Raw genomic sequence first — 72,089 nt, forward strand, 5'->3', positions numbered from 1 at the left:
TCATAAGCATTAGACTTTACTCGCAAATATATATATATATATATATATATATATATATATATATATATATATTATAGATATATATATATATATATATAATATATATATATATAGATATATATATATATATACTATATATATATATAGTGAACCTCTCTTACTTGAGAGGCGATGGGACTGTCGAATAAGAGGGGTTTTCAAATTACAGAGTTTAAAGTGAATGAAAGGTCCATACAAACAAGAAAGAGACAGAACATTTAGTATGCAGCCTTAACTGTTGCTATAGGAAACTGCGAACAGAATCGCTAATTTGAGCATACATCTTTCAATAACCATGGCAACACCATACTCAAATAAGAGGGACACAGATTTCAGAGGTTTTCCAAATTAGAGGAACAACAAAATGTACTGGAAATCAAGGGACTGTGCAAAAGTTCAAATAAGAGAGGTTTTTCAAATGGAGAGGTGTCAAATAAGAGGGGTCACTGTATATATATATATATATATATATATATTATATATATATATATATATATATATAATAATAATAATATATATATATATATATATTATATATATATATATATATATATATCACATATCGATCATAGGCGGACTTCAACCCCCTGTAGAGCAGTTAATGATGCAAGCGAAAACTTTGATACCGTTCATTCGTTTCCAACGGAAAAAACGACTTTATTTTAGGCTTCGCGAGCTCAACCCACCACTGCATCCACGAGCCGTAATTTCTACGCTGTCTGGTCCAATAGTTCCACTTGCATCCGAACTCCCCCAGGTTTGCGTCAGTTAATACATGTGGTCTCAGTTGCCAATAGCCATTGCTGTGCGAACGGCTTGGGGGGATTGGAAGGCAAACACGAACGGTAAGCGCCTTGTGATCGGAAAAGGACAAGACATGCATGCTGGTCGCTCTTAACTGTGTTTTAAGTGAAGAGGAGACATAACAACGATCGATACGTGAACCCGAACCACTTGTGACAAAAGAAAACTCCACTGAGTTACCTCTGAGAAGCTCCCAGCTGTCACACATGCCCATGTTGCTTACAGCGTTTTGCAAAGAAAGGCTAAAATTTTTCGCGCCCGTCACATCTTTCGGCTGCAACACGCAGTTAAAGTCACCCGCGAGAATAACATGGTTACTTGCATTCCGCAAATAGAAAGGTAACGTTCGCCCGAAAAAATCCTCCCTCTCCGCTCTCCGCTGACTGCCCGAAGGAGCGTAAACATTGCACAGGGTGGCATTGTTCTCGAGTCGAACGCAAATCAGACGAGAATCTAAGCTGCGCTCGACATGGGAAAATTTTAAATGTTGACGTAAAGCGATCGTCGTACCCCTCTCCGTCACATCAACATTGCAAATTACGTTATACCCAGGAAGCGATAGATCTGAAATACATACTTCTTGCAGAAATATGATGTCCAGGTCCATCGTCCTAATAAATGTTTTGAGGGCTTCCAGCTTTGTCGCGTTAGAAATCGCATTATATTAATAGTAGCTAAATTATAGCTACTACCAAGATTACTACTTACCGGGTTAGGATCCATCGCAACAAAACTTAATTAATCTGTGATGAAGTTGTGTGTTTTTTTGGCGGTCGACCAGGCTTACGCTTGGACGCGCTCATAACACTAAATGTTGACGAACATGAGGCGTCACTCTCATTATCCGTTTCCGCAAGCGGTTCGTCGTGGGAAGGGATGGAAAAGGATGTGGAAGGGATTGCGAGCGGCTCTTTGAACATTAAGGCACCTGAAAGCGCCCGGCATTCCACACTCATGGGCTCAGATGCAGCCGCATAGTTAGCATCAGTGGCAGCATCCGTAGCAGCAGCATCGGCAACAGCAGCGGTAACAGCGGCATCGATAGTAGCGGCAGTGGCAGCATCATTGGCAGCAGGAGCAGTAAAAGTAGGAGCATCGTCAGCACCAGTGACAACTACTGCAGAAGCAGCAGCGGCAATGTAATCTTCTACATGCTTTGCGACGGCACCAACGGCAGCACGCATCTTCTCCTCGGGTTGCTCACCACTGGCTTTCACGCTCCGCTTCGGACCCGAAGGCAGAGCGAGAGTTAACGGCTCGATCGGGATCACAAGCCGATTAGCCACTTTCGATGCAGTGCTCGCTGGTGGCTTAGTAGTGGTTGTAAGGGAAGTGATTTTGGCCTTCCCTTTGCGCCGTCCCGTGGTGTTAGTACCTGCGGTACTAGTTGATGCTGTGTTCGCATCAGATGTTTGTGCTGGTGCTTGCTTAACGGTACTTGCGTACGATTTTGCCGCACCGCTGTTGAGGAGCTAACGCACACGGTTTTGGATGCAGCTAATACCGTGATGCAAAGCTTCATTGCAGTGACGGTAAGTTTGCTGCTGTCCGCGATACAACACACCGGTCATCTCACCACACACAGTAATGAAGGAAGGGATGGGTTTCGCCAGCTTCATGCGCACTATGCGCACACCCGACGGAATCCCGGCAAGCCGCGTTTCGGCACCCCAAACACCGGGCACAATAGTGAGCACTTCACCGAAGCGGTTCAGCTCAGCGGAAACGTTTTCGTCGGGGATTCCTGGCGGAAGATCACGAATTTTCACCTCCGTCGCACCATCCACCATCTCGATCGAAATCGGATACTGCTTCCCCTCGTGCGTGATGCAGTGCTTCCCCGAATGCTCCTTCACTATGCTTTCCGCACGTTCAAGCGTTGGCATAGTGACGTAGACGGCACTTTGCGCAGTGTTGCGTTGCACCATCTTCACATCCACACCCGTTTCTAGCACTTCAAAAAGGAAGTTCACGGTTTCTTCTACGGTGGGTCGCTTAGGAGCCTCCGAATAGTCGATACGGAAGGTGTTCCTTCCATATCTTTCGGTAGTACACATTATGGCTTGCAAATCAAAACAACAACACGTCCTCTCTCGTTGACGTTTGCAAGCGAACTTTTTTACTAAATTTTATTTAAAAAATATATCGAAAAATCGATTTTATTTGGACCAAAAACCACAAAATTCGACTTACGCGGATATTCGAGTTACGCAGATTCCTTGGGAACGCATAAACCGCGTAACTCTGGAACAGACTGTACCCTCATCAATGAAGTGAAGAAAGTGGTATTCGAATACATGATTTCCGAACTGTCCAGAAAGCCTCAAAGTCGGAAAATGGGTTAAAATGGTTGGTAGTCCGACTTTAGAGTGCTCTCAGGAAACTACCACTAAAACACTTGCTACATGCCATCTTCGCGGATACCTTCTCAAACAAGAAACTATGGGTAGCTTACCTCACTCTTCGATAATTGAATTATTAAAACCTTGAATGTTAAAACCTTCTTCCTCAGTGGATAAACATCAATGTACCCGATTTTCTTATCTTGTAATTTACAATCTATTTCTGCTTCATTCAAATAACTGCCAAAATTCTTCGCAGACCGGATTGAGAACCTTCGCGGGCCATATGTTTGACATGTCTGTCTTAATCAACTAATCATCCTCGAATTATTTATTTATTGTTTATGGTTCAGTAGGGACGGATCGGCCGTATTGCTTCATCCTCCAATTATAATCGTCAAGGAATTGGTCAGACCCATGGTACAGTACAGTCAACTCACACGATTTAACAACATGCCCGTCATGGGTTCAAGCTCCGAATGTACTGTGCCCCCATTGCGACTGAATATCCTGCTAGGAATAAACAATAGGTCCCTGAGCGGCAAACCCACCAGTGGAACAGGCAGGCCTTGACCGACAACGGTTGTTGTGCCAAAGCAGAAGAAGAATCATCATGCGAGACTACGTATGTTAAGAAGGAGCTTCGCTAACCATGTGTACGTCTAAAAAAAATAAAATAAAGAATTTTGAACAGGAAGTCAAGATTAACACAGCTCCGTCAACAGTACGGTAAGAGTATTCTGATGAAGAATATTGACTTCCAATCATTCTATTTTTGTCACGTACGAAAATAAGACGGTTAGGATTTTAGCTCCAGCAACCGACCTAACAAGATGCCCTTCATGGTTTCAAGTCCCGTGTGGACCGAACCCCTATAAGCGGGACATACTATCCTGCTATGAGTACACCAACAGTCATCAAGAAGTCACAGAAAGCTAATCGCATTAGTTGCCTAGGCTGCCCGACTACATCGATAGCGATTGTTGCGCCAAATCAAGCAAACAAAAATTCAATGGTACGTAAGACCCAACAAATGCATTATTTTCCGACCGTTTTCGGAATAGAGAATACGGATTGGCAGGCAACGATGAACGATGAACCGTCTCAGGCCAATAATAATAAGACCATACCGTGAATAAATTGTGGTGGAAGCACATCGGGGGAGCTCCTACATGGTTGAATAAGGTTTATCCTGTAGTTTTCTGGAATCATGCATGAAATATTTGTTTCAATCTATTCTACGTTCAAAATACTTAACATCTAAATGCTTGGAACACATCTTTAATAGCGATAATTAACCTTCATTTCTATAACCACCTACCCGGGTATGTTTTGCTTATTCTTTTTATTATAACTTTTTACTGGATTATCGAATCGATCCAAAAAAATAGAATGCCTAGAGAAACATGTTTTAAAAAAGTGGTAAAAAATTCAGAATTTTTCAAGTTTTTTAAATGTGCTTTAAAAAATAAAATCAACTTTTACCCCTTACTTCTATAACCACCTACCCGGGTAGGTAATACATACAATAAAGGATTTTGGTTTGAATTAGTCGCTAATTTTGTAATGATATGTATAGCAATGCATGTAGTTATGTTTATAGAATCTATTCCAAAAGTTTTCTAGCTCTTAACATTCTTCTAAAGTCACATAGAATAAATGATTGCCCCGACAGTCGGGAAGACATCGCGGTGTATTAGTGTCAGTTGAACTAATTGCTTTGCATTCAATTTATGTAACTGAAAGCCATACTTCATAAATTATAACATGAAAACAAGTATTGTTATTATAGCTGCATAGAATAAGTTAAACAAGAAATGTTTTGACCAATAAAATTACAAATTCCCTTATAAAATGTATTACCTACCCGGGTAGGTGGTCATAAAGATGAGGGTGTATTTTTGGTCTTAGAAACGAAGGTTAAATGGTTGCGTTCTCAACAGTGCTCCTGCCGAAATCTGCCAATATAATCTGGCCACACTGGCCCGCAGGGCAAAAGCTCACTCGAAAGGTCAATAACCGTCGCAAAACGTCAAAAACGACCGTCGCCAGCGCCTCGAAATCGTTGCGAGTTTTGCTCGCTGGCGACGTCGGTTTTGACGTTTTGCGATGGTTTTGCGACGGTGGCCGCTAAAAAGCTCGCCTGACCTGCGGACCAGTGTGGCCAGATTATATTGGCAGATTTCGGCAGGAGCACTGTTGAGAACGCAACCATTTAATTTAATCAATTATTTTAACGATCCATTTCTTTTTACCCTACTAGCATAGAGAATGAAAAAGTGTGCGTCTTTTATAAATAATGTGTAAGGTTTGAAGTAAGATTGTGTGAAGCTATGAATTGAAATGTGCGTTTAATTTGCAATAAAAGTGATAAAATATTTATAAACCAAGTTTGATGTTTTAAAGTTTTTCTTTTGATTCGGGTGCACCAAGTCCGTGTAAAGGGAAGCGCACAGCGCGCTAAGAAAGAAACGAGCGAGAGGGGGTTTCAGTCCAGCGCAGCGCAACTCTCTGGAATCAAATGGGGTACCAATTCAGCACAGCGCAAGCCGAAAGAAACGGAAAGGAATGGGTATAAGGAAAATACAATGAAACAGCGCGAGCGAGCGTTCTTTTCAGTGTGAGCGCCTCGTGCATTTTAAAGGCATGCAATAGAGCGCATTCTTTCCGTGGTAGCGCTCCATCCGCCATTTTTAATTTTTAGCCCAAAACAACGGACTTCGGATCCGATCTTGGGCCGGACCCCCACCGTGTGTTTCTACTTACCCCTCGCTTGAAAATTTCATTCTCTTTGTCTGTCGGGTAAGCTTTAACCGCCGACAGCGAGATTCAAATTCAAATTTAAATGATTTTCTTTGACGAGCAATTCTCGGAATCCACGCAACTGACATTTTCTACTTATTATGAACATTACATTTTAACGGATAAAAATAAAAAGTGCCAGGCAAACAAACGTGCATCAGCGCGATAAGTAACAAATGAGCAATCCTTCAAACAGCATCCCAAGCGTCACAGATTAAGCTTAAACGACTGAAAAATTAAATATCTGTGATTTTCGGTAGGATAAATGGAAAATCGGTAGTTTTAACAGGCTTATCTGTGAATCGCTAGGCATATGAAAAATCGGTAGCAATACACATAAATCCGTATTTCTGGTCACTCTGAAAACGAAAACGAAAAAAAACAACACAACTGTCATAACATTCGACTGCTGCGAGATTGCTGCTGGTTGAATTCCAAATTTTCCATTCGTCCTCCGGATTTCTGCCAACCACCCGAGCATGGCTAGCCGCGAAGCCGTACGCCGGACGGTACAGTCCGTGCGGCCGATCCTGTCCGTCGACCGTGAGGAGGCCCGCAAGCGCGTCCTCAACCTCTACAAGGCCTGGTATCGCCAGATTCCATACATCGGTAAGAGCAGCACTGTGGCTTTGCTTGTTATGTCATAGCGATGCCCTGAAGCGGCGGCCTCAGCCGTATCGATCCCGTCCCGTCGGCGGGCGTTTGATTTGGTTTGGTTTTTGGTGGCACCAAATCCACTAATCCATCTGCGATTGTTCCGTTCGTTTCAGTGATGGACTATGACATCCCGAAGTCGGTGGAGCAGTGCCGGGACAAGCTGCGCGAAGAGTTCCTGAAGCACAAGAACGTCACCGACATTCGCGTGATCGATATGCTCGTCATCAAGGGCCAGATGGAGCTGAAGGAATCGGTCGAGATCTGGAAGCAGAAGGCACACATCATGCGCTACTGGAAGGAGAGCCAGGAACCGAAACCAACGGACTTCCTGTCGAAATTCTTGTCCGGCCAGAACTGAACCAGTCCTCCAGGCCTGACCCGTTGTGGAATATAGTGTAGGAAGCGCAGCCGTGCGATACTGAACTGGGTGTAAATAAAGGACAAGAGGAAAACGAACACCCCCTGTTTTTCGACACCCTTCTCGTCGTAGTGCAATTGTTGTGACGCTCTTGCTTAGGTGGACAATGCATAATTAAACAAACGTTTTCTATTGGTTGTTCCTTGGTGCAAAGCATAAGCGTGGGGTATGAGAAATTTTACGAGGTATAATCCAGCGAAAGGGTGAAACAGTTGCAGCCATTGGATCTTCTTTGCAAAAATGCAACAGTATTAGGCTCTATAAAAATCGCCTACGAAGTGAAAATAGTCAACAATGTCCTGTATTTCAGTCATCATAGAGACAGCCAGACTTGAATACTCGTAAAAAATAGGCTTTAAAATTACGTTCGAAATATGTTATTATACACTGGCACAAATTATACATTTCAAACAGCTAAGGAACTTCAACAAGGTGTTGAGCGAGTATGAACTTCATAATTAATCTGGCACCAATTTCATGCGGGAAGTTTTAGAGGCTTTCACTAGATTTTTTATCTTCATATGCAATGCGCATTGTTGAAGCAGATAGAAACGTATTTTAGAAAATGTAACGAAAATACTTGCTCTGTCTTACACTATCGTTTGAAGCGAATTATTATTAAATGGAACCATGAAAATCATAACGTTTCTGTAATATTTGGGATGTTCTGCACAAAATTAATGTTAAAAGATTCAAGCTCGTTCTGCAGCATTACCCTAGCCGCAAAATCCCAGTTTCGTCGCGATTTCCGACCAAGCGAAAATACCCTAGCCGCAAAATCCCAGTTTCGTCGCGATTTCCGACCAAGCGAAATTATTTTTTTTTTACGATTTGTATGGGGCGAACACACATACACACACAAATTATGGTGGCTGATTATGAATGGGAAGATTATGGTTCTGTATTTTGTTTCACTCTCGCTCACAGACCATGATGCCCTGTCACATTCTCGCAATCCCATCGGCCCTACTGTTTGGTTGTTGCTACTCTTTGTCGCACGTGAGGGAGTTTTCTTTCTCCTTGTTTTTTCCCGTGTATGGCATTGGCTGCGAACGATCATCTTCCTCACGATCTTTTAGTTAGTTAAAGGGAAATTGTTAGAAGCAATGTCTCTGGCACACCAAATGATATACAAATTCGTGCACGTTGATGTGCCACACTGTACGGAAAGAGTTTTGTGACTAACGCAACCACAAACACAGTATTATGATATGTGTATATTTGGGACACATTTTGGTAAACTTTTTCTGCAGAATGCATTTTAATCATAATTCTGCTGCTCTCTTCGACATGCGCCCCGACTCAATGAACGCATGCTGTGATGAGACCGGTTCCTACGAGGCCAGACGAGTTCGATTCTCATCCGGACCATTCTCCAGGTATCAAGAGCCGACTATCCGATAACGTGGTTTTAGTAAGGTAAAGAAGCCGTTACAGCCCGTGCCACAGTATTACTCGTTACGTCAAAGAAGAAGAAAATGTGTACGGGAGGCTATGAGCTTGCAATGCCGCACGCGGCCTCGGCACGTGGGGGATGGCGAAATCACCTGTACAACAAAGAGAACAGGGAGATGGCAGGGAGCTGTGGGGTCTTATCGGCCACGGGCTGCAATCGACCAAGTGGTTCCATGAAGCGCTAGTATGTGGTCAGCGAGTGTGCTAGATAGTTCGGCAGGCGCCAATCCGACCCGTGGGTGCAACGAGTTCGAGCCGACACAAATGAACTGGATCGTTTACGGATGGTTCCGACAGAGAAGGATTACGCTGGATCCTTTCCTCGGGGCCCCACGCGGGCGCTTAGTTTGGTTTGGTCTCTGGTTAATCCGCCTCTGCCCGCTCCTCACTATTGTTTGCCTTAAGGCTTACGGCAAATACAGTTTACATTTGTTATTCTAAACTATGTTAGCATTATTGAACAGCAATACGAAAGAAAAGGAATGGGAAGAAAAGAAGGAGAAAGGGAGTAAATAAATGGGAAACTAACCAGAGCGGAAGGGAGCGGAGGAGCAGGAAGGGTGATAGTCCAAGAGGTGAGATGAGAAGATGAAAGCGGCGATTGCGTGTAGTAGCGTACACTGTTCCGAAGCGACGATGGGCTCTAAACAATGGGGGACGAGAGCGAAGCAAGCTGGAGAGAGCATATAGGAACGGGAAAGACATACAGGAAGGGAGTCGTCACTTACGCATGCTACGTCAATGACGAGTGCAGCGACGGGCTAGAACACAACGTTCTATGCCATCCTCCAGGCAGCGACATGGCCGCGCAGCACCATCCGCAACGATGATGCGTCTCCAAAAAAGGCGAGAGAAGGAGCAAGCCAGGCAAAGCGAGGGATGCATGCGCCTGCCAAGCTGGGGCGAGTCGCTCCTCGCTTACAGCATCGAGCGAGAGGCGGGGGAGACGTTCCTTTTTTCTCTTCCGAACAGTAGACCCCGGTAACTAGGATTAAAAGGGTACACCATCGTGGGTAAATCCTAACCTTCAATCCGGTGAGAGGGAGAGAGGAAGGCAGGGAGGGGTGGGAGAAGATTGGAGGGTTTTTACATTATTAAAGAAGACAATGGAAAGACAATATGTGTTCAATGATATCCCTCATTTTAATATTTGACCTTCTGTTGACTTTAAATAAGGAATGGTTGGCTTAACATGAGCGAACTAGTGCATTGAATGATCTTTTGTTTGAATTGTTTTTTTTTTGCACAAGCGCAACTAACTGCACTATGAAATTTTTTTTTTTTTAGCAAACCATAAAATTTATTTCTTGTGGCTGCTATTCTATACAACAACCCTGGGAAATCCGCCACAATTTTTGCCATAAAACCCGTCTAAAAAAGATCGCTTGGTCGAGTAACCTCCTAAACCGGACGTCGTGTGGACGTCGGGTGGACGTCCACACGACGCCCACACGACGTCCGAAATCTTCAATTTTGCGGCTAGGGTAGGGACAAAAGCTTTCCTAAGCTCTTTAAAACTCCGCCAGATGGCGTTCAATATACGCCAGCGTTCGCTAGTGGTCGGAATTGCAACTAAAATCATCCATTCAAAAATCAAATTTAGTACGTTGGCGTCCAAGTTTTCTAATGTTTGAAAATGGAATTAAAAAATATTCAAATATGAATAAAATTACTGCTGAATTAATTTTCCAATCATTGGTCGTACTCTTTGAACCAAAATCAGAGCTTCGAATCATTACTATAGCACCAAACACGTTTCCATTGGACTGTGAGTGCCCTGACGATGGCGATGGCATGGTAAGCACCAAAGCTTACCATTTATTTCTACAGTTTTCGGATCTCTTATCGTACTATAATCATTAAAAAAAATAAACAAAACACAAGGTGAATTAAATATTTGCAGTATTTTTTCTTCATTTATTACTTTCGCCAACTTACTCTCTCCCTCTTCGTTTTTTTTTTAATTTTCTTTTTGTAAGTTTTGTTCTTTCTTTTTTTGCTAAAGAGTTTGCGGCGTTTTTTGTTTAGATCACGCCCCGAACACGCATCGTGGGAACCGTGAAACGAAAGACTGCCGCCATCGGCACGCTTGAAGCAGTGGGGCTCTCTTTCGCAATTGTTTGTTGCGCTGCTAGTAATGTTTGCTAGCCATTTTCGCTACACTTCTACACTATCTCCACACTATCCCTCTTCTTATATTTACAGCTTAACTGTTTAAGATTTTGTATATATATACCGGTCTGTGTATGTGTGTGATTTTGTATATATATATAGGTATAATTATAGATCAATAAATTACTCTTTTTTGTTCTGTCGCCTCTTACTCGAACTTGAACGCTATCAACTATATCTCAAGACTGTACACACTAAGAGCTGCTGCATTAAAATGCCTTCCCGCGTGTGTCCAGTGCGACCTCAACACGTGGAACGCTAAAAACGCACACTCATACACACACGTACACATATAGCTTTCCCTACGGGGTTTGTTACATGCTTTTTTGTTTAAACTTTCACTCTACCAACATCAAATCGTTTACATCAAATCGTTCTCGGCCCGCCCCACGACGGCGTTGTTCTTTTTTCACTCTAGTAATTGTTGCTTGCTTGGTATTATGCCGGGTTGCGGTATGCGCTAAACCTCCTTACCACCAAATACATATAATCTCGCTCTTTGTCGCTTGGCTTCACTTTCCCGCCACAGAATCGTCTGCTCTTATAATACATCACCTTCTCCGATTGTTTTCGATTTGAATTAGTACTTGCAAACGCTAGCTGCTGCCGCTGCCGGCACGACGAACACGTTTTAGTTAATGCTTTTAGATCGTTTCATCTTCAGTTCTGACTTAATAAAACCCAAATTGCTTTCCGTAGTAGTGGTAGTAGTAGTTGTAAGGGTAGTAGTAGTAGTAGTAGTATTATTGCAGTAAAACTTTAAATAATACAAAAACAAATAAGCCAACAGCTACAACATCCAACCGGGGATGGGAATTGTCTAACACGCTTCTTCTGCTTCTCCATCCATCAAAGCCATCATCCAGCCATCGCGAATTGCTACACACACACGCACACTGTTAAGCGTTTTGTTGTTTTGTCTTGGCCACAATACCAGAGCACTGATCCAAGCCCCATTTCCAGCCAACGAGTTAAAACAAAGCAGTGTAAACGATTCATATCACTGTGGACTAGAAATACAAAACCTTACCGAGCTGTGTGTGAGTGTGTGTGTGTGTGTGTGTTAGAGAGTGATCCTAGCGAGGCTGTCTGGCAATGGAGACAGGATTGATTCGCAACGACACAGCACAAACAAAAAAGTGTAGAGGAACCAGTGAATTGATTAGGGATTGGGGCGCGCGTCGTGTTCTCGTGCGCTCTCGACTACTACTCGCTGACTGGCTATATGGCACAATCATCATTCAACACCGAGGAAATACTGTTTTTTTTGGTTCTTGGCTTTTTTTTAACCGACCTGTGATTGGTGGAGCCGAAAGGTGAAACAAAGCACGGGATAGTCGTGGCTGTTTGTTGGTGGTAGTGAATTAGTAGCTAGTAGTTAAGTAGTGTAATACCAGTAATAGCAGAAACGGTTTTTTAACCCTTCCCTAGCTGCACCGTGGCGTCCCTGTTGTGGCGAGGCCATCTTTCCCCCCTCCCCTCCCCTCGTTATGTCTACCCTAACTCCACTAACTCTTATAAGGAACCATTACGCCCCGAAAATGCCGTCTCCCGCGTCATTTGCACAGCCATCAGTCACGGAATTACAGACACCCACCCACCCCAACAGTCAGCGGGATCCGGCGGCCCGCCGCTGCACCGCTGCACCCGTTCAATACTAACTGCCGACCATGATGTGCGTCGTGAACGAGTCCATCTCGTTGTCGCCGCACACGACCTTGCTCGGGCCCTCGAGCATCGGGCCCTTCAGCCCGAGCACGTCCACGTGGTCGCCCGTGTTGAACGACGCGATCTTGTAGCAGCTCGGGAACATGTCGTACAGCTCGTGCGTGGTGCCGAGATCCATGTCCAGGTACGCGAACTCCCAGCAGCTCGAGCCACCGAGCGTGCTGGCCGGTACGCCGCCGTGCTGGTGGTGAAAGTGGTGCTGCTGCTGGTGCTGCTGGTGCTGATGATGCTGCAAGCTGCTGTAATGTTGCAGGGCGGAGGCACAGGACGAGAGGAGCGGCGAGGTCGAGGCCGCACTGCTCAGTGTGGTCAGATGGCTGGCGTCCCCGCGCGCACTGCTGTTGCTGCTGGTAAGCGTCGTCAGCGAGGTGAGCGTTGTGGTCGAGCTGGGCGAGATGGACCGCTCGTGGCTAGCGTCCGCGACCGTTGCCGAGGGTGCGGCCGGTACGGAGGGGTCTTCCACACCATCGGCACCGGGTCCGGACGCTCCACTCTCCATGTCGACGTCCGCATCAACGTCACACGGTCCCGGTGAGGTGCTGCCGGGCGCCGGTCCATTTGTACTACTGCCACTGGGCGTGCTGGTGCTGCTGCTGGTACCGTTTGTGGTGGTCGTGTCGGGTCCGACACCTACACCGGAGCCTGCCAGCTCCGACACACCGTCGGACGTGTCGCTTCCCGCACTAGCACAGCCGCCATTCGGTCCAGATCCATTAGAATTACTCCCCCCGACGGTGCCATCACTCCCGGCCGGGTCCGTCCCGCTCGCTGCAGCCGCTCCGGTCACACCTTCGTCGGCCGCGTTTGCACCCTGCGGTGGGTGGATCACACTGGCGGAGGTCGACGCTTCATCGACGACACTCGGCGTCGGGGCGCTCGTATCATCGTCCACCACTACCGGCACGGCACCGGTCGGGGACGTTACGAACAGATCGCTCCCGTTGAGCGGATCGAGCGCCGACTGGGAGGACAGACTCAGCACCGAGCCCCAGTTGATGGGGCGCGTACAATCGTCATCCGCAAACCCGTTCGCATCCGCGTCGAGATGATGGTGCAGATGGCTGTGATGCAGGACGCTCATCTGCTGCTGCTCCTGCTGCTGCTGCTGCTGTTGATGATGGTGCTGATGGTGCTGATGAACTAGCTGCTCGTACGTGCTGGAAGTGCTGCTGTTTGTACCGCTGTTGCTACTGCTAAGATTACTACTGGCACTACTACTGCTGCTGCTGCTACTGCTGCTGCCGCTAACGCTGTTTGTGGTGCAAGAGGTAACGCCACTATCACTGCTGCTGGTGCTGCTGCTGGTACTGCTGCCTGCATTGCTGCTGCTGATGCTGCTGCCATTATTGCTACTGATGGGGGAGAGCTCGACGGCGACCGCACTGTTGGCGCTGGTCGCCGGGAACGGTGTCGCCCGTCCCGATTGAGGATCCTTCAGCGGGTGTGGATGGCCATTGTTGCCCAGATGCGGGGACATCTGAGGATGAAGCTGATGTTGTAGCTGCAGATGGTGATGCTGCTGGTGAAGCTGCTGTTGCTGCTGCTGCTGCTGCTGCTGCTGCATCTGTTGTTGATGTTGCTGGGACTGCGGATGAGGATGGTGATGATGGTGCTGCAGGTGGTGATGGTGGTGCAGGGGGTGCAGCTGCATATGCTGCTGTGAGTGTTGCTGCTGCTGCTGCTGCTGATCGTACGGCGACAGTTGCATCGTGATCGTGGAAGGATCACCGTACCCGTTTGCCGCCGTTTGCCGACCGCCACGTGGCCCGAAGTAATCCGGACCAGGCGCACCGGCCGATGGCGTTGATGGTGGTGGAGGGGGCGGAGGTTGCAGCGGTGAAAGTTGATGATGCATGCCTGCATGCTGCTGCTGCTGCTGTTGCTGCTGTTGCTGTTGCTGCTGTTGTAAGTGGTAATGATGTTGCTGCTGCTGCTGGAAGTGTTGCTGCTGCTGCTGCTGATGGTGCTGGTTGAACTCTTTGTTCTCGTTGTCGATTTCGCGCTCGATCGACTTGAGCGTGTTGCAGATCAGCACGGACCGGTAGAGCGACTGGTCCGAGGCCTGCCGGAACCGGGCCAGCTTGAACATGGACAGGTTCATCATCTTTAGGCGCCGCTCCTTGTAGCACTGCTTGTTGCTGCAGGACATGTTGCGCCCGTCGCAGCACCGCTTCAGATGCATCGGTCGCCCACCGGCCATCACGCCCGGCGCACCGAACGGTCCTTGCTGTTGCTGCTGCTGCTGCTGTTGCTGCTGCTGCTGCTGCTGCTGCTGCTGGGCAGCTCCGCCCATCGGTATGGCAGCGGCGCCCACCATCGGACCGGGTGAACCGCCCGCCCCGGCCGCCGCATTGCTGTAGTTGGCCGACCCGAGCTCGAAGTAGCTCTTGCCGTTCTCCGCACACCGGATCGTCTGCTGGGCGGTGGGCGCCTCGTACGGCGGCGAGTAGTAGCCGTGCTGGGCCCAACCGTACCCGCGGTTCGCGTACTGCTGGGCACCGTTGTTGGCGGCCCCCGTACGCGCACAGTTCTGGTACGGCTCGGGGAAGTAGCCCGGCTTCGGGTAGGCCGGGCTGGCGTACCCAGCGCCCGCCATCGACGCGACCGTCGTGCCACGGTTCGGCGAGCACGGGTAGCGCATCGCCGAGTAGCCGGGCAGGATCGTTTCGTCGTCGTCGAACTCGTCCTCGAAGTCGTCCTCGTCGTCGTCGAGATCGTCCGCCACCAGCAGGGTGGTCGCGAGCGTCGACCGGGTACTGTCGGCCGCACTGCCCCACGCCTCGCCCGGCACTGCCACCGCCTGCAGCTTGCTGATGCTGTCCACGATCGGCTCGCAGTTCCAGGCCGTCTCGCCCGGCACGGCGACCGCTTCCAGCTTGGCGATTGCGTTCTCCTCCGGCTCGGCCGGCCCCGCTGCCGGCAGCAGAATCGGCGCCGTCGGGCTGAGGATCGTTGGCGAGGCGGTGATGAAGGGACTGGTGACCGCGAGGGTGCTGCTGCTTACACTACTTATGCTACTGCGCTCCGTCGCACTGGGCGCGCTTGTTGTACTAATGCTTTCGTCGTCCTTCGAGAACTGCTCTGCGGTGTGTGCGTCTTGCTCCTGTTGCTGCTGCTGCATCTCGTCATCGTAGCGAGGGCTTTTGCAGGCTTTAATACCATCGTTTGCTTCTTCTTCTTCTTCTTCTTGCCGCTCTTCTCGTGCGTCTTGGGACGCTGCTTCCGGTGCTTCGTGCTGCACCACCACATCGACGATCATGTCACCGTCGGTCGGGGCGGGGCTGGTGCAGATTTCCTCATACCTGCGCTTGCTCCCGGCACACAGTGTCGCACTGGTGGGGCTGCTGTTGGCGCTATTGGTCGTGGTGGTGATGGTGGTGGTGATGCTGCTGCTGCTGATGGCCGTGCTGCTGCCGTCGATGATACTGTTGCTGATGGCCGGAGCCGTTGTTGCTTCCGTGTCTTGTCCCATTTTTAGTGTCGAATGCTGCAGAAACATAATTAAATGGGAGAAAAAAAGGGAAGCAAAATTAGTATAATGCAGTGCGTCATATACGAAAACAAGTATAATTAAACGATGGGTGCTTCCAACTCCGCTTGGATGTACACACGCGGTCAGGTGTCAATCAGACGTTAAGAGGCAATAAACCCATCCTTCCTCAAAAAAAACCACAACAGGATGGGAGGAACCGATGAATGGGAGTGAAAACGAGCGAAACCAAAATTATGAATGAATGCCGACCAAATTCGCCTCCACACGCGCCCGTGTGTGTGTGTGTGTGTGTGAGTGCATGCCCATAATCACATAAATTAACCAAAACGATAAACGATCATAAAAATCGTACGGCTGTTCGACGTGTTTACAACCGATTCGAGGGGGGTGGTCCATCACATCACCCCCACCACCAGGGTGGTTTTCCGGGGTTGCCAATTTGGCTTTCTTTGAGAACTTCTTCCTATAGCCCTTACCACCCCGTTTCGCCACCGTGAAGTGAATTGATGGACGAACGGGGCGGAATGGTGCAATAAACCCAGAGTACGCTTCGCAAGGCTACCTATTTTTTTTTTGTTTTGGTCTTTGCCCCCCTCTCTCTCTCTCTCTCTGCACGACCAGACAAGGGTCATAATTCGCTAACTGAACCGATTGGCAATTCACATTTATTTGGCTTATCGTCTTCTCAACAGGTAGCCGCCTGCACTTGGCGCGTTTGCGATGTGTTCGTTTGTTGATGGGAGTTTTTTGTTTTGTTTTGTTGTTTAGGGGTTATTATTCCAATATGAAACAGTGTGTTAATTGACATCGAAAAAAAACAGACTTGTTGAGTACCTCGGTGCTCAAAACAGCATCGGAAGAGGCTGAAAATTGTGGAAATTACTTTTCCAACAGCTCTAGAAGAGAGAACGATTTGCATAACGAATGTACCTAAGTGTGCTTCCATTGCCAGTTTAATCAATCAAGAGACCACCGTGTTACACCATCTAAATAACGGTTGGAACCTCACTAAAGCTAAGAAGTGCTTTTTGGCACAACTAGTTCATAAACCTTCCCCAAAACTCTTCCCTAAGCAAAGTGACGAAAAGACGTCAGAAGCCGCAGTTTGAAGCAGTTCGAACCAGCAGGAAAAGTGGCCAAAATTATACGAAAAGCGTTGTTCGTTCGCCCAGTGGAAAGGATCTATAGGGCCCATCGTCGGATAGGCACACCTCGAACGAGTCACGCGATCTTACGCACGCCACACATATATCGGCCAAGAACCAGCGCACCAATCCTTCTGCCGTGGAAATGACTAAGAAGCTCAACACAAAAATAGGAAATAGAAATAGAAACACGAAGGTAGAAGAAAAGCAGATGAAAAGTTTTTTTGTTTGGTAAAAATAGAAAACAAAATAACCAAACATGTTCCACATGTTCCCTCGTCGTGGATGGTATTTTCCCGCAAACTTTCAAGCACATTTACAGCACCAAAAGGTACATCCACGTGTCCTTGCAAGGATCTCTCGCATGATGTTGAGACCTCCTTACCCGCAGCCAGAGCACAAACTGTTACAACGCCCTACATAACAGACCTCTCTCCCTTTGCCGAACGAAAGAAAAACCCCTCCAACCCCCTTATTCGGGGTCGGGTGGCGCACGGCAGGTTCGACAAAAACGGTTTCCTCCACCAATCGGGCGCGCGGATGGTTTTCCATCGGAACGGGCGCGTTGTCGGGGTTTGCCGTTGCGTGACCTGTTTAGGTGTTTTTGCTGCTAGCTCATTTTTTTTCTCTTCTTTTGTTTTCCTAGCTCCACGATTGCGTGTTGCTCATGCCGCGAGCCGGACAAAAGAAGCGTGTACCGACGACGACGACGACGACGACGGCCACGAGGTCATCAGCCCAGTGCTTCTTTTCCCCCATGGGCGCGCGGACGGACGAATGGCGTCGCCAAAATTCTGTTCCACAATCTTACACCCTCCCACACACCCCCACCAAAGGGGGAGTTTTCATCAGGTCGGGTGGTGTGGGGGAGGTCTGTCGTCATCAGTCGGTACGTGTGTGAGTGTATAAAAAAACTCCCTCTATACTAGGCAAACGGTCAGCTACAACGGTCGCGACAGCCTTGCCACTTCGGTTACTCGTGTCTTTCGTGGGGCCAAACGAAGGAAATGGTCGAAAAGAGTAGAGCTCTAGTACTGTTAGAGGGGTTGCGTTCAAACAATTACTGATTTGTATTAACAACTGTTCACAAATCATTCGTTTATTTGGTTATAAAAATTGAAGAAAGTTTATTAAAAATTCAGCGCTTTTTTGGTTTGCTTTAAATTTTTGCTTTTATCACAAATAAAAGGTCGTTTCCAAAGTTTGTAATCTATTTCCACCGCTCTGCTCATCTTAACCGAACGACCCTTGGGAAATCGGCCAGAATTAGACCAAAAATCTGACCCAACGTCACCAGCGATCCCTTCCACTTCCCTTGTGGCGTGTTATTCCACAAACATTTTCCACCCACGTCATCCCCATCCTCCCCTGCGACTAGTGATCGTCTTTTTGGCACATCCAAGGAAACATTCTCAATAGAGAGGGAGAGATAGAAGGAGAGGCACATTTTGGGACCCGTCACTGTTGTTTACCTAGCGATCGCGCGTGCGCATTCGTGCCGCACGAAAACGGAACACAAAAACCTCGTGGTGATCCTCCTCGGGCGGGATAATTTTATCTTTTATGCCTCCCAAACTGCCTCCCTAGCGGACGGGGTGTGAGTCCGCACGCCTTCGGAAGATGTTTGTGCTTGTGTACAGCTACGGGGGAGCGTCTTGCGCAGTCGCGCAAAATCTTGCAGACGGGCAACGTCTTGGGCGAGCGCGGGATTCAATTTTTAGGGAAAATAAAGAGCATAACGTCTGCATGTGTGCTGGAGGAGAAAGAAGAGCGGCACAGCGACGGTTGATGACGAAAATGTGGCCACCCTTCACCACAACAGGTCGTTCGCCGAGCGCGGCGCGGAGTTGCCAAGCGGTACCGAACGAATTCCAGCCTCCATCCCCACACGTCCCCTTCCCCGGGAGTTTTGCTCCCAAAGTCTCGCGCGCGCTCTCTCTCTCTCTCTATTTGAATTATTTTTTCTCATAATCTCACTGCTGCTTTCTCCGTAGCGTTTTTTTTTTTGTTGCCTCTTCTCTAGCCGCACAATGGGTGAAAGATCTTCATCGATCGGGAGAGATCGCGATCGAGCGCACGGAAATAAAGCGACCGCGCGAGCGACCCCTCCCTTCTTCGTGTGCTTCCTCACCCGCCCCAACCCTTGGCCACCCTGCGGTGAAGGTGCATCCACAACACGTTGCTATAGCAACCTGACAGGCAAAGCATGCAAGCAAGGCAAGGGAGAGCAAAGAAGGAAAAGATTATTAAACCCAAGGCGGAGGAAAAATAGTTAACGGGTTTTGCTTCACTCGAGAAGCTTTATTTTCTCATACACCCTCCGTCCACCCGACCACCACCACCCGACCACTTCACCCCGCCAACCCTTTTGCCGTCCGTTTTTATCGTCGTACGATTTTTCTTCCCTCTTTCTCTCTGCTCTCGTTGCCCTTTTTTGCTTGTTTCCTTCACGATCGTTTCCTTCCCCGGGTTTGTATGAGGGGGAGCTTTTATTTCTCATTTCTTTATGTGCCGCTTTTCGCCCCCACCTCCCCCCACCCTCTTTGGAGAGAAGGGTGGACCAGCAAAAGGGTTGGAAGGATGGCAAAAGGGATACGCACACACACACCATACGATCGCCGCTTTCTTCATGGCAACACAGTTCATCCACATCACTGCCGCCGCCGCCACTACCACCACTACCTCCTCATGTGTGTGTGCGTGTATGGCTGTGTCCACGATGGAACGTGGAATTGAAGCAAAAGCGCAAAAAGCAACACCCGTGAAAAGGTACGAACGGTGCGGCAAAAGGCAAGGGCGGATAAACTTGGGACGAAACACAGACACAGCAAAAGACACGCAGAAGGAGAGAATGAGAGGGGACCAACAAAAGAAAAGCCCAACGAATTTATGTAAGAGGGAGAGCGGCGGGGAGAGCTAGATACGGCGCACATACAACGGCGAGGCCTCTGGGTGCGTTTCTTTGGCCTGGGCCGGGGTCTGGGAGATCTCGCTTGAAATTAACTTTTGATGAAGGTTTGTGCCTGTTTTTTTTCTTTCTCTCTCTCTTTCTCTGTCTGCTTCTTCGTTACCCCTTTTCCAGCTTTTCTGTATGCCTCCCCCAATGGGCACAGTGTGCACGGAAGGGTGGAAACGAGCGCTGGCAAAAAGCAAGAAATGCCGCCGACTTGCACGAAGACCATTGAATGGAGAAGCATAAAAAGCTTCATCAAGCCACTTGGCCAAACGTGCCAAAGGGGAGAGGTGGGATACGCGGTGTACGCGGTTTATGGTGTGGACGTTGCATGGTGGTGTGTGCACAGCTCTGTTTGTGCGTTTGTATGCGTGTTGTTGTCGTTGTTGTTGTTGGCATACGTCACGCGTCTTCACTGCTTGGCTGGTGTTTGATAACAGTGGATCAAACTTGCGAACTGCAAAAACAAAACATGCATCAGCTCGGCGCAGATGCATCGCCAAATTGTTTAAAAACGTTCACCCTAAAATTCCTCCCTTTACCATAAGTTTTCATCAATAGTCAGAGCGGAAACTTGTACCACAGTTAATGCACGGCTTGTTCGTTTACGGGCCACTGTTTCAGCATACCACATACTTCATACAAAGAGCCACAAAAAGACTTCAGAATATAACTTCTTTGGACTTTAAGAAATTGTATACATTCTTTGGAACAAATAAGGCACTTTGAGAAACTTTGTCGAACCACGCAAATCATTTTGAACGCAACATAAACCCCAGAACGAATTATAAGTGGAAGCATTTTGGTGCCTTTTTGCATCTTTCGCGCCACATAAGACACACACAAACACACCAACTCCAGAACTAAGGTACAACGAAACTGCATTTTTCCTGCATTTCTTCTGTTCAAGTCGGTGGCACAATGGTTAACTTAAGCTTTTTGTTTTAAAGATTTTGTTTCACCCAACCGAAAAGACACTTACAGCAAAACCGCCGCCAAGAGGATGTTCTATGATACACATTGAGCCGGAGGACAGTTTGCGCCAGTGGGCTGGCCGTTGCAGGAAGGCAGTATTGCACTCGTGGTCGCACGGAACGATGACAGTTGTACGGCGATGCAGCAATGCACCGGCAATCGTATCACACTGAAATTGCACATTCAGAAGTTTCGTACACGCATATCGACCGCGTAAAGGTGATGATGATGGATTTGGTAATTTTTGTAGCACAACACCTTTTTGCAACACCGCTCACAATAATCACTGCCCACAACCAAGTAGTAACCGAAGCAACGAAACCCAAAACTCGTAAACGTTAACTTATAAGCGATGAGCACTACTCTTATCACCACCAACAGTTACAGTGTGTATTGGACGCTTTATTGCTGGTTTTCTCCATTTCAGGAAGAACTTTTCTTTTCGTTGCTTTTTGCACTGTTGCACACTTTTCCGACACAGAAAACGTTGCACTTTGCACTACAACAACACGGCAAAGATCGCAAAACTATCACCCATCGGAAAGCGCGCGCTTGGTGTACGCAAATCGAGCGCTCGAATGTGAGAAACGTACGCAACCCGTGGTTTCGCGTTTACAGCGCGCGTACAGTACGTGCGTATCGTTGGAACGCCGGCGAGGTAAAACTTGCCGTAGCGCGTTCAAAACTTCCAGGAAGCGCTGCCACAGCGAGGCGTACACGAAGAGCGTACGGACAGCGAGAGAGCGAACGAAAATGGCGCTCTCGCCACTGCTCTCGTGCGTTCGCTATGCTAAAGCGCGCGCGCGAGAAAGAGATGGAGCACAAGCGAACGAACGAACGAACGAACGAACCAACGGGCGCTGCTCGAATAACACAAAAGGAAACGTTGCGCACCGTTCGCAGTTACTGAGTAGAACAGTGGGAGCGAGAGCGAGCGAGAGCAGCACACACACAAAAAAATACAAGCGATGGCGGGTGAGGCTTCCCGCACACACAGTGCTGCAGCACGCTGTCAGGAGCTAGAGGAAAGAACACATCTACAGCAAGGATACTGATAAAAGATGGTACACACACGGTACACAAGCCGAAGCGGGCGAACACGCACGCACATTCCGGACGGGATCGGGACCCAAAGCCACACGGCGCACCGGACAGAGCCAAACAGGGGAGGCAAATCGGACACCGCATGGATAGCGACCTTTTCCAGGGTCTGCTGCTGCTAATCCCTCCGCTCTCTTGGGACGGAAAACGGTACCGGCGATCGGAAGGATCGCAAGGATCGACACCCCAAAGGGCGAAGGAAGCGAAGGCAACAAACCAAACATACACTTTCCCGAAGGACCGTCGAGATCCCATGTGCATGAGCATTCCGGTCGATCATCATCGGTCTGTACGCACCCACACGTATATATCCTCTCTGCCATAGCGCGTCCTTGTTACGGGCTCAGGTAGACGGCCGGGAAAACTGAAAACCCAATCTCGATCCTGTCTGTTGCTGCCCGTAACGAGTCCTTCACCATTACGACACACCGGCCAGGTAAACAGACCGTGTGGGTGTTCGAAGCGTTGGTTGGTTGGGAGTCTGTGTGGGACTTTTGAGCGATGGTAAATTGTGGCGAACAATTTTTGTTTATATTCCTGCTTGCCAGCCGTCAAAACTGATGCAAACTCCCGCCAATAATTGGCACCGTTGCTGAGTTGCCAACTCGAGCATGCAAGTGGCAAAATTGCGCAAATATAAAATTCGGTTTGTTTTGTGGCTCGATTCCTTTCGTTGCGATCCTTTCGCTCTCACGATGATCCTCTTGTCAATTTGATCTTTATGAGAGCGAGACATAAACAGGTAACTGGAGCGTTGCTGCTTATTGCTCTAATTGGTTTATTGGTTTACTGTAGTCAGGCTGAACATTTTTGTTTACAAAAATGTAAAACTATAAACTTGTTACCTCAGTCCCAGGTGATCACCTACAGACAAAAAAGTACTAGTTTCAATATCAAAACAACTCCACTTGCTTCTTCTTACCTCAACATGGGACACAATTGAGATCAAAATAAGTCAACCACTACCAATTCAACCCTCACTTCCTGTGTCTCCCAAACCAAAAAACAGCCGTCCCCAGTGAGGCGGTGCACCATCCATGGTTGCTGCATGCGTTTGCCCGCCAAAATGCTTTTGCACCAAGTGCAACCCTACTTAGGGACGGAGGATTACTACAAACACAGCCACCTCAAGAAGAGAACTGTACGTAGGTGAAATTACGATATTTGCACCACCCAACAACCACCCACCGCATCAACCCGACAAGGAAAGGATTGCTTTTTTTTGTGTCCCTTCTGCATGCCACCCTAGAAAAAAGGAAAACCATCGGAGTAATTCGCATCGGAGGAAAGTCTCTCATTGCGTTTTGTCTCTGAACCGTGCAATGGAGGGGGCACACACGTACGCACGCCATCAAGCAACCCCTTGCCACCCCAACCCTTAAAAGGACAACAAAACAACAACAACAACAAAATCGTGCACCCAAACCCCCGCCCGAAAAAGGTTGCGTATTTTTCGGGTTTGTCGGGGTGTGTTTTTATTTTTTTTATTTTTGGGTCGTTTTAGTTGCCTCCGCGAATCTTGCTGCTGCACAATGTACTAGATAGGGGGAGGTGCGGAGGAGGACACACGCCACCCCAGATTGCGTGTGTGTGTGTGTGTGTGTTGCGAAGAGAGAATCGCAAGGGTGGCGGTGCTTGTCAAGAAGCGAGAATTTATAAAGCGAGAAGAGAGAAGGAAGAAGAGACAACAAAAAATTGCATGAAACGGATAAACAACAAACCATGGACAGAAAATATGAGACAGAAGCCTGGAGGATCGAAAGAATCGCGGCCCATGAAGGCCGCCCTGGCCAGTACAAGGAGGGACTGAGAGTGAGTGAGAGAGAGAGAGTGCGAGAGAGCTTTGGCTCGGGGTGGAAAAGGGTGGAGAAGCCGAAGAGTTTGTGTGGATGTTTTATATTCCGGTTTGGTGCCTTCGAACGCTTCGTTTCGGCCCACCAGCACACCCCGGCCGCCGCTTGACAGGTTGACTGCCGCCTCACTGCCGCCTGCCCACGGTGAGCCCCTCCCGCTCAAGCGGGCGCCCAATTCTGCGCCCAAATCATATCGCGTATGTGTGTGCACGCTTTCGACAACACTTTTGGACTATTTTCCACCCCAATCCCACACAACACACACACGCATCCCGTGGGGCTTTTGGTGAGTTTTTCACCCGTCGTCCAGAAGCGCGATTCGAAAGGCATCCCCATGTGAGCATGTGTGCGGCTGTGGTGTGTATGTGTTCGAGGTGGCTCTGCTACGTGTGGGTAGGCAAAACGGCGTCTGCATTGTTGATACTACCCACTGCTGGTTCGATGCGCGGGGAGAGCGGGTGGACTCGAACTCGACACCGAGAGCAAAACATTCCAATCCTCCCAGCAAAGGAAGGACACGCACAGTTTACGACCATGCAAGAGTGCGAAAGAGAAAGAGAGAAAGAGAGAGAGCGCGAGAGACCGAGAGGACAGAGCGTGTCATTTCGTACCATTTCGAAGCGAGGGTGTAGCAAAAATGTCTCACATAAGGGTCAGGAGGGAGCGGCGAATGCAGGATGCGGGATAATATGAAGCTACACAGAAACCCACATCACACACAGAGCCTGGGACGACGCGCGAGGACGAGAAAGAGAACGGTTCGAGCACACACACACACACATACGCACACATCAAGCGTGAGCCGCAGAAGGAGCAGGAACGTACGACTTAACCTTCTCCCCGTGTGTGCTTCTTTTCGTGCTGTAACGTGTCGCTTACTCGACTAGAAAACAACCCCAAAAATAATGCGAATCACAAACACACACACACACAGACAACGCATCGTTGAACAAAAACTTTGGTCGCTGCCATCTCCTTCCCCCACACGCGCTGTGTACGCAGCACCATCGTTTCCCTATCCCTTTCTGTTCTTGTATACGAAAAACCTTCCACAGCGGAAAGAGAAGCATGGCGTAACGCAACGATAAGGGTCGAACAGGGAAAAGAGATTTGACAGCAGCACGCAAGCGATTGCCATTGCCGAGTAGGCATCTGTCAAAAAGACTACGAAACAAAAAAACCAACATTCCACCCTTGTCAGAGCGCTAGAGCAGGATGCGCGCTGCTCCGTGTGCGAGCGAGATACGTTGGCAACAACAAACGGCTGGCGAACGGAGGAAAAAAAAACCCTACAACTTTTTTTTTGGTTTGTTTCGCTCTCTCGCTCGCTCGCACGTACGCATCGCATTTGCTGGTGGTGCTGGTTCACCTATCTCGATACAGAGAGGGCCGCGCAACTGCAGCGCTTTCGAACGCCTGAAACGCTCGCACGGTCGTCGACTACCCTTCGCTTCGACTCCCATCCGTCCGGATCTCGGGGGTCTTCTGTACGAAGGCGCACACACAACGGCAGCAAAAGCAGCAACAACAACAGCAACAACAAAAAAAGCGGCACACAGCAACCCCAGCAAACGAACGGAGGGAGAGAAGAACGAACGATGAGAGAGTGGCAGCGGCGGCGGCGGCGGCAGCAGCAGCAGCAGCAGCAGGGTGTGTGCTCCGGTGTGGCACGGCAAAATGAAGGGAAAACGCGAGTGTCAGCTGTGTGTGGATGGGTTCGAAGCGGTAGGTAGGTAGGTAGGTAGGTAGGTAGGACAAGGGGTAGCCGCACGCGGAATGAAGCAACGACGACACGATTCGACCAAGCAGCGGCAGCAGCAGCAGCAGCAGCAGCAGAGAGTGAGCGGCTGCGGAATCGAAGTTCCACGGAACGGAACACAGAGCGTTGTGCTGTGTTGCGTATGTCAAGGGGGCTTGCGAAGCAACGTGCGGGGCAAGAGCACAATCGCACCGGAGCCGAACCGGAGTGTGTGCTGCTGCTGGTGTGTTCGCCTTTGGTATGCGGCACACTCGGCTGCGATGCGTGCCGGTCAAAATGAAGCGGATATTTGGCGCAGTTGGGATGAATGGTCTACCGCTTGATTGTATTAGGAAAACATTTTAACAAACATTTTATATCCTCTATCAGCGACGGCCTCTATAATGCGCTATTTTACGAGTTTAAATATTCCATAAAATCAATATTCGATAAAATCAATCTATTTATTTGAGTAATATTTTATTACAAAATCTCAAACTAAATTCTTTGCTATAAACGCGCGGAAATGGTTTTATGAAAAACTGGACTTTCATATGATAGTCCTTTAGCAAATTTCCTTTAAAACAGTTCTATTTCCTGCTAAATAACGCTAAATAAGACACTTTTCTGGTATTGTCCATCACTTGTAATCATACTTGTATTCAAATGACCCGCCATCATACAAACCGCGCTGGTCGGCCATATTTAAAGGCACCGGTTAGTACACGATTCGAGTAGGCGTGACCAGATACGACCATTGAAAACTAAAAAAATGGAAGCAATTGAACGGCTCATTGCAATATTTGTGGAATATTCAACTTTTTGCTATCATGTGATGCTTATATTAAAGATTTTTGTTTACAATTGTTTCAAAATGAACTTAAAAATGATATATTAGATTTTTCAAAGCTGTGCAATATAGATAGACAAAGAAATTTTAATTTAGTTCCTTTAGCTTAGCTAGTGTTCCAGTCCAAACCATATTTAAAATTAAAAAAATCATGAAAAAATATTTCACAAAACCATAACGAATAAAAAATAAATAGCGCATCTATTAAGGGTCTGTGATCCATCCAATTGAAAAATTGTTCTACATATTTGCCGTTAAATAATTTCTTGGTTTGCGTTCCAAATTTTGATCACCAGCAAACGCACCAAACGCCCAACTGTGCCAGAGCCCTTGGTGTGCTACGGTGTGCTGCTCGGTGCACAGCACCGAGAGCACCGAACACCAAGCACATCGACCGACCACAGAGTGAGACCGGGGCACACACAACACGAACAAAGCGAACGAACGGCAACGGCGATCGATGGCGGATACGGAGTGAGCGTTTTGCCGCACCATTCCGTCCCTTATTTCAGCAGCCCTCTTCTCTTGCTTGTCTGCCCGCCTGCCTGACTGCTTGCCAGAGCTTGCCGGTACAGTCGCTCGTAGCGCTGATGCTATTTTACCAATGGCTGCCAATGTTGCCATCAACTTCAAGCGCTTCGTGTGCGCTGTTTTCCTGCTTCGGCCCGGCCCAGGCGAACACACAGGCACCGTCAGGCCCAGTGTCAGCCCAAGCCAAACCGAACCAAGCCGCCAGCCAGCCAGCCAGGCCAGCCAGCCGAGCCAGCCCGGTCCAACCCGGCCAGCTCAGCCCGTTCGCCCTTCTCGCGGCGAACGACCGTACACTAGCGAACAACGGGCAAAAGCGGAAAAAAGAAACAGCAGCAGCAGCCATGGCCTCATCATCAGCACAAACGTAGGAGGCGATTGCGTGCGGGGCGCGGGCATTTGGTGCGGCAAGTGGGTTGGATTGGGAGGACGGTGAGACCTCGACCGAAGCGAACGAACCGCTCGATGCCGCCGCCGCCGCCGCCAACGACGACGACGACGTCGACGACGATGATGATGGCTTGGAGCGCTTGTAGTGAAACACACCACACAAAATGTGAAGAGCTTATGCGCGAGGGCGCGGAGACACCGCGCGACGGGTGAAAGGAATGGCTGATGAAGCGCGCACGCGAGGGGATTAGCGAGGCGCGGTGCGGCGGTGGTTCATTTTCGACGATGGAAGGGAAATATAATATTAAAGGGGAATTCGCCCTCTTCACGACACGGCCACGGACCGGAGCGACATCAACGCGGCGACGACGACGACGACGACCACGACGACGACGATGCAAGGAAACGAGACCACCCCACTTCTTCGTCACCCAGCGCTCTCCATTCCCTACGCTGCTCCCTTGCACACTGACCAACGTCATTCGCACTAAAATACAACGGCATATTTCAAAGTGCGGGGGCATTACGAGATAGCTCTCCGACCATCCGGACCGAAGAAGAACTCGCCTGTCTCAATCGAGAAACCCATCGGTGTCGCTCCGCCCCACCCCTCTCTTCCTCTCTTCTTCCTTTCCCTTCTTCATCAACAGCCTCCGATAACCACGGTCTCTTGCCACGGTTGCCTTGGCCGCCTAGCAAGTGGCGAAGGGGGGGAGAGTTCGGGGAGAAATCAACACAGCAGCACAACAACAGCAAAAAGCACACCACTGTGTACGGGGTCCCACAACTTTGCAACTTTCCGGACGCGGGCACCTCTGCAGCAGCAGCACACAGAGGCGCAGTCTTCTTAAGAGATTGAACGACCACCGCTTTTCTGTTGCCGCTCTCGCTTCCTCTACCACGGACCTGCTCCACCAGTAGGAACCACACCGGGAAGGAGGACATCAACGGATCTGTGCCCGTCTTTTTGACTCACCCGGAACCAGTGGGGGAGGGCGATGAGAGGGAAAGAGGGCATTCTGACTCTGGCAGAGGTCCCGCAACTGGGTCCAAGTCGCAAACACACAATACACACACATATAGGTGAATAAAAATAATAACGATGAGATCTTGAAAAGCCAAAACTTCTGTCCCCACAGAAGTTCAGCAGCATCCTCCACGAAGCTGCTTGCTTGGATTTGAAATGTTGTGCGTCAAAGTAAAGTCCTTTCGCGCGATGCTGCCAATGACGAAGTAAGAAACGCATAGTGCCGCAAAACAAATGCACAAAAGATAATGAGCGAAGGAGAGCGAGCGAGAGGCGAAAACGAACCAGAGGAATAGGGCAATTGCAACGAATCGAAACAAATGTTGCAGTTTTTGGGGCCACGCAACCTGTTTCGGTCCTTCCCTGAAGCGAACGGCTGCGAAATCCCCTTGTCATTACTGTCATTAGTGTCATCTGTAGCCGTCCGTGGACTACTTTGGTTGGTTCTTATTGCCCGTACCCGATTTGTTCTAGAATGCTTTCAGTACGATGACGATTTAGATCCCTGTTTGATTTAAGCTTGTTTTATGTATTGCTTGAATGTTTTTGCTTGTATACTTCATATTTCATTTAACATTTATCCATATGAGCATTGTCTAGATGGTTTGTGTTAAGTGTGACCTTTGAACTCATTTTTATTGTAATCATTTACAGAACCACCGGTAATGTTTTTTTTAAATAGCGCAATATTTGTTACAATCCAGTATATTTCCCCAAGACTCAACACTGAAACATCATATTTCATTTCATATAGGAACACGTTTTCCGCTCCAAAACGATTCCACTTCTTAACGGTCGATTTGAATTGTTCAAAGTAAAACTGCTGTATCTCGTTATCTGCCACTGGCGATTGAATAGATTCGAAATTCAACCACGTGGGAGCTCTTCCTAGCAGCGGGATGGTGCGAAACGTATGTGTGTTGTACACGAGCACACAAACGCGTGCGCGCGCGCGCGCCTCCATTAATTGTATCTGCATGCATTTTCGTCCGATGAGATCGCACAGATCCGTTACCGACGCCGATGATGTCGGTTGAACATCCATCCCTTTCCTAGAACCTACCATTTGCGCCCCAAACTCTAAAGCGAGATCAGGAAAAGTTTTCCCTTTGCCTGCTCATTTCAGTCAGTCGCCAAAAAGGTCGTCGCCGCAGTTTCTCGATAAAGGACGGAGGGAAAATGCGAAGAAGCGAAGAAAAAAATGTGTCCCATTCAAACCTTACCTCTCCCACCGGGGCTTATCCCCGGGGGCGGCACAATGTTGTAGGCGAAATCTTCCTCCAACGTTCTATTTGGACGGGTTTTCTTCTTCTGCTTCATTTCGTTGCTATTGTTGCTGTTGCCAGTTCCCTTCTTATCTTCTTTCTAGGGAGAAAATGTAACACACAGCAACAGCAACCGTAGCTTTTCCATCTTTCTCCCTCTGAAAACACATTTTCCCTCTTTGTGGTGCAAGGAAAATGGTTTCACCGATGGCATAAGGTCGGAGAGTGGTGTGGGTTCCTTCTTGTCGTCCCCCGGAAAACAGAACGAAGGGAGAGCAGCAGCAAAAAAAAATAGACAATCTTTACCGAAACGTCAACTCACCAGCACCCAAGCAATAGCGAAGGAAGGGGGACGCAGGCACGCACGCAAGTAGACAAAACACAACAAAAACCCTCATCTTAACCGTGCCCGGAATAGGTGCTGGGTAAGGCAGGGCGGAAGGGCTTTTTCCGGAACTAAACATCTGCCACGGAAGCTGCAAGACTGGACGGCCGGGGATCGTCACCCGAGACTGGGATGCGTGCTTGGGATATGACGGTCTCGGTTCGAAAGTGATCAGTCTTCGGTGATCGAGAATGGGTTTGTTTTCGTTTGCCAAGTGTCTGTGCGTATGCTGGAGGGGTAAGTATTAGGTACACTAACGCGTAGTTGGAAAACTGTCACAGCGTTAGTTGCTGGCGCAAAAATTCAAATCGCGAAAAAAGACGTTGGTCGATACTTTAACATTCGATTGATTCAAACAAACATCACTAAGAACGCCCGTCTTCGCCTTCGAATGGCAACGGTCAACGCGATAAGGCACTATCGCAACGGACTTCGGGCGCTATTCACGCGAGAAGGCCACGGTGATTATCGCAAAGCGGCTGCATTGCGCGCTGCGGTCTCTTGGTCACTGCTACGCTGCCCTCTCACTTGCCCTCGCGCACTGGTCGTCCCAGGGCGACGTTTGTCTCGCACCGTTTTACGAGTGTGCCTATCGTCCGGGGGAAGTTGTACTACCGGAACAGTGCAGCATGAAGCGAGCATACCTGGGTAGCAGCGCATCGCTCTTACTTGACAAGTTCCGCTTGGCTTTTGTACCGGAGTAGAAAGGGCGGAAGTAAAGTTTGGGCTTATGTTTCACATCGAAAGATCCAATGTTTCGGTACAGAAATACAGTTTCTAAACAAATCAAACATTATGTCAATTTGATTTGCATTTTTGCACCATTTGCATTTGTACATGTGCGAATTTGCATCGTAAATCACAAAAACATATAACAGGGTCCATGTATCGTTAAGAATACATCCGTTAAAAAACAACCGTTTCATTCAATTTGAACTATATTGAACATTGTGTGCCTTTCAAGTATGATTTCTTAAAGCCCAATTTGTTGTTCTTATATTAATATTTAATATTTGTATTGATTTGGACGTTTTTCTACACGGACGTGTGTGGATCGTTTCCCAAGCAAACCAATGACGTATGGTAGTTTTTAATGAGCAAAAAGAAGAAAGTGGAAAATTAAAAGAAGAAATCGAAGATATAGAAAAACAAGAAAAAATACACAAACATTAACAACCAAATATAAAAAAAACACTTTAAAAAGAAGTAATATAAAGTAATAAATAAACCTTCTCTGCTAAAGTATTTCAAAATAAGTGTTTATAATCAAATAAGCCACCTTTTTGTCATGATTTCATGTATGTTGTACATTGTTGCATTGTGTAATATTGCTATGGGTTTGATTACTGTTGTTTTAATTGAATCTTTAAAAAAAGATATTTGGCCTTTTAAATAGTTATTTTTTTCGAATTTGTGTGGCTGATTTACTTAAATTTTAATTTCATTTCATATTTTATTGCATTTTATTTTACTGTTCCTTAAATGATTTCTCGTAATTCAATGTTTGTTGGAGTGTTTTTATATTATATTCATATTTTATTAAATTCTTTTATTTTGTTTCCAATTGTATGAATGCCTAATATATAAAGTATACTTTTTTACTTGATTTAAACATTTATTCCAAGATTTATACATCCATAATAATATAGCTAAAACCTTCTTCAATAAAGGTTAAAGGCAAAACTGTATCATAGCAAGGAAAAATCTCCATTAGGACCTTCCCATGTTCTAATAACGAAAACGAGCACAGTCTCTACCACCCACTACAGACGAAATACAACGAACAAAAAACCATCACAAACATCGGCGACAGTTCCGGGATCTCCAAATCTCGCTCATCCTCAAGCCATCAACCGTGTTCGTTATCTTACACTGCGCGACCTACAAGCTTTTCCCTCGCCATCGTGCGCAGCCACATTTCCACGTGTCCTTACAAAGACGGTACCGAAAAGCCTCCCGGAGCCCAAACGATGCTTACCACCCCCAAAAAACACCCACTTCCCTCTCCAAAACCCCCCCCCCCCCCCCCCCCCAAAAAAAAAGGATATCTCGGTTCGTTCGCCTCCACGGCTGCTCTCGTTCGATTCCCTTGTGTTTCGACCTCGAACCAAACGCTCACCACCTATACCTGCCCTCTAACATCGCGGCTGCTTCACGGGCTCACGCACAATGGCTCCGCACCTTACGCCGAGCCCCCCCCCCCCCGCCCAGTGCGCTTCCCTTTTCCCTGCGACCCTTCCAATCGGCACGATCATTTTCCCATTTCCTTCCCGTGCGTCAAGCGCGAATGGAACCTGGTTGCTTTTCTTTCTTGGCGCTGTTTTAATGTTGCCTTTCCCTCCTACAACCACCTCGCTTCACCGCCCTGCCACCCCACCGCCCGTCGCTTGCCCAACCACTCACAGCTCCTCCTAAGACCCACCCCTATGCGTTGAAACATTCCAAAATCCATGCCTCCTCCTCGTGCCGTCACGCAACCCAACACCCTTCTCCCTCCCACACCTCCTCTTAGCGTCAGCGTGTTTCTTTCTCGAACTCCCCCCAAAACCCTACCCCCCCCCCCCCCCCGACTCCGGCACCGACTGCCTGCCAACCCTGCCTTTCGCCCGTGGTCCGGCTGCCTACATTCCACAATCAAGCTCGAGCTCTTCAGCCGTTCCGCGGGCGAAGCGAACACGCCAGCCAGGGCAAGCGACTCTCTTTTCCATAGCCTACTTTCCCCCTTGATCCAAAACTCCACGTGATGTTTCACCCGCTTCCATCTTTCATCCACAGCCCTGTCCCCCTCCTTCCTTCACTACGGTCGCCCACTGTCAAAATACAAAAAAAGCACACGCTTGCGACCCCAACATCAACGCCATCAACGCCGGATCGCGCACTGGCTGCCCTCTCTCGCTCTCACGCTCTATCTTTCTCTTCCCCACAAGTCCACCCCTACCTATACTACTCCCCTCTCTTCTTCCATCCCTCTGCTCTCTATCGAGCAACGCATTTCATTCCAATCCATTTTTCTTTCGTACATGTGTGTGTGTGTGTGTGTGTTGTGGCTGTGGGCACATACTTTGAAACAGTACAATCCCCTTGAAGACGATGGAGAGTCTCCACGAGAGAAGGGACCGGTGGTAAAACACCAAGAAAAGAGAGAAAGAGAGAGCGTTATTCATCACCAATCACCTATTGGAGCGCGAGCGAGATGGAAACACATAATCAACACAAGCAACAGCAACGCAGCAGCAGCAGCAGCGCTCAAGACGCACCACGAAGAACGCGCAGCGGTCCGATGCTCAAGGAAAAACGGTGAAACGAACGGCCGAACACGGGCAGAAGGAGCAGCCAAGGCGGGAAGCGAAGAAGGCCGAGCGAGCGAGATGGCGAGCGAGCGTGGCTGAGAAGGGAGAAGAAAAATCAACCAAAAACCAATTCCAATTCCATCTCGCGCCGCTGTGTTGTTGTGTGTTGCGTCGTTTCGTTTTCCGCTGCCGCCCGTTCGGTTCATTTTCTTCAGCCGTTTTTTTTTCCTTCTTATATTTACTTCTCTGCTTCTCTTGCCTTGCTTTTTTCCACTCCTCGTCATCCTCGTTCACCCCCCCCCCCCCCGGTTTTGTGCGTTGTTGCGTTGTTTTGCCTATTGCTTCGCAGGCCGCGTATACACACTGTTGCTGCTGCTGCTGCTGCTGCTACGGCTGTTGTGTTTCCGTCTCTCGGCGACTCGCAAGAAACGCACGTTCCTCTTGCGGCAAGTTTTTGCGTTGCCCCGCATATGCTGGATGCGTGACAAAGAGGGTATAAGCTAGCGAGCGAGTGAGAGAGTAGTGTGTGTTTGTGTTTGCGCGTTCATTAATCTTCGTGTGGAGCACTGAAAATTGATGGTGGAGTAAAAAAATAAGCTCAGCAACCGGCGCACAGCCAGCAGGGGGAGCAGCGCATGTTCAACAGCCAGAGCGGGAAAGCTGTCGCAAGCGAACCCTGCAGATAACGGTGGGAAGAAGAAGTAGAAGAAGAAGCATACAGGGACACGAGTGCAGGGATCGCTCCGATCGACACGCAATGTGAGTCGGGGAATCGAAAGGAAAGGACAGAACAAAATAAAAATGAAAAATACCACAGTAACGAAACTCCCCGGACGCTCGATGACGGGGCCGTGTGAAGTGAACCCCCCCTGGCCGGAGGAACGTCCAAGCACGACCAGCACAAAAAGCCAAAAGACAAGGGGAATATAAGGGGGAGAGATAGAGCAAAAAAACACAGTCGAGAGACAGAACAAAAAAAAAGCAACACCACACTCGCATCGACGGACGCGCGATCGAATAACGAACGGAAGCGCATGGAAAAAAGAGGCAACACATCACCTCCGTCCACCCAACCAACGAGCCAGGACACAACCCGGTGACGACGTTCGGTGTAAGAAATAGCAAAACAAACGGAGGGAAGTGCAGGCACCAACAACAAGGGAGGGAGAGAGCAACAAAACTTTCCTGCCAAACGGGCGTCTTTTTCATTCCGCCGTGCAGTGAGCGGCAGGCGGAAAGGCACGAAATGGAACCACGGTGTGGCACGAAATCCGTCCAGTCGTTAAGCTGCCGACCCCCGCCCGCCCGCCCGCCCACCGCTGCTCAAGGGTACTGCCACCTTGTCTTGCAAATTCTGACTCATCTCGGCCGGTCCGCACACCGGCAACAGTGTGCGCGCTCGAACGATGGTGCTGGTGGCGTCCGATGACAAGCCACGCAATGCCCATCGGATCCGAGGAGCCGAAGCAGAATCGGGAGACACAAGTGGGCGAGACAATGTAGTACCGTGCACGCCGCTTGTGTGCGTTTTGTGCTAAGAGTGTGATACTACCTCAGAGCGCTGTCAAATAAACGTCACTTTGACAGGTTCACTCTATGACAAACAAATTCGTACAGAGATTTGATTCGAACTGCGGTTTCGTCTCATTTATAGCAATAAAGTTTAATTACTAGAGAGGTCAGTAACTGCACAGCATAAAATTTCAGCTTAATTTCAGTGATATTTTACACTATTGTATGTCTCATGTCACTTAACAAATAATATTTCATTTTCGAAAGTATTGTAAATCATTTGATAAGAACAGCAATCGATGCAAATTAATTAAAGAAACTTTTTACATCACTTAACTTCCGAGGAAAAAACGACACATTTTCCATTTTCGCACGAAACGAAAGATCAGCCAGCCAGCGCACTAGCAGCACATGAACATCCCCAGTTCAATTCCAGCAGATCATCAGAATCAGAAGCAGTTTTCCGTCCGCAATAAAAGTCCAAGAAAAGTTTCCCCGAAACGAGCTAGGGATTTCCGAACAACTTCTCCCCGTTAAACGGCGAAGGGCGAAATATAACAGCCGTAACAGGGCGTAAGTGTGACTGCAATGGAGCTACACGCACACGCCGAGCGAGACACACCGAAGCGTGCGGTACGTACTACGGCGTAGAGCGTGTAGCCGGAGCCATGACACAGAAAGCGGGCGACCATAGAAACGGAAAAAAAACGGAGAAGCCCGGGCGAGTGGGTGGGATGGGTCCCCGGGATGGACGGTCCCGAATGTAGCGGTGGCAGGGAGGAGTTCAATCTTCCCATTCCCGTTCCAGCCTCACGCGGCCTCTGGTGTGTGTGTGTACCGAACGGTTGCCGTTCGCCTTCGCTCGCTTGGGCCAAGAGGGGTGTTTCTACCCGTAGCCGTATCGCCCAAAAAGGGCACCGAACGCAGGGACGGCGAAGACGGGCGGTTCGCAATGTCTCGGGGCAGAGTTGGATAACCCCCTCCTTCAGTTCGCTCTTCAATATTGTACCGAGTAGTGTTGGTGGTGTTGGTGGTGATGGTAGTGGTAGTAGCAGTAGTAGTAGCAGCATCCAGCGGACTTGAAAACCTGCCAAGGGTGCTTTCTACTGCCGCGTGGAAGTTACACAAAATGCATAAATAGCTAGCGCATTTTTTATTCATTTTGGAACATTTAAACAGTGTTACTATCAAATGCAGACAGAAACCTTTGCAAAATCATTCAGAATTTACGGAGAATATTATGAAAAAAATACTACTTTACTCCAGGAGAGTATTAAATTGCTTTATGATTGGCCACTTCAGATTGGTAAACTCGTGATCTTAGCAATATTTCAGTAAAATACAATGCATAACATTCATACATACTCCAAACATGGATGATTATACAAGTTTTGTTTTCGTAGCCATGGTTTGTTTATTCCTCAGGAATTGCACATGTTGGTAAAATGAATTATAATCCACTTTAGTACCCTGAGAATATTTTAATTCGTTTCAACTCAATTTACAGTGTTCTAATAATACTGATTTAGCATCTACTATGTCATGTACTTTTTGGTGAGTTTTTGTTTCCCTCTAATGCATTACAAATATAACAAAAAATACAAACATATGTTGGAAACCCCACATCAAGTTATCAAACATGAACAAATTTGGACGAATAAATCCAAATAACTACTACTAAGCCGGTCTCATGGTACAGTCGTCAACTCGTACGACTTAACAACATGCCCGTCATGGGTTCATGCCCCAAATAGACCGTGCCGCCATACGTAGGACTGACTATCCTGCTATGGGGGGAAATCAATAAGTCACTGAAAGCCAACCCCACAAGTGGGTTGGTAGGCCTTGACCGGCATCGGTTGTTGAGCCAAAGAAAAAAAAAAAAAAAAAAAAAAAAAAAAAAAAAAAAAAAAACTACTACTACTACTACAAACGACTTCAAACAATATACAATGTTCCAAATCTAGCATCACAAAATTCTACATATTTTGAATATATCAAGGCGACACGTGTACATACTCTATTGGTATAGTTTGTGTACAGATTCATTCCGCCACCAACCGTCCTAGTAGTCGGCAACCTTGCTTGAACGCACTGAGTCAGAGCAGCAGCAGCAGAGCTTACACCACCGTTGGCGGTGGGTTGCCTTCGTTGATGTGATTGCAATGGCAATGGCGGGAAGTGTGGGTGACTAAGGGAGAAATTTATTTATATCCTGCCTTCTTCACCAACGTCGTCGTCGTCGTCGTCGTCGTCATCGTCGTCGTTGGCTTGGGTTGGTAAGAAACGGGGCGACACACACAGAGCAGCGGCAGCATCAGCATGACACACACTCGGTCGGCGAATCATGTGACGTCTCATCTGACCGTCGTTCGCCTCTTGCTTCCCCTATTCCCATTTAACGGCTGCCAGGCTAACCTTTCCCCTCTTGGTTTAGCACTGTACGGCGAACAGCACGAACAAACGGAAAATACTGCTAGGGGGAACCGGGTCCGGGAGACATAAACACACACACACACACACACACACACACACACACACACACACACACACACACACACACACACACACACACCATTCTCATACCATTCGTGTGGGTGGTTAGGGTGGGTGTGCTGTCGGTGGTTCGTTTGGCCAGCCGTTGTTTCCTGAGCGTAGTGTACGTTTGGGTGGCGCAAAAAAGCACACGTACAACACACACACACACACATACACACGTATGCATACACACAAAGAGACGACACTGGAAGGAAAAACGATAGTGCGAGATGAGTTTTTCCCTCGTCATCAGCTTTTGGCCCAACAGCGTGAGGGTTGATGTGCGGAGCCGAACGACTGTTGGATCCTGTTCGACCGGAGCTGAGCAGGGCACCGAGAGCACAACGTAGCGTTGCAGGCGCCCTAGGGAGAAGACAAGAAGGACCATCCCCGAGAACGCATCCCTCTGTCTTACGGTGTGGAGTGTGGGTAATGGCATAGAGAAGATTACGGACTCTCGGGCTGCCTCGGGAACCTCCGTCGCCTAATGCTTTTGCTAGCTAGCTGCCCGGCAGCTTGGCTCGGCAACCCGGGTTCAGGTCGATGGTAAGCGCACAATTCACTCCCTCCACAACCTCCACCTTTATCTCGTTTTCACCATCCTCACCAGCCGCCCTCTCGTCGATCTTTCCGTTGGAAAAGCAAACAACTTCGCCCTTTTTCCGAACCGAGAGTGTTGCCACTGCTCCAACAAGCGGTAAAGGTCCTCCGGTTTTCATTCGTCGTCCTTACTTTTTTAGCCTTTCCACACAAAAGAGGAAGTTTATCAGTGTGCCAGGGTAGAAAGTTTTGTATTTGGTTGGCTCCGATTTATTGACCGCAATGGACAAACGGGCAATCTTGAGTTGCGTTGTTTTTTTTTATTATGCTGAGTAATATGAATCTAAATGTGATCCCGCATTGACCTTCAATTTTGGGAGCGTTCAAGCGATCATATGGCGAAGGTACGACGGTAAACGGAGGTGATAATGGAGCAGAATAAGCTGCAACGCAACGGCACAGCCGCCCTTGCTCAGCTGCAGCCAATCAATCCACTTGCACAGGCAGCCGCGAAGTGAGCTTGCTTGGCCAAAGTTGCAGCTTGCACCGTCGGCACGTGCAATTTTTTGATAGCCGTTTTACTTCGCCAGCTCCTTCAGACAGAGCAGAGAGAACACCAAAACACCTGCAGCATGTGCATGAGAAAGGAAGAGAAGTGACTTTCCACCTTGCCGCCGCACGCCAGAATCCGGGAGCACATGTTGCACACGGAAGCACGGCTGGCGCACATCTAGTTTGGTAGCGCAATTCCAAACTGTGTCACCGCAGCTGTGCCACTGACTTCAGGCCGTTCTTTCAAACGCTTCTCAGCGCTCGTTCGCTTGCTCTCCCTCCACCAGAGCGGGTTCGAACGTGAAGCGTCGCTGCTCTTTTAATTATCATACGCCGAGGCGCGACCCAAGCGCGCCGGCACCGATACGCTAATGTGATATGCGCCTTTCAGCCGGCAACTCTTCTCTCCCGCTAGGGCCCCGGGTGTGAGGGGTTCGGATTAAAATCAGCTGATCAGCGTGACCATGGCAGGGCCGGGACCGTTCATGCGATAGGCGCGCTATCATAACTGACCTCTAAAAACCGAACACACACAAGTCGAGGGGATGAGGGCAGACTCACCACACCAATGGGAGAAGAAGAAAAAACTGCATACACTCACACACCGAAAAACAGTATCCAACCTCTTGCCTACCCAACACGCTCGCCTGCATGACTTGAAAAGCAGCGTTGACCGGCAAATGACTAATCGTGCCCCAGCCACGCGCCCCAATCACCCCCGACGGCACGAGGTGACAAACGACAACTGCTGTCGATGACGAAGACGGCGGCGGCATATCATGCATAAATTCCAGGGCCTCACAGTTTCGCACAGATGGCGGGTGGGCGCCCGCAGCGCAAAGGAACGAGGCCAACGACCACCACACCGATGACGTAAGAGAAAATCCCTTGCACACGCTCGGGTGGGAGGGATGCGGGAGAATGGTATCGCAGTAAAACGTCATAGGGACGATTAAATGTTTTTGTTGGAGCTCTCGGGCTAAGGGACGGGGGGCAGGGGGCCTCTACGAATCTTCAAAGTTTGTATATTTCGCTGACAAGGGGGATGATGTTTATATTTTTTTCTATTTGCTCCCATCCAATCGTTGCAGACAGATCAAGTGTATACAACACAAAACAACTAATGTCAATGCCAAGTGTGGCTTAGAATGCTTCCGTCATAACAGTAAAAAGCTACGAGCCGCGTCACACGTATCCTTTTGACAAGTCGTATGTGTGTGTGTGTGTGTGTTTTTTGTTATTGTTGTTGCTCTAGTATAAATTCATGAATGAATTTTTCTATTTGCAATTGCTCCTTCTCTTTTTGCCATCTGGTCGCCTGTACGATTTATTAGAGCACCGGCCGGACGCGATAAGCGATTTCATTCATAAACACACGTAACAAGTGATCGGCAGGGCAATAAAAGTGTGTGTTGTATTACAAGCGCGTGTGAAAAAAGGGGGATGAGCGTGAGATGAAAAAGGTGCAGAAAAGACAAGAAAGAAAGAAAGAAAAAGCTCTACATCAACAGTGTGCAATTAAATCCCTCGGCCCGGCATGATTAGTAGGCTTCATTTTTGTTCAACCCTCACCCTCTTTCTCACACACTCTCTCTCTCTCTTGCTCTCGCTCGCACGATACCGCCATTCTGCCATACCGTTTGGATAACGACAGCCGATTTTACACATCAATGGAGGGCATTGAAAACAAACGAACGCTAGAGCGAGACAGCGAGCAGCTTGCAGAAGAAAGCATGTGCAAAACAAAAAGAATCGACCAAACTAAGCGCACACACACACACACACCGATACACATCTATAGAAAGGGTTTAAACAAGAGGCCATGTTTGCGTCCCCTTCCCACCAATCCCCGGCAAGCGCTTTCGCGTTGTACGCTGTATTTATGCGATGGCTTACACATCTCCCCTCTTCGATCGTCCGCTCTGCAGCCGCGCGTAGATACGAAAAACGGCGGCCGAGATGACGATGACGACGACGACGACGACGGCGGCGGTGACCTTCATAAATTTATTCCATGCTCACTTATTATTAGCGCGGCACGGGGCAAAATAAACAAAGCCAGCGGCGGGTGTGTGCGCCAGAGCGAGCGAGAGCGAGCGAGAGCGACCGAATCAGTTCAAACGAGAGAAGGCCCCACGGAAAGGTGGCGGTGGTGGCGCAACAGATACAAAATGCACTTCCTTTCCCTCGCACGGTGGCGGCGCGTGGAGTGTAAGATTGAATGAATGCTGGCTGCTGTCTGGCCGTTCCGCGGTCGAAGGTAGTACACCGGCCGCGTTCCGTTCGCTTTGGGGTGATGCGTGCGTGCGTGCGTGTGGCGGGAGTGCGTATGTGTAACGCGAACGCCAAAGCGTACGCAAATAGAAACACACAAATCCGTTCCACAGCTGGCCGTTCCGTTGTCTGGTGGTGGACGCTCGTCAGGATAACGTATCGTTGGGACGTAAAATAGCGCGCACACACGCATTTGCATATGAACAACACAAGTCGACATGGTGATGGAAGTGAAGAGAAGTGTAAGGCATTAGGAGGAATTGGGAGCTAAGTGAGTGTCTGTGTGATAGACCGCCTGTACGCACAAAACTCCAAATGACGCAGTCTAATGTTTACGTGTGCTGCGATCAGACGAAAAAGAAATTATTTGTTCTTTTTTTTTGTTTGAGTAGTTATATACTCTAATAAATGAACTAACGAGTGCAATTATTGATATAACACATCATGTCAATACATTCGAGAGTACTTTAGAATACCAGTAATTCGGTGTACCCCGGTGTACATGGCCTCTCACGATCATTGTCAATTAAACACCTACGAAGCAATGCATTACGTATCATCCCCGTCTCTTGATTTCTGTTGTATTTGAATCCATTTCGGCCCGTACCCATCCCGAAAATTACATGCACGACCAGCACCGATTTCCACCGCGCTTCAAATCATTTGTACTTTCTTGCCAACAAATAACTTCTACTCTCTCACATTCGTGCACGAGAAAGCTCTAATTTCGACCCATCGTGCCTACCCTCCGGGCCGGTTGAAACGGCCTCTTTGGCAGCATTCGAAGGAGACTTTGTCCATAGTGTGTTACTCGCGTTCCGTTTTCGCGGCACACCACCACGCACCATTTAACATGAACTCCAAAGCGATGAACCTTGTGCTCTTGGCTCCTTCTGCTCTGGTCATTAATTGTGCTCTCTCTCACTCTCCTCAAAAGGATAAACCGTCAACAGTCACATACGCACAGGAGAAGATTAGCTTATCATCAACCATTAGATGGCTAGGCAGGGAGGCAGGTCCCACACACAAACACACACACTCTATACATATATATATGCTCAGACGACCGCGTGCTTTGCTGCTCTCGCATAAACATCGAATGACCGCGTGGCTCTTCTTTGCTTTGTTGCTTTTCATGTACGCGGCCGTGTGCGCGCGTGTGTGTGTGTGTGTTTGATGGGATAGCCCACTTGTGGGGCGACCTTGCGTCTGGGACCGGAGACTAACGGTCCGCCCAGCTCCCTCCCGTTCCTCTGCTTCTCATGAGCGGGCAGCCGAAGCGGTGTTTATGTGTGTGTGAGTGTGTGCGATGTCTAAAGTTAACCCACTAATTAAGTGATACCGGCAACCGCTGCTGCTGCTGCCGCCACCGACGACGACGATGATATGACGACGGCGACGGCTAAAACGGCAGACAGAATGAACCGGAAGCGTTCATTTCAATGCTCGCTTTAGCTTAGGCTGACATCTAAGCGAGGGCAGATCGTGCTGGACTGACTGTTCATTTGATAGCTACCGATAATGTGTGTATGCTGCAGAGCGCTTTTTTGTCTGCATAGGTCATGTAATGTATTTAGTGGGAATTTATATGAATGGAACAAAGGAAGAGAGAATACCAAACATGTCATTCCATTAGCTTGTTTTAACGTTAATTTTGCATTTGTTCTATCAAAGCTTTCGAAGAATTAGATAATATTCCATAAAAACGATCGATTTTTTTTTGTCCAAGGGTTGGAAATTCTAGTAAATCAATCAGTCAACCGTACGTAAGCACATATGTACCTTTCCAGCGACAGTTGTTGTTTCGAACTCCAGTTTAACTGCAATTGGTCATTGAATGATTCGATTCCGAAAAGAAAGCTGCTGTTGCACTGGGAAGCTAATGTGAACCAAACATTTCTGGGAAACTGTCCCATCCAAAAGCCTCATTCCGGGAAGCTCTTATGAGGGAAAAAAGCTGTTTGTTGGTTTATTTTCCTTTTTTTTGTGGTGTAATCCACGACTCTTCCCTCAACCGCCGTATACTGTGTAACACTGCTCATTCCGTTTGTGATGTTTTGTGTTTTAAACAACTGTCCTCACACCCGGATGGATTATGATATTCGGTCACCAGCGGCACACAATTACGCACATACAAAAGGGTGCAACACCCACAAGCCACCCACAAACAGCGCGTGCCCCACCAGCTACCAACCGCTGGTGGCAGGGGGTTATTCAGGAATGCATCCGAATGCAGTAGCCATACCAGTTTTGGGGCAGCACCGATTAAAGCTGCACCGCTTAATCCCCAACAACGCTCGGGACGCCCCCTTGAGTCGCTCTTTCCCTGCTTGCGCAAAAGCTTTGCGTGTTGTGATTGTGCGATGGCTCATGAAATGCACCACGAAGGGGGATCAATCATAAATCTTAAAGCCTCACTTCAATGTGGCTTTAAAGCGTGATTTGCGCTCAATTTTGAAGTTGTTGAGAACGCTTCCTTGACGCTTTTTGGACTGATTTTGATCGGCAAGGATGCGTTCGTCACTGTTTCATTAAAGGTTACCTCAGACGCATCAAAGCACTACCAAAATCCATCTAAAAGGCAAATTTTAAAAAAGAATAACAATACTTCCCACCCTAATTGACTTACTCTCTACCAAGCATAGAGCGATCTGCTTTGGAAGTTATCTTGTGTACTGTTGCATCATTGCAGTTAGCGGCCCCGTGTGTCAGCATCGCCCAAACTCACCTGCATCTGTAAAGAAACCCACCACAAGTGTGGCACAAGAAAATAACAAAACAAAGAGAGTGCGTTAGTGCGAGACGGCGGGGAGCTTTGTCGTGTTTGTCTGAAGAAATAAAAAGGTCGCCCAACGGCGTGCACCAGGCGGCGACACAACCTGTTGCCGGGTTCGTTCGCCCCCACAAAATAAACTTCCTGAGCAAACGGGGGCCGTGCTCTTTTTTTTACGAATCTTTAAGTTTGTCTTGTGTGTGCAGTGGTGGGCAAGGTTAAAGAGTTGCCGAAAATATCGTCCATATATACCACCTGAAAGGAGGATAACGTTCTCTTTCGTCCTGCTTGCGAGGTGCATTATTTATTTGTTGACTGACGTTGCCACGCTGCAGTCTGCTGCCCTTACCCTGCCCGCTCCTGCTGTCGAAGAGGGTGCGTTAGTTTCATTCACGTAGAAATACGTCACTGCATGGAAGGAAGGAGCAAGCTATACTTTGAAGCGAACGTATCTTCGATCGGAATACCGACAGAAAATACCGACAAAACCTCCGTCCACCGTCTACGAGCCAGCAGACAGCCAGCTTTACTGGAGGGTCCAGCAAACAGCATGGTCGGTTTGAGCTCGCGAGCGCAACGGTTAAATCTGCCCCCCAAAACCAAACTGTCAACCGATCGGTAACCGCCACTGTCAAAAGGGTTTGTGTCCTCGCTAATGACGGCCACGAAACGGAAAGAAGAAAATCAAAGCGCCTTCCACGGAGCTACCCGATCGAGCTCGAGAAGCGATGCAGTGAAAATCTTCTCCATCTCCCGTCCTGCCGCTAGTTTGAAACATACATAAAACTTTCTTTCGTTTCCTTTACATTTCCCGCTTTTTGTTTTCAACCATTTGTGGGGGGGGGGGGGAGGAGATTTACCAGCTTTTCTTTTCAGAACGGAAGCATCACATATTTTAAACAACGTTGAGCTTGACATTTACCGCACTCCGACCAGCACTACCACCTCCTCTTGGTCCCATGCTCGGTGGCAGTTGCCATGGTAACGAACGCCCGCTTGGCGAATATTACCATGAACAGAAAAAAAACAAAGGAAAAAACAAAACTAATAAACGGGTGCTGGAAAGCAGTTGAAAAAGCTCCGCAAGCCGCATAAAAGATCCACGAGCTCATCCTGCTGGGGGAATACAGTACATAAGGGAGGGTTAAACTTTTTCGCAATGCTTAGGTACAGTGAAGCTTCCAATCCTTCAAACCTCGCGCCCCATCTCGTCTCGCGCCCTATAAGGAGCAATTGATGGCGTCTATCCTCGGTATCATGCTTTGCTCTATTTACCTTTCTTCTGTATCTCCTTCTCTCACGCTGTCTATCTCTCTTTCTCTCGGGCACAATACGCACGTGTATATAAAGCAATTTCCAATGCCCTTTTCACTACTGCTGCCTCTGCCACCCAGCATGCTCACCAACGTCACCCAGCATCCGACGCCGGAAAGGATCAATGTACGGCGGAGTAACAATGAAACGGCACACCAACACCAACACACCGCCCGGTGACATTAAAAGCCCACGGTACACAGGGACGGACGCGTTGTACATAGGTACTCCTCGCTCGCTGTGTCCCACACTATTTACCACGTGCGGCAGGATTGTGGTGATATTCGCACGGGGAGGCAAGGGAAAAAAGGCGATACACACTGGCATATCGGACCACATAAGCAGCACGAGAGAGCTTCTGGGACGATGGGTAGAATCGAAGCACGGGACTGCGAGCTGGCAGGCTGCCGTCCTGTGTGTGCTTTGTTCTATAGCCGACATTGGTCGGAAAAGCGGGATGGCAGCAGCATGGCAGGAAAATTTACGGCATGGAAGCATTGTGCTGCTATGTAAGGCGCAAACATAGAGCGAGTGCGGGACAACATGAGCAAGAAAATGAGATTCTTTTTTGTGTATTTGTGTGTGTGTGGTGATCATCAACCCAAATGTACATCACTCCCTTTCCACCGGTGGTGGTTTGTTCCACCACTTTTCCTCACCCGATGGTGGTTTGCGCAGAGAAAGGAAGCATACAAAAAAGCGGAAAACACGCACACATACGCACTCAAATTTTATGAAGGAAAAAGCAAACATAAAAAAAGGGCCCTAACCCTTTTGTAAATGTATGCACTGGCGTAAGAGTGTGCAATTTAAGTGTCCTGCAGCTCGCTCTCTGCTGCCTGCCGACGATCATCAACCGGACAAAGCGGGACGCAAACCATTTGTGCCGTTAAGTCAGCCGGAGAGCAGCAGGTTATAGCGTAGTTGAGGGAAGCCGTTGGCATGCTTTTTTTGGAAGCAAAAGTGATGCAATCATGTCACAATGCTACTGGAAGCTTTTCATAAAAGCCACAGTAAAGCGCGTTCCAGGGAGCACAAAGCTTGATGCCAACTTACTCCGCCAGGCGTTTTTGAAAATAAGCAAAGTTTTGTGATCGTTGACCCGTAGCAAAAGTATGCATCCGCTAAATCAAACCAAACAACGCACACATCCAACATGGTGCAGCTCTCAGCTGCTCGTACGTGCATCTGCTAAGGCTGACCTACATTTATTTACCCAGCGGTGGAAGAATGTGTTCATCGAACTTGCTGGGAGTGAAACGTTGCTATACCGCTCTGTCTCGCTCACTCTCTCTCTCTCTCTCTCATTTATTCTTTCTCTTTCTGATTGCTCCTGCAACTATGCAACGATCGAGAAACGGATGCAAAACGGTGGAGGCGCCTGGTGTGCGATAACAAGACGCTCCAGCAGATCCAGCAGGTAGGCAAACAAAAGCGACTGCCTCCAATGCATCGCTGCAATTTTACACATATTCTTGCCATACACACACACACACACCTCTTTTACAATTTAATATATTTCTTTTGTCAACAAAAAGGATACAGTACCTTGTACCCTATCCTGTGCATCAGTCGAAACAAATCATGACCGTTTGTCGTTTTCGTCGCCAAATCATAATTGAATTGTTTCCAACAAAGCCAGGAAAAGTTAAACTTTGGTTTAGCTTTGATTACAACAACCACTCACTAGTTATGCACTCTATTTATTTTGAAATATATTTGGTCCACAAACTATCGACCAGAGGTTTGGGTTTAGAATAGTCCTTACGCTTCACATACACTCATGCAATACAAAAGAGCAATAAATTTTTACAAAGTGCAGCAAGCCGCAGCCGGTAGCAGCATCCGGCCGTCTCGCGCACTTTCGCGTAGGTGTTTATTTATTTGCCCTGGGTGCAACAGGTTCAGGTTCAGTCGAGTGGTCGGGCAACGTCCGACCGGTTGGGCACCGAACGTTCTAAGAACGATGGTGAATATGTTAACGAATCTTGCCATGACATGCGATACGTACCATGCGGCAAGGGCCACCCTTAGCTGCGCGGAGCATACCGTTAAAGCTGGCGGGGGCAGTAGGGAACTGTGTGTGTGTTTGTGGGTATGCACGTGCCATGCGTGATGGGAAATCAGTCACACTGACTGCAACGGTTCGTGGTTCGTGCTTTTTGGCGCTTCCGGGAAGAAGTGAAAGTGAGCAACGATGACGAAAGATGGTGCCCTGAAATCGAATCTTGCTGGCGAAAGCTTTCCACCTCTTCGGCTCGCATCACCCTACGGGTTGCCTGCATGAGGGCCCGCTTTGCGAGAAACATCTGATTAGAGAGCATACGATCAACGGAAGCACCGTGGCGTTAGGCTAATCCGCGCTCTAGTCTAGCGACCGGAGGAGGAATGGTAGCGGATAGATCCGAATCCCATTGTGATATGTAAAGGACATTCACATCAAGTGTTCGCGAGGTATGTGGAAAGGAAACGGAGAATGATGATGTTGACAATATGCGTGAAAGTGCGTTGAATGAGACGTGTTTTGTTATGGCGGCTCATAACGGCGGAGCCTTCCAGCCATGTCGCACAAATCGTTCTCTCTTGCGGTGGGTAGTCACAGTTGACATTAATTTTAATTAATTTTATGCTATTCAAAGCTCTTCGATTCAAATTTTACAGAAAAAAAAAAAACAAATTTTTACTAAAAAAAATAGCGAAAAATAGTGAATAATTAAATATTCCTAAATTAAAAAAAAGACAGTTCAAGTTTGATATTATAAATAAATAAAAAAGACTCATGCTTTTAGCAACAAAAAAGGATAACACATAATAAAAGATAAATAGAACTCCAAAATTTGAAAGGAATTGTTCAAAAAGTAATTTAATTTTCAAATAAAAATCAAAGTCGTTGCATACACTCTAAATGAAGCAAACAAACATATCAATTCACAGAGTAGCAATCCAACAAAACATGCTAAAGCATTAAATAAGACAGAATCCGGAAGAGCAACTCTCTTCCCTTCTAAAATCCAACGTGAATGGAGAATTTCATCCTCCCAATTCTCCCCCAGTTGGTATCGATCATATTGTTTCGCTGCTCGTAATTGAAACAGTGGAGAAAAAGTTTCTTTCAAAAGGGAAAACCACGGTCAACCCTGATCGTCGTGCCAGAAGACCGCTCTCGCCCCACCTGCCACACTAGACGTTGACCAGCGAGACCCTTGCTCATCCAATCGAACGTGTAAGAGAAGGCACGACAACGATGATTTTCCCGTCTTGCCTTCCACATCCACAGAACCTTGCCCCGTGGGTCATTTTAGCCCCGCTTCGGTACCGATACAGAAAGGATCTTTGTGAAATTTTAATCATCATCAGCAGGACACTCGGTCGGTTTGCAGCAAATGGTAAAAAGGATCACCATCACGAAGGCGCCATCGTCATCATATGCGTGTGTGTGAGTGTGTGGGAGGGTGGGTGGGAGGAGAAAAGAGCACCGCACGATCCAACCGTTCCTCAACTCAGCCTCGACCGAATGACGTCGGAAGCCCATTCCAATTCACACCTCGCCGCCCGAATCGCCCGATCGACTCCATATTGGGGGACGGATTGTTTGTGTGTGTTTGTATGTGTGCGAAGCGAATGATGCTCGCCCGAACACCGAGTTAATGGTGCTGGCTGCCGTTGGCCGCTGTTGTGTTCGGGGGTTCTATTTTCGGATTCAGAACAATAAAATCGCCCCCAAAAACCGGAGGATCCTTGCTTCCCATCGTGGTTGGCAGAACGGAATTTCGATCCCACAAAACGAGGGCGCGGGAAGGATCGAAGAGCATTGAGGCAGAATGAAACAGAGAAAGGGAGCAAAAGGGAGATATAGAGAGACAGAGAGAGAGAGAGAGAGAGAGAGAGAGAGAGAGAGAGAGAGAGAGAGAGAGAGAGAGAGAGAGAGTGGGAGCAAAAACAGGGATAAAGCGACAAACAACACAGCTTCGCTACAGCCTGACCTCTAGCAGTGCCCATGTGCTTGTTAGAAGGTAGGTTGCCCGAGAGCTAGCTGAAGAAAAAAAAACCATTCAACCTCCTGGCCATATCTTCCCCAAAGCTACCGGAGTTACCCCGCCACGAACACATTATGTAGATTGTTTCTATTTCATTTCCCCCCGCTCCGGCCTGCTCGCTTTGGCGCATTACGTGCTCTGTAGGATTCTACATAAAACATTCCCACTCGCACCCTCTATCACCCTCTATCAACGGTAGGGGCTGGTGGGCCATCATGCTGGCATCCCTCGTCCTGGAGGAAGGAAAAGCGGATAAATTATAGCAGAGTGTGGCGTGTGCGTGTGTGCGTGTGCGCGCATGCGCCATTCTGCCAAGCAAAAAAAAAGCACACACACACACACACACACTCACAAAGAAGCAGCAAGGGCAGCATCGGGTGGCACAGGACAAACCGCCGCCAAACGCTTCACTCGGGCTTCGATTCTGGCCGAGCGCGAACATAAAGCAAGAAACTATTCTGCCAGCGAGTATACTCAAACAAAACATAAAAAAACCATCCAACCAACCAACCTTTTTTATTTCTTTTCTCTTCTTTTTGCACATTGTAAGGGCGAGGACTCATCATCGCTAGTGCCGACCAGGCGACCCAGGGAAATTGGGGAGGGATGGCGCGGCATAGAAAGGTGGCTTTCGTTCGCTGAACAATGGTTGATAGCGGGGTGGCAAGAGGCAGGACGCATTCGGTGGGGCGAAATTGACGGTACATACATATCTGCCTCCTCGCAGCTCCACTCCTCGCTGGCTTGGCTTCTTCCATTCCCCTGTGTGTCAGTACATAAGCTGTCCGTGTTGGATGGAAATTCGTCCTTATTTTCCCAACGTTCTGGTTGTTCCTTCGCTCGGATGTACATAAGGGGCGATGTGTTTCGATCGCTCCCTCGACCCACACACACACATACATATATATACAGCCAGGGCGAAAGGTGAAAAAAGCTCCAGTTTGCCACCGGTTCTATCGCCCATTTGCCGATGCTTCTGCCGCAGGACATTGCTCCGTGTCAGGGTGCTGCTGCCTTCCAGTGCCATATCCTTTGAGCCGTGGGCGATTTATCCAAACCCGCCCGCGCCCGTCTACTTCCAACCGAAGGCGCCATCCATCGTCCTGTTTCACTCTCGCACACTAATAAATGACATAACCATCGACTCTTTTTTTTTTTCTACAAAAAGGATTCTAAAAAAGAACGTGCAGCGAACGTGGGGCTCTGGCGTGGAGCCGAGCGCACGGAGGTACACAAAAAGCCGACCCAACGATCGACTGTGCTCAAATAAATGATTCACACACCAGCTCACACCGAACGGGGCATGGAAAAAGCTGTGCACGATGGGGAAGGGCGGCGGATGATAATCGAAGGCAGGCAAAACTGCCTCGGAAAGTTTTGTAGGTTTTGCGACTAAGAGAGCTTTGGTTGGGACGATCAAATTCTCGTCCCGCTCCCGGCTTCCGACCAACCCCACTTAAGCGCTCGGCGTCAAGCGAAAAGACAAAGGTGGCTTCAGACTAATTTTTCCCTCTCCCTCGTTCCCGGCATCATCCCCAAACACCGTTTCGCAGCGACAAAGTTTGGTTGGCGGCGCTTGGGTTCGATTTTCGTGTCCCTGCCCTAGAGTGGCAGCATAGAGCTAGAGCCCTTTCTATCCTTTTGGGACAGCCAGTTTTCGGTTCGGTTGTCTGGACCGGGAGGAGATTCCATGGGGGCTGTGTGCCCTGTTTTGCCGAGAATTAGTTTGTTTTTCTCAGCGCTTGTACATGATGCAGCAGAGAACGGCAGGATAACTGGACGGTGGCAGTGGCAGGGTTTGGTTTTAGTACGTTTAGAGGCCACCCTAAAGCCCCCCCTCCCCCCCTCCCCGTTTATTTCGATCCAATATTCTTGCTGCGCCACACCGTTGGCTCGGGGGAAAGGGTCCGGAAAACAAGTTTTACGGAAAATTGATTAAGCCCCTCGGAGTGAGCGGAAGCGGCTTTCCTTTTCTTATTTTTCGCATTCCGATCATTCGCGTTGGTTCTGCCACGCAATGAGTAGTGCGAAACGTAGCGCATCGATCGATCTTTGTTGGTTTCGCATTCTAGTAGACATGTCGCAGAAATGGATGCCTTTTCTCTTTCTTCTTCGACGAAAATGATCAAGCCGAACCAACATAAAGTATATTCCACCATTTACAAGCAGTTTTTAGATAAGTTTGCTTGTGCTTAAAGATCGGCAAAAAAACGAAGAGGTAAAAAACTAATTGATTTACTTTTTTTAATGAAAAGGCTTGTACAATAAACAACAACGATTGAATGAAAATTTAGTGAAACCACATACCTCTTTTACAGATTCTGAAGTATCACAAATCCCACTGGATGTATGATCATTCGACTTAGCGCATGATCGTTTCTAGGCGCTTTGCAAATACGCTAATGGTTCCTAAGGAGGCTGCTGCTATTCTCTCTATCAAAAAGTTTCCATTCGATCCACTCCTTCAATTATTTGCAACGTACGATGGCATAGCATCAGCTCGAGCTATCATTCGATAGATTATGTACGCAGATGAATATTCGCAGCGCAACCATCTCACACACCGTAGTACGCGTCGTGCGTGTACATAGCAATGATTTCAGTTGCATCCTTATGTACACAAAACAAACGCTTTCCTAGGGGGCGAAGGGTTCTGCAAGCGAGAGTGCAATATTTTTGACCGTAACCGAAACGAGTCCACATACACATACACTTTACCTCCACCTTACTAAACGCGGTCATGCTCAAGCTTCGATGAAATGTTCTCTCACACATGCACACACACATCCGTCACAAGGATGTTATGTATTCATTATTACCAGACCCAGTTTTGCAACATTCTGACCTGATCGTCAGAACACAATATGCACCCAGAACTGTGCACCGAAAGCTGTTCTCGTCTCACGGAGACCATTGTTTCGAATGGATTATGATGTGAGATTTGGCAAACTGTACAGGTTGAAAATGATTTCCTGATCTTCTTCCCGCTTCCCGCTGCAGCATGCATCACTCAGAGCTACCTCCCAAAGCCTCCCCACTATGTGTGTTGCAATCTGCAGGCCAATTAGATTTGAAAAGGACCAACACGTAGTCAACGGTAACATCACCCCCGGAGGTGCACTGCAAAGCGGTTCCATAGTAACAATGATGACGATGACCATGACGGTCGCAATGATGGCAACGGGAGCTTTTACTTGCGAAGTGATGCGACCCGTAGAACAAGTGCTCAGGTACCAAACTGCGGCATAGAGCAACTGAAGTACATTTCGTAATAGTGTATTACGTTACAGGGGTTTTCCATACCCCAGAATGTCTGCCTAAATTGTTGAACCAAACTCAAGTAAAACTCAGTATTGTTGCGTGCTTCTAAAGAAGAGCTCTTTTTTGTAAAAGATGTTTTACAAAGTAAAAAAAGTATTATTTTCAAGCAATACTGTCGCAATAGTATTTTCAAGTGTCATTGAGGCATGGAAAATATAACCTCAATGCCATTTGAGTTATTGAGGGTATATATAGTTATTGAATATTCAATACCGCCCCAAACTAGAATCTTATAGTTGTTTTACAAACGACACTGCACTCAACTAAACAAACTTGCATAATTAATTCCATCATTCCCCGAAAATGACATACTGAGCTATAATAGAACGAAGAGTATATCAAAGATGCATCCCACCAGTAACCAAATGGCAAAAGGAGGATGAACACTCCAATCGTGTCTTTCCTTTCCTTCAGTTTATTAACACACACAAACACACTCACACACACACAAAGAAGTGAGTTGCGTGAGAAAATATTTTTGCATTAAATCCCCACCTCCATCAATGTGCATTCCACAGCTTTCTTCCCTCCCTTACCACCCGTTGTAACAGGGTGCTGCTGCATCATGCAAACAGTAACATACGAACACTACACGGGAGGAGAAGAAATAAATGACCTGCCCCTGCAAGAAGGTGTTTCATGCGAAGCGCCGATCGAGATGCACACGACAGTAGGCATGTGCAGAGGACGCTACACCGTGCTCGGGTTGGTTAGTCCGGCGGCAGTGTTCTGGAAGCAGGAAATTCCAGCCCCAAAACCATTCCAACAGCCTAACGCTACAGAACGAGCGTGTGTGTGCGCGCTGGAGAAGCGACAGTTACTAAGCGAACTGGTTCTTCGCATCGATCTTACCCCGAGCGATGTTGAGGCTGATGTAGGAAGCCCCGTGCTTTCCGGACCGGTTTCCAGCACGCGGGCCAAGGGATACAAGTAGCACCACAAGACACTTTTGAATGACATGGTCCCGCGGTCCCGGTGGTAGGCAGGCAGAAACGATCGGTAAGAGATCGGCACTGGTGAAGATTAAACGAATCCGTATGAGATCAGCTAATGGATCGGAGGCAGTGAACGAAACGATTGGTTCATGCCGAAGGTTAAATGAGATATGTTTAAGGCATACGTTTTTGGCATGTGTTTTAAATGGTATCAAACATTGTTTCAAACTCCCAAACGTTAAAACATAATCGATACATTTAAACGGCTGCGGGCATAAGAGTGTGTGCTGCTCACAATGGATCAATCTCGCACCGTGTAACCCTTGCCGGCAAATCCGTCCACTGTTGGCCAAAAATGTAACGACCCGCTGCGAAACGATTGACGCGATCTTGCTCCGTACGCCTTTGCACGTGCAATGGCAACGACGTGAACGACAAAACGTGTGCCATGCTAAGACGCACACAGCATGTATCGTCACCGGTGCGCGCCGTTTGCCAGCAAAGAGCAAACGAGGAGCGAGAAAGCATGGCGTGAGCATTTATTCGGAACCGGTGTACACCTTCGCACAGCGAAATAGAGAGCATTTAATTGCCATCCAGCAGAAATCCCGCACATACGCAACCACCAACCACCATGAGAAAGAGAGAAAAAACGGACCCTTCGTTTGGGAGTGGGTAAGGAGCACAGGCCATCAAACAAAAAGGGCATAAGCCGGAACGCGATGCACAAAGATGTCGAACCGTCCGGAAGACGCACGGACAGAGCACTGCGATGCAAGTTCTGTTTTTACGTGTTTTAATGCCTTCCCTCTCTTGAAGCGGTCTCATGAAGCGACCCCATTCCACCAGCCGCTTCATCGGCTGTACGTTTTGTTTATTTGCACGGAAATAGTTTTCTTATCACTGAGCACACCACCACGCATGTGAACACATGGCCGAGTACACTCGAATTCGCTCATTCTTTGCCTTTTCCTCTCCAACTCTCTCTCTCTCTCGTTAGCTCTCTGCTTGTTGCAAAGGGTTCAAAGGGGGCTTTGAACGCTGTACGACAAGAGCGCGGAGATTTTACCCTCTCTTTTAGCGAACTTTAACATCCATTCATTCTTGGAAATGAGAGCAGTTAGAGGGCAGCTTTTGTATTTATGTATTTATGCAAAATAAAGGCTACGAATTGTAAAACGAAGCGACACCTTCACCGCTACCGGACTGCGACAACGATCCTCTGGCGAGAGAGGATGGACAATGTGCAAGAGGAGTTCATCAAACACGTGAAAGCTCTTTTTATTATTGCATTTTGGAAGAAGGTTCATTCTCTCGATTAAAACACAAATTTGATCGTTCTTTAGAGTTTGAGATTTAAACATTAAAAAAAATTAGAGTATTAGCATGTAAAACGGTGAAGAAGATACGATGTAATTTATAATTGATTTGTAGATCAGCTACAACTGATTTCTCGCAGAGTTTATACAAAGTAAATTTGAATCCTTAACACATTGAAATAGCTAACACTGACATAAGCTATTAATATTAAGGTGAGTGACAGACAAACAGAAGTATAAACGAAATATAACATGATGCAATCTCAGAAACAGTACACCACAATATACGTTAGGATAAAACAGTCTTACTCATTTACAACATTTTCCTATGGAGTAGATAATACAAGACATTGAGTTGGTATAATTGAAGTTATTTTTCAGTTGATTAGCGCAATACCTTGAAGAAAATTATCCAACATTCTACTGCATCTGTTCTGCTTGCAACAAATCATTTCAAATAAAAATATAACGTTTGATATTGATTGATTGTATACTAATTCAAAAGTTTAACGTTATCAAATCTTTTCATATATTTTCGCACTTTGCGCCAGATTACCAAGACCCTGGTGAGAGTTCTGTCCTCGGCAGCGAACTCACAAGAGCCACCATTCCGGCCGGCGGAAGAGCAATAAAAACGCTGATCGGCAAATTCCGCGATCTCACCAATACGCACGCACAATCGAACCCGAGTCAATGAAATCCATCCATCATCGTGCAATTAGCTGCACTCGCATCCCTCACCGGGCCCCCTCCCCCCCAGCGACGGGGAGGTTAAGCTCACTTTGTTTACATTCCGACACACCGCGACCGTAAGAAGCATCATTCCTTTCCTTTTCTAACCAACCATACACCTGCCCTGCTCGATCGATCGCACGGCGGCGGGTTTTATACGTGCTAGGATACCCTAGCAGCGTACACCGTACTGTAGATATGCACGCCCCTCCTCTGCGTGCTCTCTTACCGGCATTCGGTCATCAGTCATCTCGCATCTAATCCAGCGTGTCATTGCCGCACGTCTCGGAGAGCGTGAGAAGTACGGCAGAGCGGCGTGCCCTAATATTGGGGAAAATCTCGCTAACGATCACACGACGCCGAACCGTCCCCTCGATCGCTAGCAACCGGAATGTGTGTGTGCGCGCGCGCAATTAGACGGTACGCGAGGGTCGTGTGGCCGCGGAATCGGTAAGGGTTTGCTGATCGACGTACACACCCCTTTGCGGGAGATTCATTTTTCGGGGTCGGGTGGTACGAAATTGGCAATCAAAACAAAACCCACAACTAGACACGCGCGCTTTGCTGATTGCACTTGTGCGCCATGAATCACCTGTTTGTTTGTAACCGCACGCTAGGGATGGAGAGGAAAGCAACGTTTGAACGCTGAGGATGTTGACTAGGCTAAGCTCCACAGAACCAGGCGCAGTAGAAGAAGCTCAGCACGAGCTAAATAAACGATGATTGGGTACATAAAAGGCAAGTAAATGGATTAAATGTAAAAGTCCACAATCACATCCTCATCCATAGTTATATTTGTAGAACAGAGGAAGTAGAAGAAATGTGAGCTTAATTTCAATCTATCTTTAGTTCCATCGGAGAAGACAAAAATATACTCTCGTGAGCGCACACGACCGCACACTCACAATAAAAACCCGACAGTGACCACAATCAGCTGGTTTAGAAATGCACCATCATTATTATTATTGCGCGCATCAACAGATGCTGCCCGAACGTCTCTGTGTGTGTGTGTTTGCGTGTGTAGTGGAGTTTGTTTATTTTTTAACGTGACACGCGCCTTTTTGGTGTTCATTTTCTTTGCTCCTTTTTTGTGCTCAACGGCTACCAGTGACGACTCAAACAAGGCAGAATCCCACCCCCAGCTGGCAAGAAATGGCAGAGAAAGGATGGTGTACCCATGTCACTCCCTTGCACCCACGTACACACACACACAACCGTATACAATCGTTTTATGGCATGGTGGAGTGTGGTGGAGCATAAACATACAAACATAAAAAAGAGCGCACACACACACACACATCCGTGCGCAAGAGCACAACTACAACCGCTGGAAAAGGAGCCCGTAATTGAGAATATGCTGAGCTATACCCACCCATCCCTCTCTGATCCCCGTTTATCCAATTTCCCAGCCCAGTTTAATAGCACCCGGCAGCACATATTGGCCCGTCTCGTTTCAGCACCCCAGCAAAAGGCTTGGCCACTTTCTCTCTTGCTCGCTTGCTGGGCGATTTCCGCTCTCTCGCTCTCGAATACATTATGTTGACGGGAAGGAAAATTGGCGAGTGATTTATTGCGCGGCGCCTTCATCGTGTCGTGTCTCGTCGTAAATACGGTACGGTGCGCTGCTGCTGCTGCTGCGGCTGCCGTCGCTGCTGCTGTTGCTGTACCAACATAACACCGCACCCACCTCCTCCTCCTCGCGCTCTTATTACTGTTATTGTTGCTGCCGGCGTCTCGCGTTTGCGGTCATCGTCTCGTGAGTGGCACGTGCTTTTTTGAATAGAGCGATATGCACAAACAGTCGTCGGTGCGGGCCGGAGAGGAAGCGACAGCAGCAGCGCCGGAGGTTTGATGCGTGCTGTGGTATGCGCGCTGCCTAGCACATGCTGCTGTGCCTTTTCTTCTTGGGTGTCTCCGCGCGATGGTCTTTCGATGCTTCGCCGGCGAGAGAGCGCGCGTTAGCAATCATTTCAATAACAAATACAACACGACACTCACACACACACATAAACACAGCAAAGGGTTAGTGTGTTACGGAGTTAAAAGCGCGCGCGCGCTCGATTATGCGAAAGTGTCCTTCTCAAAGAAAGAAGACAAACAAAAACAAAACAAAAACATCCTTTTCAATTGCTCCGATGTACCCGTCGATCGAGGGCCCTGTTTAGGTGGGCCGGCGTGGTAGGGGGGTTTCTCCCGGAGTAGCCCGTGACCCACGTTGCTCCGGAATGGCGGTTGTATTTACGGCAGCATTAAAATAAAACAAAAAGCGAAGGAGCTCCAAACGGGCCAAACCCCAGGGTTGATGGGGCACTAACTTTGCAATTTACGAGCATGCATTTTCTTAACACCTGAGCAAACTCATTGCAGCTGGGCTTTGTGGCGGCAAGCGGGCAAATGTGGCTAGTAAAGACGCTGTACACCTTTCGGCGCGCATTTTATGTTTTCACTCCTCCTATACATCTCTGCTGCACAACTGAAACAATCCGATACGGCGTTTATATTTCACCTAACGCAGGTCGCCAAATCCAACTTATCAGGGGGTGTGGGTGTGTATGTGTTTATCAGCCTTTGCAGCATGTAAAACAGAAATCATAAAATTTATATGCTGTTTCATACGCAAACATAGTAAATAAATATGTTCGTCATTATTCTGCATTCCGAACGTGCTACCTTGCTGCCAGCTCAAACAATTAAAACGAAAGATTACCCTTAGCTTAAGACAGCACCATCCCTATCGATACGTGTATCGAAACACGGCAACGACCGTTATAGATTACCCGAGTCGGTTAAACGATTGAAGACGCAAACACGTGCAGATTAATCATCTCATCCAAAATGTTTTTCCTACAAATAATTAGCTCGCTTTGTAACGAACAAAACGAACGCCGGTAAACGCTTAAGAAAACCCCAAAACAAACCTCAACGAAATGTTCCCTCCTCCCCACCGAGCGTACGCAACACGCGGTATGAGGATAAAAACCCATTCATAAAACCGACCATTCGCCGTATGTCGTGCCTCTCAAGCGCAGGCCACTGCTCTGTACTTCTGTTCTTTACCGAGCGTAATTCAACTCCGTCTTCCGAAGTACACAATTAGAAGAGATATTTACGGCCATTTCTTTTTGTTGTTGTTAATGTCTCTCTGCGTACGCGTACGTGTGTTTGCGTACCAACGTTACGCTCGTATCCGTAGCGTCCTTCTCAACCCCCCCCCCCTCACGATCTCCCCTCCCCCTTTCCTACGGCTCTCTTCGTTCCGCCGTCAAAGGGGTCAGTGGAGATTTGTTTACAAACGCAATTTGCGCACGATAAAGCGCGCGGCGACGTTCTAACGCATTGCATTCGGGTTAGAATGGTGCGGCGGCAACTGCCGACATGCATTGTTTACAATGTGTAGATGCAGCTCAAAGGCTGGTCTCGTCGTCGCTCTCTACCACTTACCTGTTCATTTGTGGCGGTGTTGTTGTAGTGTAGACAGTATTGTGGTGGACAGAGAAGAGGGTTTTTCAGGCCGGCTTTTTCCGTGCCTCTGCCGTGCTCGACAGCTGTTTTGGTGCTCTGGTGGAGTATTTTGAATGTGCGCCACTACACGTTTGACAGCAAAGTTCGTGAAGCGTTGGAAAATGTGTAGTGAGAATATAGAGTGCACTTTTCGAACAGCTAAAAGTTCGTTACACTACTATCATTGTCGTTTGTTTACGAAGTGTCGATAGCTGCACTGTTTTGCATGCTTATGTTTCAAGATTTTTGTTTAGTTTGCTCGGTGAAATTGGCACCACAAATGTTTGCCCACTAGCACATGTTAATTTGACATTTTTTTCGTAATATCCAGTGTATCTCGTTTGCCTGTCACAATTGATAAATACGTCCTTCTGTAGTTAGCTTGCTTTCTTTTTTGGCGCCAACTATTCAACTAGCCATGGAGAATATAGACGCCCTGTGGCTTAGCACTACCGGCTACTAGTCAATGTCAACAACGGCACATTTTACCACAAAGTTTTGCTGTTTCCATCCAAACACAAAACACTGTAAACTCATCTGCTACATTTGCTTCATTCAATACTACGTTCGATAAAATGTAACCTTTTGGCGGTTATCACACGACGGCCAGTACCAAACCGTGTGCCATCATACGTTCTTACGTCGTTTCGTTACGAAAACGTGCTGCGCGATGCAAAGCGTACGCACCACACACGCTCCCCAGGACTGTGTTGTGCGGCGAACAGATTGTTACTGCCCATCGCGGGCAGCCATTGGTGTGCCTGCCATCATCGCGCCATTGCTCCGCCATCGCGACCGAAACCGAACGAGAGCCGAATCGCAAACGGGCACCGCTCACACAGACGTTGAGCGGAGATCCAATACGCGAGCGAGAGAGAGTTGGATACTGTTCCCGCAGCCTACACACCATCGTCTGCCCCTTCTGAACCAACCATACACGTTCTCTCGCCATTTTTCAAACCCCTTTTGCTGTAGCACTTCCACCCGCTACACCCTCGTACAACAAAAATCCCCATCAACAATACTCCGTAAACGAGTGAGTGTGTGTGTCTGTGTGTGTGTGAATGTGTGCGGGTTGAGGTTGCTTTTTTGTGTGCGGCCGTGCTGTGCGGTGCTATTCGGTGCTCTTCATTCGCCCGATACGGACACACGGAGCCGGTGCCGTCGGTGAGCAAAGCGAGCAAAAGCGATGAAAAAAAACACATACATCCCACCCACACACACCACCCCTACACTATGGTGGTTACTGATTCACGCCAAAACCCCCGTATTCCCACCCATGCCAATCACCCACCCTTGCACAGTGTCCCACTAGCGTCTAGGGGTCGACCAAGCATTATTCGACGATGGGAGCTGCGGTTCCGTTCTCTTCCTCTCTGCTTTCTGCCGCCCCACCCGACCGGCGACGCTCTACGTGTGAGCTGTCAAATCGCAGTACATTCGCCTACTTCGCCAGCAGTGTGGAAGCTTTCGAAGCATTTTATGTGGTTGTTATGTTTTTGTTGTTGTTGTACACTTTTTGTCAACTCTCGCCAGGCCAAGCGAGTGTGCTTGGAGGAAGGTGGCCATGCTTGTATGTGGATGTGCGTGTTATCACGCGTCAGCACGCAGTCGGAGAGTGTATGTGTGGGTACTTTGGAGGACGAAGTTTATCTGGTAGTGTGCACCCTTCGGTGTGAAATGGAAAAGCTTTCGTGTATTCACTATTCTGCTGTTTGAAACATTAGAATAATTTCAGGCATGTGAAAGTTCAATACATAAAATAGGTTGAAGCACCACAAAATATTGAAACATTGTAAAGGTTTAATCAGGTAATCAGTTACATGTCAAGTTAAATCTTAAAACTGTTTCAATTAACTTACTTAGTAATAATAAATTAAATTAACTTTGTCTAAGGTTCAATCATTTGTCATAATTTTAAGGTAGATAGTAGAAGGTAGTAGTTTTGATGAGTAGTGTTGAATAATTATAATTCTACATTACAAAAGTTTTCAACAGTTTTGAAATAATAGACGAGCAAATATAAACAAGCTGAATTTTTATAACTCAAATGTTTATAATGAATTTATGAATTTATCTCAAGTTTTAGGTTTTAGTTAGGTCAAACAAGATATATATAATTTCCCCTACATTACTGATAATGTTTTTAGTTAACTTGTATGTTAATTCCAAATTGTGTATGTTGTAACAAATCGTTGGTGGTTACACAAAAATTGATTCTACGACTTAAAAGAAAGAAGAAATGCAGATATTGCACACAAAAAACGTGATACATCCAATGATATTTGTTAATTTCAAGGAGATCTTCAACTATTTATTACTAACCAGTTAAAGTTAACTCTCTAAAACTATACAGTAAGAGCCAAATCACATGCAAATGAACTGTTAACAAAAAATCTTTGAACCATTTGCAAATTATTTGTAAATTGTAAATTTGTAAACATGAGAAAAATATAAACGATACTTTTATAATAACATAATACTATCATAATCACTATGATTGAAATGTGACTACTGTTAAACCCCACGATGGTATAATGCACAAGAAAAAAGAACCTATTGAATGATAAATAAGTTGTGTCTGACAACCAACGGCTGACATTTCTCTCAGTTTGACGTTTCGAGTCCTTCATAACAACGAGTTGCTACAACTCCCGACATGCGCCATGCAAGGGTTAAGTCATATCGGCCAACTCAAACAATCGAAAGCCAAACGGACCAAATGAGAAAGACTTTACTCGGCAAGCAAAAGGTAGCGAGCTGCCCACACTGCCAACCTAGGCCCAATGCTGTACATGTGAGTGTGTGTGCCAGGCGATAAGGCGCACATACATTCAGCTGCTGGCCAGCGTGAGTAGAGAAAAGGACACGCCAGACCCCATCAGCTCTACCTTTTTTCACCAACCTTGCATCGAAAAACTCAACCAAAGGCTGACGTATACTTGCTTCCTGTTTCACCATTCGCAATCGCCCGCTGCACCGCCTTTGACGTTTATCTGCTGTACTCGCCTCTGTGTACGTAAGCGGTACGGGACGGAAGGTGACAGCAGCAAAATGAATGTTACGTGAGCGAAAGAGACATGAAGCGAGAGAGGTGCACAAACAAACAAAAAAAAACCGGCATGGTCGTTGCTTCCCATCCACCGGTTTTTGCTCCCTTCGTCACAGTGCGTCACTTCTTCGTGCCCCTTCGCTACCCAGTAACTTTCCGCTTACTGCTTACTCGAAACAGTCAGCATTCCATTCCGTTCGCCGATTGCCGAGAGGGTCGAGCCGGGCACTGTACGCTTCGCGGTTCTCCCCTTCGCAGGCTTCGAAAGCGTGCCGAGCAGCAGCAGCAGCAGCACCGTTCGTCAACAACACGTCGAGCTTTGAAACGTGGCCACGCTGCTTCCTAGACGGCAACTAATGGCATTGTGTGCCACGTTTCGAAGCCTTCTGCGATCGAAATGGTTCTGATGTGGCTGCTCACGGTGCTGGTGGGCAACACCACCGCCGTGCTGGCGCTAGAGCCGGGTGCCACAGCCGCACCGCACAACATAAGGGATCTTTGTGCACAGAACCGATTAAATATTGAATTCTCTCACGAGCACTAGCACGATCCCACTCCCCGGACACGCTTGCGAAGGATATACGCGCTAGGATCGACACGGCCACCGTTTTTCGCTCTCTCTCTCTATCTCCATCTGACGCTCTCGGCACATGGCACAGTGCGCTCTGGCATCGATCTAGTTTTTGGCCGGTCGATTGCGCGCTAACCTTCAGCACACACATTGTTATTCTTCCGATAATCGAACATGTTTTCCCCCTCATTGCAGGAAGCTGCTATCTCTCGCTCTCGGGGGTCGGGCCTCTGTTCAGTGCTTTTCCTAGCGCGCAAAGCGTAATGATAAGGCGTTGGATGCTCTTAACGATTTCGCTCACTCTCTTGCCTTGCCTTGGCGCTCTCGGTGCACCTTTTTCCAAAGCACATTAAAAGCGCTGTGGCATTTTTCATCGTCTTCAAATAATCACCTGACATTGGGCGCCGCTCGCATGATTTTCCAGCAAAGCGTACCCTATTCGTACCGAACCATTGCGCTCACCGGTCGCTCGCGCTTTCTTCGCTGCTCACAAACTCTTGGCCCGAAGTTCGGCCGTTCCGGGGAACACATGACAGCGGAAATGAATTTATCCCTTCGCATCAACCTGCTGGATGCGCTTATGAGCGTTTTATGTATTTTTTGAAGCATTGTTTTGCATGTGTTGCGCTGCGCGTGGCGTGGCAAGAGAGGGAACGGAACTAAATAGCGAACGGACAGGGAAGCGTGTCTCGATGTTGATGGAAAGGTTCGATTCTGTGGGGGTTTTCGGTAACGTTTTCACGTTCATTCGCTATCGAACCGTCCCTGGAAGTACGTGGTAGGTATTTTAAGTCGAGAGTTTTCCACTGTGGCGTAAGACGTCGTGTGCTCCGTAGTTTTATACCTGTTTTGTGCATATGGATAAAAAACGCTTCAAATAGTACTTGCAATTTAGAAACAGACAAATGTCAATATAACTAATGAGGAAAGTAGTAACAATTGTTGAAACATGTTCTTGCAATACTATGTCACCTTACACTTTCATTATTCTTGTATTAATAGCTTAATTTCCAGAGCAAAAAAAACTATTACTTGTATTAAATTATTATAAAAACTGCAGTCCCATGCAATGTATAAAACATTCAAACGTTTGATAACGAACATTTGATACATAACGCTCATAATGAAATATTTATATTTTGCACACTTTCTAATATACAAAAAACACATAAATCACAATTAGTCCGAAATGGTTTTCATACATAATTTAAATCGTACATGCGCATGCCAAATGACATTTTTGGCAAATGTTTTTGTTGAATCAAAATTTTGTGCGATATTGAAGCGATATTGAATAACATTATTTTAATGATATTACAACCCTGTAGTAAAGTCTTTGCAATTTTCTTTTTATCATTCTGTTAGATCAGTATTTCTAGACAAAATCGTTTCTAGACAGAAAAATGTAGACTAATTATTTTTAGTAAAAATTGTCTTACTATCTGAGTTATTCTTCCAACCCGACATAAGTTCATACAATGTTGATCAATATACAGTTGAGTAAAATATGTTCTATCTTATCAAACACTGCGCCCCTCTGATTCCACCAAAACGCAGGCAGTTGTTTTTGAATTTGAAATGCTCTAAACCTCAACATAACCGCATGCGATCTCTCACGTGCGCCATACGCGCTGGCAGCAGTTTTGATTTCCTGCGGAGCGAAAACAGTCCAAAACCCGAGCGCCCCGACATCGTGTATGCACGCTTCCAAAAATACAACTCCCATTAGTGGAAACCAAATCTTGAGCACTAAACAGCAAATCCACCGCCACTGCTACTAAGGGCAGAAGGACTCGAGCAGAGCACATAAACGCCCAGAACGCAGCGCTCTCGAGCGAAGGGGCGCGCGCGAGATCTCCGTCCTCAAAAAGGTTTAGCGGAGTTCCGAACCCAACGGTTCAACGTGACAGTTTAGTTAGATGAAGTTTCAGAATGGAAAAATTCCATCCATTTCCTTTGCAATATACAACGAGCTCGTACGGGTGGATGGGGGCATACGGGCAGAGCGAGCGAAATGCGACCAGGGAACGGAAGCAGCCGTAGCAGCACCCCAACAAAAAAAGATGACAACAACGACGACGACGACGACGACCACGACGACGATGACTACGACGAGGACGAGGTCGCCGGTGAGCCATTATGATGTAGCAAATCGTGGAGCGAAATGATATTGGTTGGCGGAGGAAGCAGAAGCGCTCGTGATGGGGCCGCCACCCGTTTGCCTCGTTCGCAGGAAGGACGTGAACCGCGCGCGTGAGTCAGTCGCGCGTCGTCGCTGCGAAACGCGAGCGAGAGGGAGTGAAAAATGGAATGAAATGGAATAAAGTACCACGGCGATGGAGAGGAAAAGATAACGAGCAAGCAAGCAAGTAAGCAAGCGAGCAAGCGAACGGGCACCAGCCAACGCATCGGCAAAAGAAAAGTCACCTTCAGGCATAAGCATTGTTTGCCGCCCCAAACGAGACACTGCGCACGGCGATGAGGAACGGCTGGGGTCGGGTTTGTGCGGAAGGACAGCGGTGGTGGTGGCGGCGTTGATGACGACGGCTATACGATTGACGACTTGGTGGTTGTAGGTAAAAAAATGAGCGCCCCGCTTCGATCGGTAATGCCTACAGTGGTGGCCGCGGCTGAAGCAGCAAGCGTGCGTATACTGCATTTCTTTATCGCAGTTTTGCTTGACACGCGTTGCGCCGCATACTAAGCTGCTTTTTTGTACAGCTTCTCTCTTAGTATACGTGAAGCAAAGCACGTTATGGAAGGTTGACGTGTAGATTGTATTTTATTGCAAACCGTTTCATTTTAAATAGAAAATTGAAGCTATTTCAAATGTTACGGAGATTTCTTCTTAGTGAAATCGATTGAGGGAAAAATGACTTGAATCCAACGGTGCCTTGTCATGTTTGTCAGTTTAGGATTAACTTTTAACACATTTCACGCAACTCATACTACCTCATATTGTCCTCCTGATTCCTATCTCATTTCAGAATGGGAGTGTTATGAACATACTGATTGCTGATTTGCAGTAATTATTAAAAGAAAACATCTCGTTTACATTTAAACACTGGTTTAAAAATAAAACCTTTTAAAATATACCATTAATACAATCAATATTTAAAAAAGTGTTGAAACATGTCACCAAAAATGCTCTCAAAATTTCCTTTTTCTGTTTCAAAAACGTACATTTTAAATTTCTACTATAAAATCTTAACAGACTTCCAACCTGCTGCCACTATTGTTCGTACCAGTGTATTAATCTATCTAGCCGCCTGGTCGATGTTATGCCCGGGTATTTTTTTTTTCTTCTGACGTTTTGTATCTTCCATCGTTCTCCTTCAGTTCCCGGTTATGCCGTTCGAAATGTGCCGCTTTCGGGTCGTTTGGCAGTTCGAATGAGAAATCTGCCGGCCTCATCAAGCCCGGTACGTTGTGTATAGAGGCGGCGGCAATGGTCTTGCCACACACCATCGAGCGGCAGAGGCAATGAGCGAGAGCTTGGACGGGCAAACGGATGCCAAGGGTTGCGCGCGCGAAGGATGAAACGTGCATGGGGAAGGAAAGCCTGCTGCTGTTCACGTAGCAGGGAGGAGGACGCAAACGGAGGGCGAGGCGAGGCCCAGCACGCTCTTAATCTACGCCGCACGAGGGAGTGAGCGAGCATACCGATACCCGCAGCCGGGCACGGTACGCGCTCGAGCGGGACGGTACGATGGGATTTTGACATTCGAACACACCGGCTAAGGGTGACCGAACCGAAACCGAGGGAAAAAGGCAGCGAAGAAGTTTTGCCCCGGCTCTGCGCTGTGTACCATGTGTGTGTGTGTGCGTCGAGTGCGAAAGAGGGTTTCGAAAAAGTGACGGTCTCTCGATTCCCCATTTTGTTCGTTCGTTCGCTTGTTCAGCGAATCGGTGCCGTTTGCTGTGTGCTCGATGTGCTCGAAGCTGACGCTGCTGCTGTTGCTGCTGCTGCTGATGATGATGATGGTGGTGGTATTGCTGCTGATGTTATTGCTTTGTGCGGGTTTTTACCACTCGTACGTAATGCGGTGCTCGATGTTTCTCGGTCCCGAGACACACACTCGGGGCACTCGGTGTGCTGTTTGTGCACTCCGGTACGATAGCGATGACGGGCTCCGGCACCGACTCTGAGGGCACTGGCACACTGGGTTCGCGAGCTGATGGTTGCTACTATTTTAACCAGTGCGATCAAAAATGGTGACAGATAGCTTTATAGATTTATATAAGTATATTCTATTACAGCGTTGAGCTTATTTAATATATGCTAGATCTAGCATTATGAAGGAATTTTTCATTTATCTTATAAATGATTTTATAAATTTCTGTACAAGATTTTAACTTAAAATCAACATAAAATATATTAACAGCGTCCTTCTACAGAACTGCGAATTATTTAATATGTCACTTAGTAATCATTCTATTAACATTTATCTAATCACTTATTCGATCACATAGGAAAATGCATAAGTTAACATGAATTGAGGGATCAAAGCATACGAAAAACAACGTCATACAACTCTCAGCAATAACTCTCAAATACTTTTTAATATTTTATTAGAACAATGTTCTTGGACTTTATTTGAAATTAGTTTACTGATGATAAACTCGGTAAGGATGTATCCGTAACGAGTAGGAACAAAAGTATTCAATACTTCTTATGGCTCGCAATCGTCAAAACCAACCCACAAATTAATAATATAAAAAAAATAAAAAATAAATAAATAAAAAAAATATATATATATGCCATTGGTTGTTTTCTTGCTTTCATTTTCTATTTGATGATTCTACTTGATTATTAGGTAGAAATGTTGGCTTTTTTATTTTTTATTTATAGAAGCTTTAAATTGAGCTTATTTACTTTACTCGCTTTTTAATCTAAGCAAAACAAAACCTTAAGCAAGAATTTTAAGAACAAAAGAATTTGATAACAAAACCTATCTTTAAAACATTCCAGTTTAACTACAGTTGTAAGAGCCCAAGACTTTAAAACGGTATGGCCCGGTTAGTCTAGTGTGTCAAAGCACTGGAGCCTGCCAATGCCAAACAAGTTCAATTCCCATTCAGAGTATCCCATTGTAACAAAGGTTCGATGATCCGATTGGGTGATACTAATGAGGAAGAATTTAAAGCCCACCGTTATCACGTATCATTACGCCAAGATTAAGAAGCGAAAGTTTATTAACAGCTTTAACACTTTAAACATTGATACGATCGATTACGATTTATGAATATTGTTCTCATCGTATCTCTTTTCTTCGTCTGAAAAGCGAGATATAACCTAATACAAAGGAGAAAAAAGAGAGGTAGCCTGATGCAAAGTTAGAATTATCTGAGAGCATAAGAAGAGAACCAACCATCAACCACTAACCATTAAATGATACCGACCAAATGATTACCAAAGGCGCATAGAAACAATGCTAATCTGTCCACGAATGTTGTTTGATATAAGAATTAAAACAAGATACTACAGCAATTATCCGCAGTACGCGATACTCGATATACGCGAATTAGCAGTACGCGATTCCTCATATTGTGACAGCTCCTTGTGTTTTTTTTTTCGAAATATTCTTATAACTTGAAGTATTTTATGCTCTTTTTGAATTTTACTAATGTTCAAAAACCATGTTGCATCAAATTTGTGGAAAAGATACCTGTTTTTCGATTCAAATATTTGATTCAAAATTCTGTTACGATATTTTTCGACCCCTGAACCGGTAGTATAGAGTCATTTTGTACTGGAATCTGCTGTACGCGAAAATCCGAGATACGCTATTGCGCTCGGTCCCGTACGATAGCGTATATCAGATAATGACAGTATATGTAATGTACTTACATACGAGTTTTCAAAAGCAAAAAATACAATATGACTGTACTTGTACGGAAAAGAAATTATGAAAATATTAAACTTCAGAAAACCGCATAAACTTTTCCGGACCATTTTACCGTCACTCATGGAATTCTGCTCTTTCATTTTGACCATGACAACATGCAGCATTCGACCCACCGTGCCGGTTCCGTCCAAGCCCGGGACGCTCGGTGCTCTCAGTGCTACGCGCTGCTGTGTCTGTCGATTTTGGTGTGCTGATGCTAGGCGTTCCTACTATCTGCGCTGTTGTGCCCGCCCGTCCACCCGATCTGCCGCACAGTCTCATTTACTCGCTCTCTCTCTCTGTTTCTGGCTCCGTCCCGCTCTCTCTCACACGCTCTTTCCCTGTCTGCCGCACCGACACGCTGCTCGCTCCGTCCCTGTTTGTGGGCCACCACGGCTCTGCGCGCCCGCTATATACGAAGAAGTATAATCACCGACAAACGAATGGATTTCCATTAGGGCGAGCGTTGGTTTTTGCCGTTTGTTAAGAGAGTCGCACACTGGCGGGCGCACACACACACAGGAAGGAGAGGGGGAATGGGGAGGAGAAAAGAAGGGATGAGAGAAAGAGGGGTGCGAATGGCAGTGCAGGCGGCGATGGTGGGTGATGGCCCCAGGAGGAGCAAGCATCGTTGCTGTGGGGTGGTGTATGACGGGATGGTATATGCGAACGGTGTGTCGGTGTGTGTGTGTATGTCGGGGTTGGCTTCGCAACCCAGCAAATAACGCAAAAGCGATGCGACACACGGCGACGGGACACCACCACGATTGGGGTGGGGATTGAAGGAGGGAACCAGAGCGAAATTCGAACGCAACACTGCTAGGGTGCTGCGACCGAGCCTAGGTTGGCAACAAAGCATCAGCGCTCGAGTCAGCGCTAGATAGAAAAATACGGCGCCCATGCGAACTCGCCTGTGCTCGGCCATCCCACTTTTGCCGTTGATGGTAGTAGGTAGAAGCAGCAGCAGCAGCAGCAGTAGTAGTAGTAGTAGTGGTAGTAGTAGTAGATGCTTTACCGTGCGAAACGATTCGCCCCTTCACTGTGCCACTGTAGCAGCACCGAACGGTGTACAATGGTGTATGCGCATGGTGAAGGTTTTCTTGGTTGGCAACGCTAGGCAACACACCAAGCGAGCGAAAATGCGTTTTATAATACGCGCGCGTACCGAACGGTCAAATGTTGCTGAATTCAAAATCAATTGGCCAGTGCTGCCAGCAGCCAGCGGCAGTGCTGCTGTCAATGTTATGGGCACCACCGCCTGATCAACGTCTGAGGCGGGGGGAGTAGAGTTTGCTCTACTTGCTTCTCGTCCTCCCTCTGTCCGTTGGCCGCGTTTGAACGTTTCGCAGCAAAAATCTAAGGCAGCGGTGCCGCACCGTTCGGTTTCGGTTCGGTTCGGTTGCTGTCGGTCGGTCGGGTTTTTGCGCTGCATTTAAAGCAGGGCCAATCGCATTTTGCACCGGCAAAACGGGGCCCGGAGAAACGTCAAACTAGCCGAATGAACTTAGCCACAAATGAAGTTTTATTCATTTCCTATCTTGCGTGTGCGTCGTCAGTTCGCTGGCCGCTTGGTTCGCTTTCCCGGCACACACGTTGGCGCCCCGTTTCGTTCGGGAGGTAGTTCGCGGTCAGCATCCTTGCGGAGAATGCTACTGTAAAACCCCACCGCTGGCAGAAACGATTTTAATGTCAAATGTTAAAGCTAGTATAAGATTCAACAGAAAATTATGAAATAGTAATAGCTTCAAGCTGGTTAGCAGATGTTCTCACTGTGTGTAGCGCTATAAATATGCTCACAGTAAACCAACAACACAGCAACCCCAATGTATAGCGAGCTTACACCAACCGCCGCCAGAGGGAAGCACAGGACGGGAAGCGCATTTCGCGCGATTAGATTTTTTGAAAACTTTAACAGAATTTAGAGCGTGCCAAGATACAAATGCACAGCAACGTGTTCGCTTCCGTTTGCTTCTATTTTTGACCCCACAAAAATCTGCTTGCTTGAAGGAGAAGGATTTAATTTTGAATATTTTGGGTCATCGCGGGTACACACCACAACACCGAGCTCTCTTTTTGCCTTGCAAAGCCAGACCGCGTGCGCTCTAGAAAATCGGCCGCTCGGTTTATATCGAGCAGCTACGCAGCTGTGAATGGTGGATTGCGTGCGTACGAGTTCGTTCGTGCGTGAATGTGGTTTGCTTTTTCTCCGTTCAAACGCAGCACGATATCTCGCGCAGAGCTGAAAATAAGCACAACAAATAAACAACAAATAACAAACAACAATGTTCTGACTCGATGGCATAAATCGATTCTGCCAAACTTTCAAGCTCAGTTACAAAGACAAAGACATCGTCTATTTCACAAATGACTCAAAAGTTAATAAGGCAAGCAACCAAAACAAACAATCCATACACTAACATGATTATCGCTTCACTGTTGCTTCAATGTTGCGAACTACTAGCCTAATCAAAACTGACAGCCAAAGCGATGACATCCATCTGGTTTGCCCGGAACCGGTGCTCCCCCTCCGACTGGGCCGTGCTATATGCGTACGCCATTCACCGCACAATTCTGTACGGCGGTTCGCGAAAGGTGGCTGCACCTGCCGCTCGTAATCGCGCGCGGGAACGCGGATGCAAGCAATGCAAGTTTTACAACTACTAGCGAGGTTCAATACGGTCGTGTGTTGCATTAGATTCGAGACGCTCGTATTTCAACCCGCGCAGATTCCGCGCGCTTCAATCGAGACACGTGTGACCCGTGTTGTCGTACGGTGACCATGTGGTTGTTTGTGTTTCGTATCGAACGGAGCGTGTTGGACTACCGAAAACCGTTAAGTGGTTTCTACGGAGCGATCATAGTTTGGGATTAGAATATCATCACTTGACTTAGAATTTTGTACGGTGTAACACTACGATATAGCTACATGTTAGAAATGAAACAATGTTAGAAACTTATCTTCTGTAAGTGTGACTTAATATTATCTTCAAACACCTTACAGATTTACTGCAGAAAATTGTTCATATATTGCTATTAGATTCATATTTGATTCAAACGTATTTATTTTATTTTGGCTTTTACTTGAAATCTTAGACTTTTTGAAAAGCATTACCACACACATTATAACTCTTTGATGGAATGCCCCAACGCTTAACAATATCTGTATTGTAGTCCCATTTTAAACGTTAACATCCCAACAAAATATTGTAATCCCATTTTAAAATGTGTTTCCTCGGTCACCGTATTTTTACGGGAAATTGCGTTTGTAGCACCTCAACCTTAAACGAATTACACGCCAACAGACGCAGAAAATAACGATACCGGATAGTAACGAACATTTCAAAATATCCAAAACAGCACCATCGATCGAAACAAACGGAGCTGGCGAATGTATTGCGATCGGAATGTTTACGCGTGCAGTGTCCGAGTAGCACCGTGCGTCGTAACCGAAGTACGAGCGAGGGCCTTAAGATGAAACATTTCATTTTTCCAAAGGAGATGGGACCGTTCCGACCAGAAGAAATACAGCAGAGCGGTTCAATCTCGATCGCCGTTGTTGTTTCAACCTGAGCTGCTCCACCATTATTCCTCACCACACCCCCACACCCTCACCCAACAGTGTGGGCACCAACGAAACAGAGAGCAGGACGGTGTGAGCGAAACAGAGAAAGAGCGCACTCAAAAAAGTGTAACAAAGAGACGGCAAATGATGGCGTTGTAAAGGAATGGCGACGAGCAGGACCGAGCAACAATTTGCGTTGGTGAAAGCGAGAGACCGTACACAATATTTGGGACGAAAACAAAAATTGTGTGCTCCACA

The 72,089-nt window shown here is 47.4% G+C and overlaps 2 protein-coding genes across 4 annotated transcripts; one reads left to right on the plus strand and one right to left on the minus strand.

Annotated features, from left to right (window-relative positions):
* Window positions 1–6,359: 6,359 nt before the first annotated feature.
* Window positions 6,360–7,100, plus strand: LOC121590106 (NADH dehydrogenase [ubiquinone] 1 alpha subcomplex subunit 6). Its single transcript, XM_041909500.1, has 2 exons — window positions 6,360–6,596; window positions 6,758–7,100. Exons 1-2 carry the CDS (start codon window positions 6,467–6,469, stop codon window positions 7,000–7,002), a joined length of 375 nt encoding a protein of 124 aa, XP_041765434.1. The 5' UTR covers window positions 6,360–6,466; the 3' UTR covers window positions 7,003–7,100.
* A 3,306-nt stretch (window positions 7,101–10,406) lies between these two features.
* On the minus strand, window positions 10,407–59,486 carry LOC121603399. Of its 3 annotated transcripts, XM_041932049.1 has the most exons (3): window positions 58,699–59,486; window positions 43,555–43,560; window positions 10,407–15,904 (listed from the first exon to the last, which is right to left on the minus strand). In XM_041932049.1, exons 2-3 carry the CDS (start codon window positions 43,558–43,560, stop codon window positions 12,347–12,349), a joined length of 3,564 nt encoding a protein of 1,187 aa, XP_041787983.1. In that variant the 5' UTR covers window positions 58,699–59,486; the 3' UTR covers window positions 10,407–12,346. The 3 variants fall into 3 exon arrangements, with proteins under 3 accessions (XP_041787983.1, XP_041787984.1, XP_041787982.1); XM_041932050.1 differs by lacking the exon at window positions 43,555–43,560; XM_041932048.1 differs by lacking the exons at window positions 43,555–43,560; window positions 58,699–59,486 and adding an exon at window positions 20,991–21,829.
* Window positions 59,487–72,089: the final 12,603 nt, after the last annotated feature.

The sequence above is a fragment of the Anopheles merus genome, chromosome 2R (assembly GCF_017562075.2).
Source record: "Anopheles merus strain MAF chromosome 2R, AmerM5.1, whole genome shotgun sequence".
Lineage (NCBI taxonomy): Eukaryota > Metazoa > Arthropoda > Insecta > Diptera > Culicidae > Anopheles > Anopheles merus.

Excerpts from the sequence above, each read along its gene's own strand:
- LOC121590106 (XM_041909500.1), top strand. The coding sequence starts at position 6,467 with ATGGCTAGCCGCGAAGCCGTACGCCGGACGGTACAGTCCGTGCGGCCG. Across the intron at positions 6,597-6,757 it reads TCGCCAGATTCCATACATCG|TGATGGACTATGACATCCCG; the intron begins GTAAGAGCAGCA and ends CGTTCGTTTCAG.
- LOC121603399 (XM_041932048.1), bottom strand. The coding sequence starts at position 21,029 with ATGTGTATCATAGAACATCCTCTTGGCGGCGGTTTTGCT. Across the intron at positions 15,905-20,990 it reads CTCTTGGCGGCGGTTTTGCT|CATTCGACACTAAAAATGGG; the intron begins GTAAGTGTCTTT and ends ATGTTTCTGCAG.